Source organism: Erigeron canadensis, chromosome 6 (genome assembly GCF_010389155.1).
Source record: "Erigeron canadensis isolate Cc75 chromosome 6, C_canadensis_v1, whole genome shotgun sequence".
Lineage (NCBI taxonomy): Eukaryota > Viridiplantae > Streptophyta > Magnoliopsida > Asterales > Asteraceae > Erigeron > Erigeron canadensis.
The window spans coordinates 881,267-942,104 of NC_057766.1; the positions used below are offsets into that span (position 1 = coordinate 881,267).

The 60,838-nt window shown below is 33.6% G+C and overlaps 5 protein-coding genes across 6 annotated transcripts; 3 read left to right on the forward strand and 2 right to left on the reverse strand.

Annotated features, from left to right (window-relative positions):
- The first annotated feature begins 12,072 nt into the window (after window positions 1–12,072).
- Window positions 12,073–23,002, forward strand: LOC122605873. Of its 2 annotated transcripts, none has more exons than XM_043778833.1 (10): window positions 12,073–12,294; window positions 14,524–14,693; window positions 15,274–15,378; window positions 15,524–15,580; window positions 16,382–16,462; window positions 17,161–17,195; window positions 17,657–17,746; window positions 17,841–17,991; window positions 21,640–21,844; window positions 22,739–23,002. In XM_043778833.1, the coding sequence occupies exons 1-9, from the start codon at window positions 12,114–12,116 to the stop codon at window positions 21,748–21,750; spliced, it is 981 nt and encodes a 326-aa protein (XP_043634768.1). In that variant the 5' UTR covers window positions 12,073–12,113; the 3' UTR covers window positions 21,751–21,844; window positions 22,739–23,002. The 2 variants fall into 2 exon arrangements, with proteins under 2 accessions (XP_043634768.1, XP_043634769.1); XM_043778834.1 differs by having other exon boundaries at window positions 14,524–14,688; window positions 15,272–15,378.
- Window positions 23,003–23,462: 460 nt separating this feature from the next.
- LOC122606027 (U-box domain-containing protein 15-like) lies at window positions 23,463–25,682 on the reverse strand. The gene is made up of 4 exons (XM_043778996.1): window positions 25,384–25,682; window positions 25,173–25,289; window positions 24,655–25,083; window positions 23,463–24,533 (listed from the first exon to the last, which is right to left on the reverse strand). Exons 1-4 carry the CDS (start codon window positions 25,675–25,677, stop codon window positions 23,469–23,471), a joined length of 1,905 nt encoding a protein of 634 aa, XP_043634931.1. The 5' UTR covers window positions 25,678–25,682; the 3' UTR covers window positions 23,463–23,468.
- Window positions 25,683–30,253: 4,571 nt separating this feature from the next.
- Window positions 30,254–34,872, forward strand: LOC122605295 (G2/mitotic-specific cyclin-2-like). Its single transcript, XM_043778204.1, has 12 exons — window positions 30,254–30,437; window positions 30,637–30,702; window positions 30,821–30,974; window positions 31,121–31,177; window positions 31,284–31,332; window positions 31,523–31,654; window positions 31,733–31,846; window positions 32,874–32,966; window positions 33,061–33,282; window positions 33,382–33,480; window positions 34,055–34,233; window positions 34,555–34,872. The coding sequence occupies exons 2-12, from the start codon at window positions 30,645–30,647 to the stop codon at window positions 34,703–34,705; spliced, it is 1,308 nt and encodes a 435-aa protein (XP_043634139.1). The 5' UTR covers window positions 30,254–30,437; window positions 30,637–30,644; the 3' UTR covers window positions 34,706–34,872.
- Window positions 34,873–37,232: 2,360 nt separating this feature from the next.
- Window positions 37,233–39,569, forward strand: LOC122605721 (50S ribosomal protein HLP, mitochondrial). Its single transcript, XM_043778679.1, has 4 exons — window positions 37,233–37,326; window positions 38,024–38,086; window positions 38,625–38,716; window positions 39,190–39,569. The coding sequence occupies exons 2-4, from the start codon at window positions 38,053–38,055 to the stop codon at window positions 39,562–39,564; spliced, it is 501 nt and encodes a 166-aa protein (XP_043634614.1). The 5' UTR covers window positions 37,233–37,326; window positions 38,024–38,052; the 3' UTR covers window positions 39,565–39,569.
- Window positions 39,570–46,116: 6,547 nt separating this feature from the next.
- LOC122602983 (serine/threonine-protein kinase/endoribonuclease IRE1b-like) lies at window positions 46,117–49,737 on the reverse strand. The gene is made up of 6 exons (XM_043775597.1): window positions 49,247–49,737; window positions 48,606–49,153; window positions 48,044–48,368; window positions 47,422–47,594; window positions 47,055–47,310; window positions 46,117–46,717 (listed from the first exon to the last, which is right to left on the reverse strand). The coding sequence occupies exons 1-6, from the start codon at window positions 49,735–49,737 to the stop codon at window positions 46,225–46,227; spliced, it is 2,286 nt and encodes a 761-aa protein (XP_043631532.1). The 3' UTR covers window positions 46,117–46,224.
- Between the last annotated feature and the right edge of the window lie 11,101 nt (window positions 49,738–60,838).

A 60,838-nucleotide genomic window follows, 5' to 3' on the forward strand; every position in this document is an offset into this window, starting at 1 on the left:
GACTAAATTGCTAAAATACGTTGTTTTAATCGGGTCCGTATTAGAGAGCTCCATCGAAATAAAAATTGCCTATTTCAAATATTTGATGATTAATCTGCCGGAAGACATGAAAGATTAATAAGATTATTTTAGTTAGTTTAGTAATAATATAGCTTTGTTTTTTAAAAAAGAAGTAAAATCCCTTTATAAATTACATTCTTTATATGTGTGTGAATGTGTATTGGATTATGTGTTGATTCATCGAGATACTATAATAACGTCAGAATATACCCCACAATTACACTCTTCCTGCGAGATTCCTCCTTCCTTAAATAATTATTTCTAATAAAAAAAAATGTATTCTTATGATATAGGTAACCACGATAGATGACTCACAAAAATATCTTCTCTTTCATTTTGATATCACAAGATCAATTTTCATGTATAAAATATTCTTGAAATAATTGAATCTCATGTAACCATATCTGAATTAGTCATATTTATGACACGTCGAGTGCAAAAAATCTTTGTTTTGAAGACTAAGAAAAACCTGCATTCAATTCGAATCCATGCCCATCTAGAAAGATTTTATTATTATACTATACTATTAAAGTAAATTGTAAATGTTATAGAACATTAACTATCGTATCTTCTGATCTTCTCTATAGCTTGTTGGTCATAGGCTCATAGGTTCAACTCATTAGCTATATTAGTTGTAAGTTTGAAGAACTATAAGTACTCGGAAGGATTATTTAGGAGGATTATCTTTGTAAAATTCAACCATGGAGTAGTCGTGCAACTCTGCTTTCTCATAGTTTAATTCAGTAAATCGACTATGACCACAAATTCAAAATAGTGAAATTAAGTCATTTAGATATAGTACATACCCAAAAACTCAATTATTCAATTACGAAAGAATATATAAAGCAAACGTTAATGGACCAAAGATAAAAGGGTAACAGTTAATTGAAATTTCTTTTAGATTTGAAGTTTCATGATTGAGTATTGTAAAATTTCAAATGGTTGTATATTATTTCATTTAACTTGTATATATTTTTTTAACTACTTAAGATACCCCGACGATGCCCGGGGTAGTCTTTGTGTATTTTTCGTGAGTTTTGTGCGCACTTAAAAACAGAAACTCAAATACGTAACATTATATAAAAGTTACCTACAACATAACATAGGGGATGTAGTTGTTTAGCTAAGTATAATTAAGTTATTTATAGGAAGATGTGTCAAAAATGACAGATTTATGTGATTTTTTTTTAAAGGTTTATTATACTATTAATTTTGTTTTACAATAAAATTTATTTATTCACATTAGCTAAGTTATCTTATTTTTGTATTAATTTGTAAACATATATACTAAACGTATTCCATTTTTTTTAACAAATGGTAACATTGAAACAAACACTAAGAGGGTCATTATTTTACAAGACATTTATTTTTTGTTTCTGTCATAACATTTTCATATTTGTAGGCCATCTCTCATTTTTTATTATGTGTTCTCGATCCGATCTTATTAAAATCTAATATAATCAATTCTTAATTTTTCATCTACAGTTCTACACCTCCAGATACTTTTCTAGCTTGTGTATTCACCCTTTTTTACACAGTTGCTAAATTCTGTCACAATGCGGTGCTGGGTCATGGAAGATGCGCCATCGCAGCTGAGGTTGTTCTCACTTTACCAGATTTGAGTATATGTGTGTATATATAATAAAGATTATTGTTGGATACTATCAAGCGCTGACACCACCCCCATCATCGACGACCGACGACACCGACGTTTATGATATGTGTAATGTATAATTCTTTGATATTTAGATTTAGATTGTACTTTAGTGTGTATTGTTATTTGTTAGTATTATAGATATTATAATCAGTTTTAAAAGGTCCTGTAAATTTTTGTAATTAACCTTGGTGGTGAATGGCGTTTGCGGATTTCCGAGACAACTGCCGAAAATTGATGGATGGGCGTTTTTTTTTTGTTCCATTTTTTTTTTGTCAAAGTTGCTCAAGTTACTAAAATATTCCCAGGAATCAGGATGATGATAATGTCGATGTAATCTAAGCTTTTTATATCTTGATTATATTGTTGTTGAAGAATGGATGTAATCAATTTTTGGTTGTTGATAATTGGAAGTTTTTTGTTTAAAAAATCTAAAAATAAGTTTGAAAAATAAGTTTGAAGGAACAAAAAGTAAAAGAAAATTTAAAAAGTTGGGCGAGAATGGTATTAGTAAGCTGTCAATCTTTGATTGGAAAAAGAATTACTGTTGCCAAACTACAAGCCGACTACCGATTACAAGCCAACCGAGCCGCTACTATAGTAGTTTAAATTGAAATTGTTATATATATATATATATAATTATTCAGCATTGCAAATAATTAATGGCTTATTGATCAGCGTAAAACTAATCTAATAAACTTCATAATTGTAACAAATCACACATACATACATATACAAGTAATATAGTTTGGGAAAGAAATAAGACCATTACCATTAAACAATTAATCAGGTAGACAAAATAATAGGAGGACAAAATATAAGAAATTAGGTATTAACCATTGTATTACAATATATTTTTACAAATATAAAAATTAGAAAAGATATATAAAAAAAAATTAAACAAAACTTTAAGTCACAAATATAAATTATTTAAATTAAAAAAAAATATTTGTGTAAATTCTTTTTCAGTAAAACGAGATATATCACCCGGGTGTTGCCCCGGGAGACATTATATTTGTTACGATTTAATAGAAAAAATTATTCAAATATATTAAAATAAGTTTTTGATAGAAATAACAAAATGTATAGAAATAAGTATATTAGTTACGACATTTCGATAACGATAAGATAATGCGTTACAAATTGGTGTGAGTTCATGGATCGAGGTTAATATACCACAAACTTTTTGAAGAAAACATGTATTATTTAAATGATTAGGAATAAAACAAAAATTGACATTTGCCAGTTAAAAAATAAACAATAAATATTTTGTTTAAAAATGAAGATAGTTCGCATAAAAGTTTAGTGCTAAAAGGGTTAGAGGCTAAAATGTTGTTGTGAAAATAAAGAAAAATCAAAAAGTATAAAAGTTTGGTGCTAAAAGTGTAAGGGGTTAAAATGTTGTAATAAAATTAAAAGAATAAAAAGGTTACTATTCTTTGCACGCGACTGTTAAAAAACGAACAGTAAATTTTTTGTGTGAAAGTGAAAGTAGTTTGCATAATAATTTAGTGTTAAAAGTGTAAAATGCTAAAACGTAGTGGTGAAAATAAAAGATATAAAAATGTATGAAGGTTTAGTGTTAAAAGTGTAAGAGGTGTGGTAAAATAAAAAATAAAAAAACCAAAAAGTATAAATTTTAGTGCTAAAATTAAAAAGAGTTAAAGTATTGTGATGAAAATAAGATGAATAAAAAGTTTGTGGTAAAAGTATAATAAAATCAAAAATTATAAAAGTTCAGTGTCAAAAGTGTAAAGAGTTCAAGTATTGTAGTGAAAATAAACAGAGAATAAAGTTTATGGTGAATATAAAAGAAAATAAAAAAATTATAAAAGTTAAGTACTAAAAGTGTAAACAGTTAAAAGTGTTGTGGTAAAAATTAAAAGAAAGAAAATTAAAAAGTATAAAGTTTAGTGCTAAATGTGAAAAGAGCTAACGTATTGTGGTGAAAATAAAAAGAATAAGAAAATTGTGGCGAAAATAAAAGAAAATCGAAACGTATAGAAGTTTAGTGCTAAAAGTGTAAATAGTTAAAATATTGTGGTGAAACTAAAAAAAATAGAAAATTTGTTGTGAAAATGAAAGAAAATAAAAATGTATAAAAGTGTAAAGAGTTAAAGTATTGTGGTGAAAATAAAAAGAATAAAAAGTTCACTAATCTTTGCACGCAAATCCGCACCTTCCTTTTTAGAAAAGTAAGTAAGTAAGTAACTGCTCACTGCCGCCTTCCGCGGGTTTTGAGCCCCAATACCTCGACGGTGTATGGGGGAGGTTAAGATGTAGGCAGACCTTACCTCTACCTAAGTAAAGAGGTTGCTTTCAGTTTCTACCTAAATGGTAGAAAAAGGCCCTCCAACCTTTGCATGGGATGAAGATCGAACCCATGACCTCTGTCTCCAAAGGCAAGGGTGTTTACCACTGATCCAACCATGCTGCTTTCCGCACCATCCTTTTTAATATATATATTAATAAAGTCTTGAAAATATCTTAAACATCATATTGGTTTATGTGCTAATGGTTTTTCTCCTCTCCGTCTCACTCTCTTACTATCTTCCCGAATTTCAAGCTATCCACTACAAATCATCCTTATCATCATTTTCTTCTCCACCTTACAAATATAAACACCTTTATAACTTAAAAGACATTATAGCATCATAAGGCAATGTAGGCAGAACAAACATATTTATAAACAAAGGTTAAAAAAAAATAAAAAATTAGCATTCATACTAGAGTAAAACTAACAAATCCATTCTTAGTATGCCAATTCTAGCAAGCATGAAAAGGAAGTGAAAGTATTAAATGAGTTTATGTTTAGCCACTTCTACACATATGACAAGTTTACATATTGTAGCTTGGCTTAGTTGTAACTATATAATCCAAGGAATTGAACTTACTGGATCACTTTGTGTAATACATAACCGCAGTTCAACAAAAAGGTGGAATATTGCCACCTAGTGGACTATCTTTGGTCAAAGTTTCATATATAATACTTGTAATGTAATAAGATAAACCCAGGATATCTTGAAACATAAGGAAAAGCTAAAGGGTAGATTACATAGAACATCATGTGGTATAACATTATTATAAAAAAAAAACCCGGGAAATAACATGACATATTTGACAAAGTGAGAATGAGACCTCAAAGAGAGTTGAAGCAAAAAGTAGACCAACACTAAACATAACAATTAAAACAAAGTAATAGTGTTTTCATGTAGGGATGCACAAAACACGTACCATGAATTCCTTTTGAACAAAAGACATTATCGCCAGAATTGATTCAAACATAAAAAAACGAGCTATTTGGTACCATCTGATACCAAAAAATAAAATAAAATAATAATATTGATCATAATAGTCTTGATCGTATAACATCATTTCCCTATCTGGACTTTCCTATTTCTTCTTTCCTTTGCTGCTACTGCTTCCGCCATCGGCTGACTTTGGCTTAGGCTTTGGCATCCTGCCTTTGATTTTCCTTTCGCCTTTGCTTTCTGCTTTTGCCCCTCGCCTCGCCTCCGCCTGCGCCCCCGGCCCCGCCTCCCTCTACTTCTGCTTCTGCCACCATTTCCCATAGGGACTCGATCAAATTCCGAAACCATTCAATATCCTTTTTCATGGGCATGGAATAAAAAAAGGGATAATTCTCCACTATAAGTGTGTGGCTTTGTAGTAACTTAACTAGGTTGAGTTTTCCCCCATCCTTTACGAATCGGACCACATCATTCTGATTTTCATCATTCTCGACGGCTACTTCTCCTTCTTCAACATCCAAAAGATCATTAATTTCATCAAGCCTTTGAATCATTCTTTCTTGGGATTATAAATATTTCATAACATTTGAAACCACAAAACTTTTGTTATGCCCAATGTTTGATGTAATCTTCTCAAATCCCACCCTAGGAACAAAGCCAATTGGAATAAAGCTGGTTATATCCAAGTAGGGTTCAACAAAGGACAACTTCCGAACCTTTTTAACAATATTTCTTAAATCATCTAGTAATTTCGGTGAGAGTTTCCCCTCCCGAATTACCATTGGTTCTCGCAAATTTTGCACAATTTCAGGAAGCGATGAAGACATCATCATAAGAGTTGTGGTGTGGGTGGAGGTTTATGGTGGTGGTGGTGTACATTTTGACGGGAATATTCGCTATCCTTCTCTTTCTTCTTCTTTCCGTTTTTTTTACTGGTCGATGGAGGCGATAAGGGGGTGATGTGCGAAATCTAGCTTTAAATTTATAAACACGATTTACCGAAAATACTGACTACTACACACTCACAGGCAGTGTACCTGATCGCATGCAGTGTACCTGATCGCATGCAGTATAGTTAAAACTGGTAAGCCGAAATCGTTCGCAAGGACTTAAATAAGCAATTGTAAAACGTTAAATGATTCAAGTAAAAATGGGGGTTTTGTGGCCGAGTTGCCACGTTGCGAGCGATTAGTTTGAAAAGTTAGTAATCCCAAAGGATTAATCGAAAGAGAAGTTTGTTGTTGAAAACAATAATTTAAAAGTCACCCATCTTGATTTCGCTCGACAAAATGTTAAGATTGCACATTTGATGAAGTTCAAATTCAATTTAGTGATTAAACGACCGAGACTCAAATTAATCGCCAACCCCGTACCCGTCAAGTTAAAACTTATTCGACTCTCTTGTATAAACTAGTTTCATTATTAAGACCGGTACCCCGAGACGCCTTTTTATAACTTCCCTAGTTTAACAATGGTTTTGATCATTTCAGATAACAATTTTGCCTATCGATTGTACCAAACCGTCAACCCGTTAACTCTTATCAAATATTGATTACCCTCTACCGTACCCGTCATAGAACCAATTGCTTCTAACCAAGAAATCAAAATAACTTATACCCAAATCCTAGTCGTCACTAAGCAATCAATACAAATTATCCGCAATCAATAATTGAATAACAAAGAATTAATAAATTAAGATCACGACAAAACGTTAAATCAAATCACTTGAATTAATAAATATTGTGCAATCCCTACATAATGTCTCACTCCATCAAGATGGATGAAAAGGCGATTAGTCACTCATATTAAATATGAAATAACAAATCAAATAGAGAGAATTCATCGTTACCGAATACAAAGAATTCAACGGAAATAACGAGAATAATCCAATCGTAATATCGATCTTCAAGGATGATAAATCTGATCAAAAGTCTCCTCAAAAGGTCTTAAAAACGGCTGGAAAGTATGAGATAGGGTTTTGGAATGATTAAGCAAGCTATTTATATGTTTCCAAAAAATTTGCCCAGATTCGGACCAAGTTGCGGGGCAACTACCAAGTTGCGGGGCAACTAGGTCTAGCTTCACGTTGACTTGTTGAAGTCCAATCATTTAAAGCTGAAGGTGTTGCGGGGCAACTACATAAGTTGCGGGGCAACGATTCTCCTCTGTTTTCCAGTTGCGGGGCAACTCCACATTTTTCAGCTTTGACTTTTGTTGACTTTCTGCTATCTTCATCCAAACACTCCAGGAATCATCCGTTAGCACTTATTTCACCTCAATAATGTCGTTTTCTCCAGATTTACGCTTAAACACCTGTCAGTAGCCTGAAACACTAACAAATACCATAAACGCACCAAATGTATACAAAAACGACTTATAAACCATGCTAAAACAACTATATTCATTGTGGAAAATGGGTCTAAAATACGACATATCAGGGGGGATCTTAATATGTGTGTGTATATATATAGTTATATCATATAAAAGTGAATGAATCAGTACTGATTAGGGTTATTATGCGTGGATAAGGCCGTAAGGTGGGTGGATTTGGGCTTCGATCAATGGGTTGGTTTTATCATATCTTTACTTTAAATTTATTATTATTATCATTAGCTATGAGTTCCTTTTGAACAAAGACATCGTCGCCGGAATTGATTCAAACATAAAAAAAACTATTTGGTATCATGTGATACCAAAAAAGGAAAAAAATTTATAATAATAATAGTCTTGATCGTATCACATCATTTCCCTATCTGGAATTTCCTATTTTTGTTCCTTTGCTGCTAGTGTTTCCGCTATCGGCTGACTTTGGCTTAGGCTTTGACATCCTGATCGACGTCGAAGAATCAATCAAAAATAAACCTAAATACCTTATACTAGATAAGGTAAGTGAATATCGTTCCCACGAGGAGCGTCTGTGGTTATAGTCAAGTTTTTACAATTTTCGTTTGGTTTTGAAAATAAAAAGAAAAACTAATTTTAATTAACTAAATTACTAGACTTAATTTAATTAAACAAAACAAAATTAAAAAGAGAACTTGTAAACAATAATAAAAAAAAGTGCATCCCTCCCGAATCCCAAAAGTCGGATTAATTTACTTAAGAAACTTTACCAAGTATTTATTCTAATTTACATATACATAATTTTATTACTTGACAAGAACAGTTATAAGTACAACCTATATTAATTATATGACATGTCTTAATCCCTAAACTAGGTGGACTCGACACAAATTATTAACTCGCAATAAGTTGTCTTACGAAAATCCAAATCAAATAATAGTGAATAAATACTCAATCAGTCATATGAATTATAATCTAAAACGAACAATGTTTAAGTGACTAAATGTAAAGTTCATCAAATAAAATTAACTAACAATTGTTCATCGAGAGAGATTGCAAAAACCTTAGCCGAACATTGTCATCTTCAAATCCCTAAGAGTTGATTTCTCCATTCGTTCATTCCTCTCCGGTTCGTCCACCCGCATCGAAATAATGTGTCGACAATATGAATTGTCGAACTTGAATCCCCACACAATTAATGGTGCTATCGAATATATTATTGATATCCCTCCAAAATTAATCCTGCCGCAAGGGATATGTGTTGTCGACTATAATGCCATATATCCCCCCACGACTAAAAAGAATATATACAGCCTTTTTTTATCTTGGTCCTCACGTGAAGTGACTAGCCGCAAAAACATTGATTCTAAAATTAAGATGGGCCTCCTTGTCTTGTTCGATCCATAATAAAAGAAAGCTAAGGAATTGGGCTGACGGCCAACATAAAAGAAAATCAACACCAAAGTCTTCAATTAGTACGTGACTTTGTGTTCTGCACAATGTTAAGGCTACCTTGACTTAAATGATCACATTCAACATCCATATAATTTATTCTTTCATCACTTGATCATTTGTTCCATGCCATCTCCCAATAATAATAAAACAACCTCCTAAAATCATTTTAAAAAAAATTATAATCATTAAATCAAAAACAAAAATGAAATGTGGCCCTTAAATTGATTTGCATAAATCATTTACCTTTTTTAAATTAATTTACTTATTTACTATAATTATTATTACTTATATAGTTTTATTAATATTGTACTAAATCACATTTATATCTAAATCTATAAAATGATAATCAATTACAAATATTTTTTGTTGTTTACGAAAATGTCACACGAATAAAACTTATTTTTATTACTGTTACTATTGTTATCTATTATTTAAATGAAATACTATGATAATTTAAAAGGATGATTGATTTAATGTCACACGAATAAAACTTATTACTGTTACTATTGTTACACGAATAAAACATATATTAAAGTAGGTCTCTTCTAATAAAAATTTAATCTATATAATTATTTTTGGACCATTTAATATATACCAAATTATGACTTATCACATCCTGCCTTTGATTTTCCTTTCGCCTTTGCTTTCTGCTTTTGCCCCTCTCCTCGCCTCGCCTCCGCCCCCGGCCCCGCCTCCCTCTATTTCTGCTTCTGCCACCATTGCCCGTAGGGACTCGATCAAATTCCGAAACCATTCAATGTCCTTTTTCATGGGCATAGATTAAAAAAGGGGATAATTCTCCACAATATAAGCAAGTGTGTGGCTTTATAGTACTTAACTAGGTTGAGTTTTCCCCAATCCTCTACGAATCAGACCACATCATATGGATTTTCATCATTCTCGACGGCTACTTCTCCTTCTTCAACATCCAAAAGATCATTAATTTCATCAAGCCCTTGAATCATTCCTCCTTGGGATTTTAAATATTTCTTAACATTTTCAACCACAAAACTTTTGTTGTGCCCAATACTTGATGCAATTTTCTCAAATTCCAGCCTAGGAACAAAACCAATTGGAATAAAGCTGGTTATATCCAAGTAGGGTTCAACAAAGGAAAGCTTCCGACCCTTTTTAACAATATTGCTTAAATCAACTAGTAATTTCAGTGAGAGTTTCTCCTCCCGAATTACCACTGCTTCTCGCAAATTTTGCACAATTTCAGGAAGCGATAAAGATATCATCATAAGAGTTGTAGTGTGGGTGGAGGTTTATGGTGGTGGTGTACGTTTTGGCGGGAATATTCGTTATCCTTCTCTTTCTCTCCGTTTTTTACCCTTTTTTTTTTTACTGGTGGATGGAGGCGATAAGGGGGGGGGGGATCTTAATATGTATATATATATATATATATATATATAGTTATACTATATAAAAGTGAATGAATTAGTACTGATTAGGGTTAGTATGCGTGGATAAGGTCGTAAGGTGGGTGGATTTGGGCTTCGATCAATGGGTTGGTTTTATCATATCTTTACTTTAAATTTATTATTATTATCATTTGCCATTCCCTTACAAAAATTAGGGTTGAACGTGTTCAAATTTTTTATGATTTTTTTTTTGCCTATCTTTATTGATTTTTGGATATATATTTTTAACTTTTTTTAAGAGGTTTTGACATTTTCCTAGTGTTTGATTCGCATTAAGTTGCACACACACGTCTTTACGAGTTGTATGGTTGGTATAATCTTTTGGAGTAAGTTATATTGATCGGTGTATCTCATATTTGTTTGATCATTACCGTTAATAAATGATATATCACCCCCCCCCCCCCCCCCAAAAAAAAAAAAAAACCATCTTTTCAATATCTATTTGACCATTATATTGCTTATCCTTAACGAATTAACTTTAATTAATTCAATCATCATTCAGAAAAAATCAATCAATTTAGATTGATTGAGTTATCAATAAAAAACTTTCAATAATCCATCACTACTATTCAGGTTTGGATCAGTCAACTAAATTGTTGAATGTTCTATTACAATCTCAATTGTGACCCTAAAAATTAAAAATGATCAAAAAGCTAGAATGAGAGTAAATCAAAGATACAGAAAATATATGATTTGTGTCATAAACCTTTAACCACTTCATAAGCAGCTTATATACCTGAAATAAGCTAATCATACAATTAGCTACTACTTTGAATGTCATAGTTTGAGAATAAGATTATATATTTGTCAACACCTTTCATGGAAAAATCAAAGTAATATCTTCATATCACATACTAACACCTTCGTTCAAAACTGTCTTGTAGTTCTCGGGTATATCAACATTCAATCTTCTATTCATATTTCTCGTTTGAGCAATCCCAGAATTACGGATCACTTAGAAATCATTATCAAGGCTTCAATTTCCCAAACTACTAATCAAGTTTACTACTACGTTGTCGTTTTGTTAATGTTTATATCATCTATCTATCTATCTAATGATCTATCTATCTATATTAATTCCCTCTATTTTTTTCCCAACTAAGTTGTTGAAAACCCTAAAATGTTCATTCTTTTTTATTCACTATTTTAAAGATTTCCACTTGGAATGTCTATAATATCTACTTGAAATACTTTAATGAACTTAATTTACAACATTTATGCTTAACTCTTAAATAATTACACTACCACCATTTAAATCAATTACCTTTAGATAAAGGATATATTAGTAATTAAATAAAGGTATCCATTTGGAACTTTTACGACATCTGGATAAATATTTATGAACCATATCTTGGTAACTATTAATGGTTAGGACCCATTTTGATTGCCAAATTTGTCTATGTTTTCAATAATTCTCTACTTTGGCTTGTTGTTGTCGGAAAATTTTCGTTATTCGTAAACCGTTCAATTAATGTGTCTTCAATTTCGTCGATAACGTTTTTTAGGGATATTTATTCAGTTTGCTATTGAGATTATCCAGCTAGATAACTATCTTGGGGTGATAGCCTAGTGGTTAGGAAGTTTTCCACTTTCTGGTTTCTTCATAGGAGTCATGGGTTTAAATCTTGCCACATGAAAATGTGTTAAATGGAATCTACATTTGGAAGAGCAAACTATTTAGGGCATTACCAGAATTCAAACCCGGCATTGTCACATCAAAATTAAAGGTGTTAAGCCATTTATCTGTGTAACTTTTTTTTTTAAAAAATAACTATCTTCTAAATTTTCTGAGGTGTCTGATGTTTTGGAGAATGTCTTCAAATTTTTTTTTTTAAAATATAAAAAAAACATTTGTGTAAATTCTTTTTCATGAAAAATAAAGTCTTTAAAAATTATCTAGAACATCATATCTTAGTTTGTGTGCCAATGGCTTCTTCTCCTCTCCCTCTTCACTCTCTCACTATCTCCCCCAATTTCAAGTTATCCACTGCAAACCACCATCATCTTCTTCACGTGGGTCCCATTTCTTGTTCTGGGTTTGGTTTCAGGGGTGGTCAAATTTCCACTTCAATTCGGAAAGGACGATTATTTACAGTTTCTGCTGGAGGTAATTAAATTAAAGTTTTCATCTTTCTCTAACTATATTATATATATATGTATATATATATATTGTGTGTGTATGTTTTGTTATGTTCGTTTGTTGGTTTTAGTTTCAGGGAGTTGGATGTTAAATTAATTGTCACACAGACACATGCATTTTACTTGTATTTTATGTATGTCTTTTCTTAGAAACTCTTATGTTGTGAATATATTATGGGGTGTATGGGATTGTTTATTTAAATCTTTTGTTGCTGCTAGAAAAAATAAGCAGATACCTTCCTACTTATATAATAAAAAAGGTGCTTTTTTTCACACACACACACAAACACGAAACGTCAATTCTGCGTAAATAGCAAAATCTCCCACCTAAGGTAGCAGGGTGTGATTAAAGTAAATTCTCATTCGTATTTTGTACTAAAAATGGAATACAATGTCAATGTGGGAATTTTGAAAATTAGGTGAAATTCCTATTATATGTTCCCTTTACTCAAACTATGGAATCCGGTCAGCCAAGCAGGGCCCTTTTGGTGGGCAATACACGGGCTCTGTACTTCCAGTTTCACAGCCTGGTACCTTTGAAATTTGCAATTTGTCCCCCGCAGTTGCTATGTTCTCAATTGGATGAATTTCGGTCGTAATTCTTCAAGAGCATTTGGTATGGAGGGTCTCTTCACACACCTTCACACAGCCACACCATCATCACACACCTCCTACTCAATCCTTTACTTTTTGGTCCTAATGGTCACCCACCAATTTTTGGGACCCATTTATCTCACCGTCATCATTCAATACATATTAAACTACAGAATATAACACTGCTATGAGAGGTTACTAGTAAACATATGTCCAAGTAACCATACAGCAGGTATGCAGCCTTCACTTGGTCAATCGAACCTAAGATTGCTTGGGTCTGCTGCTTCTACTCGGTCAAAATGCACCCACTATAATAGGATAGATTAGTATGCCCAGCCTGAATGTCTTGACGGGCTAAGGTTCATTAAGATTTTACAAATTTGCAACTTATCAAGCCACATGAGCCTAAAATAATGCAAATCTCTGTTTCTATTGTTTTATTTCTGCTTCTCCTTCAGAAAGTCCATACAGATTGCTCTAAGGCTAACTTATCCATCTAGGTAGACTTGGCAGTTGTAGACTATCATACTATGGAACAAGGCTGTAGATGTCAACAAGTTAGTTTATGGGACAATAAACTATTGTCCCATAAGCTAGTTTGGATTGTGATGTGCTTTAATTAATACTTTCAATCTGCATGTGTGCAACATGCGAAACCTTGTGTGGATCACATGGATTTGGGGCAAGTTAATTTATGCTGTGTTTAGGATTAAAATTTTTGATGTATTGAAGTTAGAGTCAAGCTTCTTCTTTCTATACCAGCTCAGAGGTTAAACTCGTTTTGTTTCAGTTCTAATACATGGGTTCTTATTTTGATTTACTTACTAGCTTGAATGTGTCATACTTTGTTCGGCACCATGAAGTTCTACTGCCGTTGGGTACCTCATGGCATATTGGTTTTGCCTTTTGTGCTAAACATCCACTTTCACAAGTGTATTGGTTTTTCAATATAGAACTTTAAAACACGAAATGAACCTGCTGGCAATATTAGGTGTTCTATGTTTATAAAGCTATCGGTACATTTTGTTTAAATTTCAAACCAAGACTACAATGAATTGCTTTTGTTCGTTGTTTTTTTTCCAATGGCTTGCCTGAAAATCATAGAAGTTTACATTGCACAAAAAAAGGTGTCTACTTAGCTCACATGTAAAATTATATCTGCAAGCTTTAAAGTTAAGAAGGAAAAAACATGTTTGCAATTTTGTATATTTTACTGTGTTGAAAATTGGAATTAAACATTTGCTTCTGAGTGAGTGTTTGGACTTGTGTTTCAACACTAACTATTGCAACTGGAATAATCAGAATTAGAATTAGAATAGGTTGGTAAATTTACATGTCGTCTGTTAGTTACTTTTCTTAGAACAATGTTATTCCAAATTGGCAACTTCTCCATATCTGTTTATTTTGGCTATAAGAATCTGGAAAGTCAGAATTATAATCACTTCTATTCAACACTCAAAGTCTATCATTTGCAAATTCAAGTTGCAATAATCCAGCTTAACGTATATCCAAGTATGCACTCAACATTTATCGTCTCGAACTTTCGCAGTATGGAAATGGCATAATGATGTAAACCAAAGAATTTTCCTGAAATTGTCTGCAGATTTTATTATCGAAGAGGATGATGTTCTGCTTACTTTTTTAAAGGAGAGAGAGCTGAATGGAGATTTTATAGCAAAAGTGTCTGATAAACTTTGGATGAAGAATGCAATAAAAATTGACAATATTGAAATTGAAAATGACTTAAGAAATGATGCTACTCAACTGGATGAGGTAATGCTTACATGCCCATTTAATTTTCTACGTGTGAAGTTTAATGTATTGTAGCATGTAGACAGATGTTAGACGTTGCCAATGGTCGGCTCTTGTAATGGGTCAATATGTGTATGGGTGAAAATGAGTGGGGCCCACCTACAAACACTTTCTTTCATTGAGTTTTTTTTTTAAAAAACTTTGTAGACAATTAATGTGTCAAATATGATCAAAAAGGGTATGATTTCAAATTATCTTACTATCTTTAAGACTATGATAAGGTACTTTACTAGGTTTTTATACATTCGGAGAAACGTAGTAGGACTTCCAAAGCATTTGCATTATTTTCCGTAAGTTAAATTCTTTGGCTTAACCCATTTTGAATTGTTAGATTTAGATAAGAAAACATAACACATAACGACCATTCATAACTAAATCGGTCTAAATTGCTACATCTAATATATATACTTAAGTTGTTGGTTAAAATTTGGCATATGGTGTCGGTTTTCCATTTGTGGCATGTGTCATTACATGCTTTGTCAATATGAGGCATCGGTCTCCAAGTTTATTTCTTTTTAATAATAATACACTATTACTGTAGCCATTTACTGAAGAAAGTGCGGGTGGTTTCTTGAAATTGACGCCAACAAATGAGTGGCTATTAGGGGAAAATACAGCACCAATAAACAAGAAGTTGCGAGCTAAGGTATAACTGTTTTTCATCTTTACGACTTTATGAGATATCTATCTGATCAATACATCCTGGTTCCACCTCAGATGCTATCATCTTTTCAAAACTATAAGAAAAGTGACGCATAACTATTGTTATAACCTGGCTATTGTGATAACAGGAACTACGTGATGACAGCCAAAAAAGGACCAGACTGAACCTACTTCAATATGAAGCGGTATGAATTTCTTTGATCCGAATAAGGTTCTTAGTTCAATATTGTCAAATAAGAGCACAGTAGCAATGCCATATTTTTTTAACCTGGGTATGCATTTTTTATGCAGTAGCATAACAAAAAAATGTGGTCTGCACTATACATCACAATTGCGAATCCTATCACAAACTTTCTGTGTATGCATAGTCTCCTACAACTGATTATCTAGTAGTTTAATTCTAGTTGCTTTACTCATCATTAAAAGTGGGAATTGGTGGGGCAGATAATGAGCCGTTAAGTCCATAACAGGTTTAAATACCTGTTAACATTTTTAGCAAATGCCTTAAATATAAGTATAACACTTTATTATTACAACTACCGTTCTAGATAAAATGATTTAGGAGGCTGTAAGCATTACATTTACATGATTGGTAATTTCCAACCTGTTCAATCCATTTGACCCTTATTTTCATTTTGCTAAGTTGTTAATTTGACCCTTTACTTCTTTAGGGATTAACCATAACCCAACTCTACCCATTCATAAGTAAAGGGGCGAAATTGCCAACTCTGCTCATCATGATGTAATTATATGTTAAAGAGAGACCTGAACATTCATTTCCTCTAAATAGATATTAGATAGAGATGTTGGATAAAATAGTTAAGCTGTCTCGGCGAAGCTATATTCTTTTATATAATTATAGATCATCATTGATGATAGGCTGTTGAATTGAAATTCTCTGTTGGATATCTTTCTCCGGCTCATTCAATACAGCTAGGTCTTCTAACATAGAAGATCTTACTTGCTACGTATTTCTTACCTTGCAGGTAAAGAGGGAACTATTCTATCTAACAATTGTAATTGGAAGTGCATGCAGTGGATATTGTTTAATAGCATTCTCAACCCAGGTATTCAAGTAGAGGTATAATTTCGGGCATTTCTGTTTTTCACATAGATGCCTTTTAGCACCAATATTCATATCCGCAGACAATAATAATAATAAATGGAAAATAAAACATATTATCTATGTGGCTCACCAATTTGCATAGATCACTGCGTCAGCTGTCAAATTGGTGATTGAGGTGGCAAAATGGGCTGGGCTGGCGACCAAAGTCGAAATGAGTCAGATTGAAATGAGTAATTTTAAGTTGTCGGTCGTTGGGTTGGATTGGGTTACCAAAGATAATGTACTATAAAGATGATTACAAAGACTATGATTCGGAGGTTTTTATGCTGTTGAATACTTCGGACAACTTTCATCCTCTGACCGGTTTTAGTACAACACAATCCAAATTAATCCTTTGGTAAAAGTGTTAAATTGCCACCTCTTTTATCTTTCTTTAATTCTTCTTGTAATACAGAACATTAATTAATTTGACAGAGGGGATAAGACTAAATGACTGCCAAGTCATTTATCATAAGCTAATCAACTGAAGTCTTTTGGCTCCATATCCTACAATATCATTTATGAGGAAGTTGACGTTGCACACAAGTTACTGAACCAAAAACCTTATTTTGTTCTGCTTCTAATATACATTTGATCGGCTTATGAGATCAAAATGTGATAGCTTATGGTTGAACTTATGTACCATCTTCCTTTTTTTAGGCTGCTGTGAGTTATGCAACAGGCGTTCTTTTCAGGTTGGTTTATAGTGATCTAATTGCGTCTAATATTGTATTTAATCAGATCTAGTAGCAATAGGTCATTCATTTATAACATAGGAGGGTACACTGTACACATACATATGAAAGGAAAGCACACGCTATTAGAGGAAAACCAATATGCATTTGAGTTAATTTCTAGCATTAAATGGGTCCATTACAAAAGACATAGCTATTTTTGCATGTTTGACCAAAAATTATGCATAAAGTTTTATTAAAATCTACTTAAGATACGCATGTGGTTAACATAAATCACTGTTTTGAGCAGTTTATATCAGTAATAAATAAATAAATGAAAAAAATCGTCAAAATGAAGAGAAAGTTGAACACAGAGCCCCGGACGAGGGAATTTGGGTTTGGGCCAAAATAACAAAATAATCAAGACGGAATGAAGTTAGTTTCCCAAAGTTAATGCTCGTGTGGACCATTATTGCCCGCAGTTGCTTGTACCTTCAACTTTTGTACCGGTATGTGGACAACCTTTCAAGGGAAGCAGTACCACAAATATTCAGGCAAAGAAAGATAAAGAGGTATGCTACTTGAGTACTTGACTCGTATGGTTCTCTTTTTATATAATATTCATTCATTACTTTAACAGATATACCTATGTTCATATAAAATTAGAATTGGAATAAGGAGCGATGACTTGGAGGATACTTTTGAGAAAGTGGTGAAGGGTTGTAGCATGGCTCTGTCATCTCCACGCCTTGTAATCCCAGCTGCCATATATGGTTTGTGGGGTCTCTCTCAACATTTTGCAAATGATTACTTTCAGGTATAATTCTAAACTCTTTAGCTTTTAGCCTCATTACAGTACACGTGGCGTTTTTGACCCATTTACTTTCGAAGGGGCCGATCTAGGTTATGTTTAATTTCATAGATGTCATATAATAGAATTATCCGAGTAGGAATCGGATTAAATGGACTAAATGAGTTAGATTATTGTTAAAAATATATCTAGTAAATTTATTCAACTAAAAGAAAGTTAGAAAAAATGGACATGAAAGTGTCCTACCCTGATCCGATCTGTACTAAATATTGAGATTTTTGACTGTTGTCTAACACATCATCTTGCTTCTCCAAATCATATGTTTTATTGGGGGTAGCGCAATTAGACTGGATATTCACTAACATCACACTCTTGTCAGAGGATTTAACATTTTTCTTTTTATTATATTTTTTAAAGTTTTTTCGAGGTACACACAAACATACCTAGCGTGACATGCACGTCCACCATCTTCCCTGTTTGTTATGATATTTTCTGTATTTGTAAGGGCTTTTTTAACATTAAGTTGCCTCAGTTGATCTACCCCAGTAGTTAGAGAAGAATGTTAGGAACTGCCCTTAGCCTTAGCACAACGGAAACAATTAAACAAGAAGATAACAACCAGAAAATAGATAAACGACACACGAGATTTAACGTGGTTCGGCCCCCCGCCCCAATGGGGGGCCTAGTCCACCAGCTGCAACTAGGTTATTTTATTGATGCCCTGAACCATTGAAATTACAATTACATATGAATGGTATATATAGGAGGACAACTAGGGTTTCTTGCTTGTTGAACAAGGAAACCAATTTGGGCTTCCTAATCAATAAACACAGCCAGCAGGCCCGTAAGGCCTTCACAAACCCACCAATCTCCCACTTGAAGGCCTTGCGATAAATTTCAGCCCGCCATGCAAGCAAACAATATCCCCATCATCCAGTAACTCCAGTAATCTTCAGATAACCGAAATCCTCAAGCCTTCAGTTCCATAAACAAACTAAAACTTCAAAACAGAAGTTTCCCAAGTCTTAAGTTCTCCATGAACATGCTAAGATTTCAATAAAAACAGATAGAAACAGAAGTCTTCACAGGTCCAGCTCTCAAGAACAAACCAAACTTCAATCCATGCATCCCAAGTGTATACCTACTTGCAGCGGCCCTTTTCATTAGTCACCTGAAAGGCCCATTGAAGCTGTAAACCGCTCTAATACAGTCAGACATAACTAACTCAGTCATGGAAAAGTCCACCAATGACTCATCCTCAATCTCAACCGGCTCCTACTGATTTCATATACCGGCTCCAGAGACTCCAGAGGAATAACAACACTCTCCACCAGCGGTAGCATCACAGGAGAGATTTCATTCGGAAACCTGGTCTTTTGAACTCAACGTCGATTTCAACATATGTCAACGCACTCCTCGTGTTCCCACTGTTACAAAATCTGTCCAAGTTCAAACCTCTGAATACGCTCGAACAGATTACCTGAAAGTCCCAGAGCCCTCTACCGCACACCAGACTCGTATAACTCTCGAATCTGCGAGCCAAGACTTTTCTCCGAAAGTTGGTTCAATTCTTCCGGTAGTGCAGTAATCTGCACACTCCAAAAGTCTAAACAACAGATGAGTGCTTCACTAGAGTTGGTAACATTAAATGAAGCAAACCAAAATCTGTAACAAGAGTCTTCACTGCCTTCTAATGAGTCCCAATGCATCAACCCAGAAACATTCTCATAAGCAGAATTTTATCAACCTCGGACGACTCTAAAATCCCGAGCACCTCATGCAACCCCACAAGTCAACTACGCACAACTCCCACTGTCCCTGCTATTCCAACCCATGCTAAACCAGACTTCATGAGACGAACCTCCACTCGTATTCAACTGGCGAAAAGCTTCACCCAATACCAGTACAAAGATCCACTCAAAAATCAAACCACTGATCAAAACTGAACAAGGAATAACATCCACAGTTCCAGACCAGTTAACAGCAAACGATCAATAACAGTTGTAGTGAAAACAAGCGTTAGTTCCATGACTTGACTAACTTTTTCCACTCGTGTCGATGCTAGCAACCTGGAACAGGAATACTTATAACTCAAAGCACTCCAAACGAGCTAGTTCTATTTTCTTCATAAACGGTACCACATCCAACAGAATTCCAATCCAATCCAAAGCACATGTATATACCCGGTCGAACAAAGGCTTTACCCTAATCAACCTAATACCTTGTTTCAATTGACCAACTTCAAACGATGGTACTTATCTTCTTTTCTTTTCTAATCGATCAAGGTAATATTACAACAACAAACTTAGTAACAACCACCCGCAAAAAAACCACACCCTAATCGTGAATCAGAATAACCTGAGATACAACTCAACCAATAAACTGAACAGAGACAGTACCTCAACCTCTGATGAATGACGAACAAGAATGTCACGGTGGTAACTAAGAACAGTACCTAATACCTCTCGAACAAGAAAAAAAAACTGAAAGAGTGCTTTATCATCTTCCAATTAATCAACAACACCAAACAATCCCAAAAAGCAGGAACCCTAATAGAGTTCCAAGTGGCGGCAACTGACAACAGCAAAGACAGCTGCAACAACAGCGGCGGCAGGCGGTTAACAGTGGTGAAACAGCGGCGGAACTGCAGCAAAACAGCTGCAAACCAGACCAGAAAAGATCGAATCAGGAAGAAGACGGCCAACAGCAGCAACATCAGCTGTTATCAGCTGCAAATAACAGCAGCAACATCAGCTGTTATCAGCTGCAAATAACAGCAGCAACAAGGCGCGAACAAGAGTAAAAAAACCCTAATCGCTGGCAGCAGCAAGCGACGGCTGAACAGATTCGAATATAAGTTGTTGGTGGCGGCAATAGACAATACTGCTGCTGTAAAGCAGCAGCAAAGACAACGAACAAAGGGCAGAACAGAACCCTTAAACGCGTATTCAGCAGCCACGTTAAACGCGATCAAACAGCCCAGAGACAGATCACACGAGCCTTAGCTCTGATACCACTTGTTAGGAACTGCCCTTAGCCTTAGCACAGCGGAAGCAATTAAACAAGAAGATAACAACCAGAAAATAGATAAACGACACACGAGATTTAACGTGGTTCGGCACCAATGGGGCCTAGTCCACCGGCTGCAACTAGGTTATTTTATTGATGCTCTGAACCATTGAAATTACAATTACATATGAATGGTATATATAGGAGGACAGCTAGGGTTTCTTGCTTGTTGAACAAGGAAACCAATTTGGGCTTCCTAATCAATAAACACAGCCAGCAGGCTCGTAAGGCCTTCACAAACCCAACAAAGAACATGTACATATTTTTTGAATCATGGTAACCAATAAAAAATGGTACTTAAGTATTCCCATTTGGACACCTTGCAACAGTAGCAAACAGGTCTCCTACATTTCTTATTTCGATGTCAGACTTATCTTTATTAGTATCATCCAACAGAGAACGACCATGTTACCATTTTGGTGATATTTACCCAAGTTAGTAATTATCTCAAGTTTAGTAACCAAAATAGAATTCAAGTGTACGTTTGTTGCTATCTATTACTATTGTTGCCCTACTCATTCTACTTATTTGCTAAAAATATGATCTGTTTTTCTCTGATATACTTGTTATGGATGTTGTTTGCAGCTTACACCAGCAATGGTAGGGGTGTTTGCATATAAAGCTGCTGCATTGGTGCAAGTTTACAGAGACAATGAAGATCTTCAATTAATTCTTCCTGGGAATGATGAGGAGTAGCTGAGAGACTAAGTTCCTTGTTAAACTTCATACTTGTCGATCCTCCTTCACTATTTTTCAACTCAAGTTCCCCCAGCAGATTCACATTTTTGAGGTACCAAATATTGCTTCAGTTTTGAACATTAAGATTCTTTTTATTAAACTGTAGTTAAGGAGAATGTTTTTATCATTGTGGCCCCATTGTCATCATAAGCTAGGCTACAAGGTTTTCTACATGATAACAGATACCACCTTTTCAACACCGGGAATTAACAATACTCTTCATTTTGGGATGCCTTTGAAAATCCTAAAGATCTCTTTATTTAAATTTGTGTGTGTTGAATAGTTGGAACTTGCTGCAAGTTTGAATACAAAATTCCAATAGTTCCTCTATCAGAACTTGTAGCTTTCAAGATAGGAATGGTGCTATATTCGGTACAGAAACATAAAACTGAAGTTGAACCAGCATACTTGGTTTGGTATTCGATTTTATTTGTGGAAAAAACTGTTTCACAGTCGGGTACTTTTTTAAGTTTCTTACCAGGTTCCTTTTTGCCTTTTTAATGAAATGTCTTTTAAATAAATGACTTGGACCTAATTAGTAATCAAAAATTTAGGGTGTACAAGTACCAACAAACCAGAAACACTGAATCAGAATGGAACCTACATATATTTGATCTGGTTTTCTGTTTGCTCCAGAACCATGACTGGCCTTTTTTCTAGAAACAATTACTTTTCAAGTTCTAAATGACCCGAGTCTGGATTAGGTTCACAGTTAAACCAGAATCGTATAGGTTTTCGCTTACATTTTTTTGAAATTTTAATTCGTGTTCCGCCCCACCGAATAAATTTCCCTGAAAGAACAAACCAAAAGTATAAGTTTTGTTTTGGTCCTATAATGTCAAATTATTGGTACCCACTCAAATTTCTAGTTCTGGTTCAGTACACCAGTCTCCTGCATAAATCTCAACTGTTATTTTGTTACTTGTTTGTATATTTTCATCTCCAGGTCCTTTTATATGGAAGAGTGGGTGTTTGCTAGCAGGCTCTTGGGAGAGTTCTTTTGCTCCAACTTGCGGATTGCATATCAATAAATCTTTTGCAATGAGCTTAGCTGTATATTATTGTTAAGGTACATGGTTTGTAACATGTTAAAACTTTTTGCGTATCGAGCCTAACTTAATGTCTTCATATTAGTCTTGATTTTTCATAGTAACTTTAATTCGAAGTTAGTTCGACTGCAAATATTTTAGTAATATCTTTCAGAAATGAACTACCCAGTGCCAAGTAAATGTTTCTAGCCAAAGATAAATTAAAGTTAACTCAAAACTCATGATAAATTACACCAAGATATATGGTGAGTTGGTGACTGTGACTCTGATTTTTTTGTAGTTTAATAACAAACCTGAAGGTTATGTTAGTTTCAAGGTCTTTTTCCAGGACTGAAGTGATTAATTGGCCATCTCGAATACTATTAGGAAAAAAGGCCATTTGGTTCTGACAAGTTATTTAGTACCATTACAATAGGTTCTTTGCTTAAGCATATTGTGCTAGAATAACAATATTGATTTCTTACTTGTTTAAGCTACAAAACTTTTTCAGGGTATATACATTCATATATAGCAGACCATCCAGGACCTCGTCTAATCTACATAAAATCCACAAAACTAATCTATAAGATGAAAAATGAACTTCGATGCGTTGCTTCACACCTAAGATAACTTGAAACAGTGACGATGTCAACTTACACTGTTGTAGCTAGGAATCTGTCCACTTTTACTCATAAGCTGCAAAAGAGCAGTTGCCTTCTTTTTTCCTCTTGTAGTTCCATTCCTGGAAACATCTGCCACATGCTCATATACACCATACTGAAGTGCAACCACCAAGTGGTTATTGTTATTCGTACAAAGCTTAAGAAGGACGGCTGCTGCACATTCTTTATTCTTCGGTGTCCCTTCTCTAATAATCTTAACCAAAGTTTCAATGGAAGAAAGTTGGCCAAGTTCTTTCCTTCCATCCGAGTGTTCTGCAAGTAGTAGCAAAACCGAGAGAGCCTCATCAACCATATCTAACCGCTCGTCTTCAAGGATCTTTAGTAAAGGTTTGATGGCACCAGCTTCTATAGCCTTAGCTTTATTTGCTGGTGAAAGTGTTAAGTTGAACAAGGCTGTGGCTGCATCTTTTTTGCCTCTAATCGTTCCTTCTGTTAATAAATCAACCAACGGTGGGATCCCATTTGATGACCCGATTAAAGTTTTGTTTTCATCAAGTATTGATAAACTAAACAATGCTGCAGCTGAGTTTTCTTTAGCCCCAATAGTTCCACTATGCAATATTTCTATAATAGCTGGAATTGGTTCTTCGTTAGAGACTTGTTTCTTGATTTCGTCATCAATTGATAGATTTAAAAGGGCTGTTACTGCATGTTCCTGAATTTTGGAATCTGGGTATGAAAGGAGTTGTACAAGTGGTGAAATCCCTCCTTTTTCTGCTATCAATGTTCTGTTTTCTGGACTTTCTCGTGAAAGCACACGAATCTTGGTGACAGCTTTTCGTTGTTCGTCTAGTTGGTTAGAAGATAAGTTTTGAATCAAGGTTGAAACTTTCTCGCTTGGTGCTTTTTTAGGTGGCGGGGGTGGCTCCTTTTTAGGAATTTGGTAGTTGTTGTCCTTGCACCATTGTAAAATCAAGTTGTGCAGTGCCACGTTTGGTGCTAATGCGGTGTGTGTTAAAGGTAGTCCAGTTTTGGGGCAGGTTCGGTGGCCAGAATCTAACCATTGTTGTATGCTTTCCCTCTGATAGCTCTGCAACGAAAAATGAACATTCAACAGAGTGCACAAATTGGCTTTTGAAGCCTAAAATAGTACTAGTTGACCCAAAAAAGTCAAACTGATGTAGCATCAGAGATGGATCATATAAACTCACCTGACCAGTCGCGATAATCACCGGATCCCTCATTATTTCTAGTGTAATTGGACACAAGAATTCAAAAGGGATGGCTATGGAAGTACATTTTTTCAAAGATCTGTTGCACGGAACAGGATCATCAAGAACATTGACCTGCTCAATTCCTGCTAACCTTTTAAATCTATCAAGCAGATCTATGATCTTTTGAGTTCCTTCTGCATTTTGTCCTCTTCTTTCTTTCACAAGTTTCCTTATAGCCCCAGTTTCAACTCTTAATTCGTCAAGGGCATTTAACGATAGCTTGTTCGCTAGCTTTTTAATACTTTCACATTCTGTAATTCGGTCCGTGTCAAAATACAAAACTTCCATTATATCATTAGTAAGCTCCATATCTTGACTGTCTGTTCTCTGTTGGGCTCTTTTCAGTTGCATACACATCAACTCTATCTACAACAAATATAATTCAAGGTTATTTATATCATTTTAATTGCAACATACAATATAAATATATATCTTGTTTATATTGGTATTATTACCTGTTCATTAACTTCTTCAGAAATTCCAATTTCTTTGTATGGAAATCCATCCATTGCTTGAATCATTTTATCATAAACTGTATGGAATCTGGTCACCATTGCCTCTGCCTCCAATACCTTATCGATTCAAAACATAAAAATGACTCTTGAATTTATGTTTACAAATTGAAAGTTAAGAAATAAAACTAGCCGAAAAGAGATGACATCTAACCAAATAAAGTTTGCTTCCAGCATGACAAGTCTTTAACAATTTTTTCGCGAGAATAAAAGCTTTTTTCAATTTTCTTAGGCATGAGATACAAAAATCAGGAATATGTGCATCAAGATCTCGAAGCTCTTCCAACAACGGCAAACAATGTCTTAAATGCCTCGCTAGCGTTTGGCATTCTTTCTTCTGTGTCAATCTAAACTCTCCCGTCGTTTTAGCAGCGTCGATGATACCAATCAATTCCTCTGCCAAATCTCTAACAACTCTTGAATTTGACAACACGTTTTCTTCTTCCATTTGTATGTAAGTCGTAATCTAAATCCTCAAATGAGCCAAGAAAAAGCCCGTTTTATCGTGTAAAATTAAATATTTCATCATGATGTTTGACAAAGAAGAACAAAGATAAACAAAAGCCTAATTAGGTTGATTGAAGTCATTTGGAAAGGTAATCATGTTAATCAAACATTATTTTGCGGTCTCGTTTTTGGGGGGTTATTATTTAAAAGTTAGTTGCATTTTACGTGTGTACCTAACTATAACATAGGCACATGTTTTATATATGACATTTTAAAATGAGCCAATTATTCACATCTCACACATCTATATTCTATACATATATAACTGTTAATTACTACATTCATTGATAAAATTCATAATTTTACATGAAAGTAGAAGCTAATAATTCATTCATCACATAAAACACATAATGGTAATGCCTAATATACCGAATATGTTCCCAGATTATGTTACGGTTTATTAGATATACCGAATACATTTATTAACCACTCCACCAAGGTTCCCTACTGTCTTAGCGAGATGTTATGTTTTCTAAAGCTTAATATCTTAAAAGTATTACACAACTCAATTATATTATATTAATATTATATATAAATTAAATTAAAGAAAAAAATAAGAAAAAAGAAAGAAAAAAGAAACTGGTCAGTGTTATTTTTCGTGGGTTTTGAGCCTCATTACTTTGACGGTGTGTGCGGAGGTTAAGATGTAGGCAAACCTCAACTCTATCTAAGTAGAAAGGTTGCTTCCATTTTATACCTTAATAAAGGTCCTCCAACTTTTGCATGGAATAAAGATCGAATCCATGATCCCTGTTTTGAGAGGCCAACATGTTTACCATTAATCCAAATCATACTGGTTGGAGAAATGATTGGAAAGAGAAATGAAATGGTTAGAAAGAATTACTAAGATATCTTTATTAGATCATGTTAAAAAGAATAAACCCATAATAAACTGAGAAAAAAAAGCTTATGTTTACCTGTTTACACTAAACAAAATATTATAAGTGGTATAATTGTTACGAGTGAATTACCATTCTTGATAATTTTGGTAATAGACGCTTTATTTGACTAATTAATAAAAAGTTGTTACAAGAATATATAAATTTTAAATTGGAAAAAAGTTACAAATTTTAACTGATTTATTAATTAAAAAAAAGTTATAATTCTGTATATACTATTATCCTGTATGTAGGTTAACATACATTTTGTTTGAAACTTAAAAAAACAGCTTTATTTGATTGTATCATATATTGTTAAAACCTAAAAATGTCTAAGTGCTTTATTATAGTAATAAATTTTGATAATTATCGATGTGTTAATTCCATATTAATAGGTACTAGCATTGTACCTGCGCAATGCGACGGCGGTGACAGCGTCGGTGATTTAGTGGTGTTGGTGACAGGTGGTGATCGATGACATCGACAATTGGTGTCGAGTGGTCTAACCGTGTAAGTTGATACAATGGTGATAGTTATATTTTAGAAGATAAGGGTTTAAAGTGTAAATTAATTCTGTAACACCCCAATAAGGCGGAAATATGAGATATCACAAGAAAAGCACAACATGACATGAAAATTAAGTAGAGACAATCTAGATGCATTAAAAGGATTGATAATCCATACAATTCAATCAAATATAAGTCCATGACCGTTCAAAAATGCATAAGGAGCACGATCATCAAATGTTTACAAAAGAGAGTATAAAAGATGGCATATGATCCCAAGCATAACCCATAAGCGGGAATAATGAATCACGGATCCACAGTAAGTCCAAGTCCAATCCTAGCATGCAAACAATCATTCATTATCCAATATGTCTTCCATTAACCTGATCACCTGAAAAGTGTACTAAAACGTGTCAACATAAAGTTGGTGAGTTCGTAGGTTTAGTTTATATAATCAAGTGTGTCGGGATAACAACCGTTAACGATATACGAGGATTAATAACGTTTTATAACGTGGGCTCAACAACCCATAACGTGGATTTAACAATCCATAACGTGGATATAGAGATATCCATAACGTGAGTCTAACGACCCATAACGTGAGTATAAAGATACCCATAACGTGGAGTTAACAATCCATAATGTGGATATAGAGATATCCATAACGTGAGTCTAACGACCCATAACGTGAGTATAAAGATAGCCATAATGTGGATTAAACAATCCATAACGTGAGCATATAGATGTAATAAACGTTTCAATATCACAAGCAATCAATCAAGTAGTTATCATCTCGTTTAATATCATAATCAATCATATCAACCGACAAGCATATAACAAACGAGTACACTTTCCACCCCAAATAAAGTAAATGTAGGGGCTACGAAACTCACCTTAGCCTTAGGAGTTGTTAGAAAGAGCTTAAGCGGGTGAGCGAGGAGCACAACGATCACAAACCTATTACATCAAGATCTTATCGTCACATTATATCCTACACTATGCCACAACCCCAAAGATGGTTTATAAGATGAATTTAGAACATTTGGTTAAAGAGATAAATGTTTTGGTTGAACACGAGTTGAGGTTTGACACTAAATCTTGACGGAGAAATCATGGTGTTACACGCGTCTTGTTATGGATTATTTAGATGTAAGAGTGAGTTTGGGTTAAGCAACTAAGGATTAGACACTTTAGAGCACAAAATATACATAATTAGCAAATATGTGGCACGCAGGAAATGCATGTGGCACATATTTGGCTTTTTCAGATTTTTGGCAAATATGTGGCACACGCACATATGCATGTGGCACATATTTGACTCTGTACAGACTTTATACAAAAACCGTGGCACATGCATACTCAATGTGGCACACCTGGGCACGTTCTTGCTAAAAAACGGGTTTTAACACTAAAATTGACCAAGTTAAACCTCAAATCAAAGTTCCAAACCTTACCACAACTCATTTCAAGTATAATCACACATGAGAAACAAGTTTTTACACAAACCCACTTCCAAAATCATTAGATATGACCGAAAACATGTTTTTGAGCAAAAATACACATTTTACGCCCAAAATCAACCACCAAACGTTTAGATCCACAATGGGGAAGTATTCTACAATGTACAAGAAACATGTTAAGTTATACAACACTTACCAATTCGACTCTTAGCCCAAATTTCAGGTTTGAGCCCTAGAAAATGGATGAACACTTAAAACCTTGGAATTTCTTTGGAATTTGATGCTTGTTATTATTAGGGTTACAAAAGTTAATTAATTTATCACTAATAACACAAGATTTTCAGGATTAAATGATGAATTTATGGTGGATTTTGGTGGTTGTTGCAAGAAAGAAAGAATAAATGAGAGAGAGAGGAAAGGTAAAGAAAAAAGAGATAAGGAAAGGAAGAGATGGAGTGTTTGGGGTGTGGTGTGGGTGGCTGGACTAGGGAGTCAAATTTTGGGCTCCCGTCCCGCTAAATTCGACCAATAGCTATTCGTTATCCAATTAAACGCTAAAATGAACCCATAAATACAAACGGACTTCACGTTACGTTACTATACAACAAAACGTTCAAAAATTCATATAAGCTAACAAATTCGTTCATTTTCAATTTCATTAAGTTACAAGTCAACTAAGTCAAAAATCACGAATGTTACAAATTCATTAAGGGTAATTTTGGTAATATCTAATAATCCTTTCCTTAAGAGTTGTTTATTAAGGACAATCTAGTAATTTCTCATCTAACTATTTTCTAAACTCTTTCCTAAAATAGGAGGGTTAATAATCATTATAAAGGAGTAGTAGATATGGATGTTAATTAGCTACAAAAGAATACAACGTCATTATGGTTTTATATAAATGTATATGTATATATTATGCATAATATCATATATATTGTTAGAAGCTTAAATTCAAAAAAAAAAAAGAACATCATAAAAGGTTGGGAAAATGATAATGTTCGTCTTAAAAGTCGTCATTAGTAGGTAATTATACGGATAAAAACTAGTACTTAATATTAAAAAACCAATCCTGAATTTTTACATAACAAAGTACAAATTTTAATATACTTAAATAAACTATACACATAGCTTTAAAGACGATATTTTTTTTAAAGGTAAAATATATATATATATATATATATATATATATAAAACTGAATTATAAGTAAAATAAAACAATATTGGTATAAACATAAAGCTATCAAACTCATGCCTAATTTACTTGTTAATTATTTATATACAATGCAATAAATTAATTAAAAATGATACCAAATAAAACGATGTAGTAAGGAAAATTATTAATTAACCTAACTCATATGCTTAAAAATAGCTTTTAAAAGTTGACATGTATATTCTATTAATTTTTCTTTCATAATCTTGCCCCCTGATTTTTTCACATGTTACCATCTTATAATTAAGTCGATTATTAGGTATACAATTTAGGTTGATGATTAGGTTGATTATAGCAATAGTTATAGTTACAACCACATATATGAAAATAATAATAACTTGAGGGACCTTCAATGAAAAGAAAACAAAGATAAGAGGAGAGATCCATCCAACGGATGGAAAAACTAGCCGTTGAGTTCGAAAAAGGAAACAATGTGAAACAAAAACATAATTCCGCTCTTTACGAATTCAATTATTATTACTTTAAAACCCCTTTTTCTATATTTCTTCTTCTTCAACGGATCAATTGATCAATATTTCCAATAATTGATCAACCCATCTTTACACACACACAAACAAACACACACACTTGAAGATTTTGGATGTGTTATTAATCGACCGGGTTTCGAATATTCAAGAATTTGGGTATACATGTGTTCTTGATAGTTTATGAATTCAAATCTTGATCATCTTAACTTAAAGTTTGAATCTTTTTAATGGGTTTTTGTTTTTATTTACTGGGTTCTTTTTCTTTTTTGAATTTTGTTATAAAAAGTTGTTCTTTTTTATATTTTTAATGGAATCTGATATATGGGTTTTTCTGGGTTTTTGATTATATGTATAGATTGTGAGATGGCTGGATCAAAAGTAAAGTTTTCGGATGTAATTCACCCTACAAGAACCACATCTGGTAACTTTTATTTTAGATTAAGTTTCTTAAAAATTCTTCGGTTTTATATTGATGTAGATTAACTGTTTGATTATATGATAAAGTGGATGAATTTTTTTGGAAATTTGATGTTTTATAGGAGTAGCAGGAGAAAGAGGATTAAAGGCAGCAGCAGGCGGAAAATTAGGAGGTTTGGGCATGGGGCAAAACCGAAGAGTATTGGGGGAAATCAACAAGAATATCGTCAGAGCTCCGGGAGAGTATAGTTATCTGAGTAATGGTGGATACATAGGGTAATATATACTAATGTGAACTGTTATATCTTTTCTTTGGTATATATATATATATTAATAGTTATTGCGATATCATTAATCTTTTGTGTCTTCATGTACCCATGTTAATACTTTGTCCTCTTTTTTTGATTTTGTTTTTATTTTAGAAACAATCCAATCTCTAGTAAGAAACCACTGGTTCCAGTTCGACGACCAGTTACTAGGTCGGTAATAGGCCTTATTTTCGTTCTAGTTACAAGAAGTTTGTGTTTGGATATGTATAAATAAACCAAATCGTTTATGAATTCTTCATTTGTATTGTTTCTGCAGGACTGTTAGTGCACAGATTGCAAGCAAACCATCCAGGCCTTTACCAGAGGTACACACGAATTATATATCGTTTTTGTTAGACATGGAAAAAGGGGCAATTTGGGGTTGTAGGGTTAGGTTGACTGACAACGATTTTGTTCTATATTAAATTATACTGTTCTGTGTTTCCAATGATTATATATATATATATAACAACCACTTTAGAAGAATATAAATCTGTTTATGTTTTATTTTAATAGGGAAAGAAGCCAAAAATTGAAGTAATCATTGATGAGCCTGAAGACTGCAGCATCATTGATGTTGAAGATGACTTCAATGCACCAATGTTTGTGCAGCATACTGAGGCAATGCTGGAAGAAATCGACAGGATGGTAGTTTCAATACAAATCTTTTCCTGCATTTTTGTTTTAAGTTAAATAGTCTTCTAATGTGTTGAATATGTAAATTAGGATGAGGACATATATGAAGAAACACATTTGGACATTGACGATGCTGACAGGGATGATCCGCTTTCAGTAGTGGAGTATATTGAGGACATTTATGCACATTACAGGAAACAAGAGGTAATTTTTATGTTTCTCATGCTGTTAGATTTGATAATCACACGAGCAAGTTGAAAATGGAAACCGAAGACAGGCTTATCTAGATTTAGCGGTTGGTTTTATATGCAGAGTTGTCACTAGGACTCTCATTAGTCATTGTTGTTCATTAATCGTAAACAGTAGGCTATGGTCAATGTGTCTGAACCTGATAATCGGGTGGTGGCAAAAGTGACAAACTGATTACGATTTTTGGGGAATAGGGGGTAATAAATTTATCAGATTCATGATCATACACTAATTCTTATTGGTCAATCTAGAATATGCCCTGTTGGTCAATTCAGAACGGGTCAATTTAGGCCATCCTTGTCTCAAACGGGTCAAATGGTAAGGCCAAAATATTTGCATCATAGAAACGGCTCAATGGGTTGATGGTTGGCTAAATTGTTTTTCACAAAGGGACAAATTCAAAAAGTTATCTAGAAAGAAACTAGTCAAATGGTTTGATAGTTCCGAAAGTGAATTTCTAAAGCATTTTGACTAGCACCAAAGGTCTATTCTTACCCTTTTGCCCAACCAGCCCGCCCTGCTCATATTGCGCAAACCTCTGGCTGTAATCGTTACATGGTCAATTCGGAATGGGTCAATTTAGGCTATCCTTGTCTCAAACGGGTCAAATGGTAAGGCCAAAATATTTGCATCATAGGAAACGGGTCAATGGGTTGATGGTTGTCTAAATTGTTTTTATACAAAGGAACAAATTTAAAAAGTTAGCTAGGAAAAAATGAGTCAAATGGTTTGATAGTTCCAAAAGTGAATTTCTAAAGCATTTTGACTAGCACCAAAGGTCTATTTTTTCCCTTTTGCCCAACCCGCCCACCATGCTCATATTGTGCCAACCTCTGGCTGTAACCGTTACATGATTCATATCGATATTTCATTGGATTTTAAGTGAAGAAGTTGTTTTTTATTATGAAAAAGTTGTCTTGAATAATACACGTTGAATTCCCGTTTCGGTTGTTCTAAAACTACTTTATATACAAATTTGCAGATATCAAGCTGCGTTTCACCTATGTATATCTCACAACAACAGTATGACATAACCGACAGGATGAGAAGCATTCTAATCGACTGGCTGATTGAGGTACATTGTATATTGATTTTAACTTGTTTCATATCAAATGCAGAATGGAAGTTTTATAGTAACTTATGATGTTATATTATCACAACCACCACAGGTGCATTACAAGTTTGAGCTGATGGAAGAAACCCTATACCTAACGGTCAACCTGATTGACCGGTTCTTGGAGCGTGAGGCTGTATCACGGAAGGAACTGCAGCTTGTGGGAGTGACAGCCATGCTTTTAGCATGCAAGTATGAAGAAATCTCTGTCCCTGTTGTTGACGATTTTATAGTGATCTCGGACAAAGCTTACACAAGAACAGAAGTTCTTGATATGGTAAGTCTAGAAACAAGATGTTATGATCAATTTTTCTTTATGATTTATTATCTAATAACGTCATAACAACTCATATTTGTTGTCTTCTGATCCTAACAGGAAAAGTTAATAGTGAATACCCTTCAGTTCAATCTATCGGTTCCAACTCCCTACGTGTTTATCAAGAGGTTTCTCAAAGCTGCAAAGTCTCATAAGGAGGTTTGGCCTTTCTTTCGATCTTGTAAATCCATTTTGTCTGCTTATTTTATTGATTATGGGTAAAAAGGAACCGCTAAAACAGGTGCTATAAGAAAATATGTCTTTTTTTTTATTTTATTTTATTCCTATCCATTCATCGACTTTATTCTTATAGTTGGATTGGTTTTGGGCGCACTTTGATGACTGTTTTCTAACTGCTTCTCTTTTATTTTTCTATTTTGGAAGAAGAATGATGCTATTTTATCATTCTTTGGATAAACTAGTCACCAATACGACTAATTTATAACAATTAAATCACCCGTTTTGTTGCAAATATAAGTTATTAATATCCACATGAAAAATGGAATCATTTGTAGTCTCAAGCTTTTTCAGATTAATGGCCACTTGCATTGGTGTTATATCTATTAGTTCTCTGTTTATGGACAATAAGTGTTAAATATGTTGACTTTCTAACAACTATACGATTTATGTTTCGTTATTTCAAGAAGGCTATTGCTCTTTCTATCTGTTAAAGAAATGAACCACTGGTTTCTTTATTATTATTCTGATTAGTGTTCTCGTTTTCTGAATTTAGCTTGAGCTGTTATCATTCTACTTTATCGATATGTGCCTGGTGGAGTATGAAATGCTGAAGTTCCCACCTTCACTACTAGCAGCAGCTGCTGTTTTCACCGCAGAATGTACTCTCAGCAGATCAAGACAATGGACTAAAACAAGTGAACTTCATTCCACCTACACTGAGCACAATTTATGGTAAGTTTCACCTCCTTATTTTTGGTGGTTTTATAGCAGTTTAACAAAACTGTTGATTATTAAAAGCAGTACTGTGTACTAGTTCAAAGTTTGTATAGTTCATACTTTGTATCACAAGTGTTTCATTGGTGTATGACTGAATTGAGTTGAACAAAACAAGATATATGAAAGAAAGTCAGATTCTATTGAAATCCTTACTGATGAAAGAAGTATTTCTAACGTGAACCGAACCATCAACTTGGTTCATAGTGTAATACTTTTAGGGTAAACCAAAGTACCAAACTCTTTTCACTTCTAATTTATATTGCTTTTCTTTTCCAGGGAATGCTCTAAGATGATGGTTGGTTTGCACCAGAAATCAGGAAGCGGGAAATTTCTATCTGTGTACAAGAAGTATGACACATCCAAGTATGGCCGTGTATCTCAGATCAAGCCTGCCAACTTCATGTTGGAGCCAAGGTTTTGGGATTGATGATGATGACTTGACAACTTATGTTTGAAACACACTGACTTGGGTTTTTAGATGAGCAACCTATAGTTGCCCGCACATAGGTTGTTTGTTAAGTAATACAAGGATTCTTTTACTCTTTCCGTTAGATGTATTTGCTTGTCTAGACCCATCTGTGAGCCTGTTTAAACCGTTTAATATGTGTTAGTGTTCTATTAAATAAAAAAGTGTTAGTGTGTCTTTAACTGTGTTTCTCCTTTGGTACGGCTGAAGAAATGTGACATAAACAGATATTAACCTTATGTCAATCTATGAGAAAGATTGTGTGGATTTATAATACCTAGTTAAACTCGTAAGGAAATTTAATAATAATAATTATAGTAATAATAAACAAGTGTGGATTTTATTATGTTTAACAAGGTTAAATTGTTGGTTTTAAACTTCACATTGGATTTTACTACATTTGGAATTTTGTAACAAATCATGTATTGTTGATAGTTCTTTAGTTCTTTATGGACAACTATTTATAGTTATGTTTCTTCTACATTTCAAATTGACTTTAACAAGTTTTACTTGTACAAATATGTTTTTTTCATATATAAAAACATACAAACATCATTATGTACCATGTATAAAGTAGATTATGCACCATGTATAAAGTAGATTATTCATGAAATTTATGCGTATATCTCTTGTACATATATATCACCAATTTTTTAGAATAAAGTTTGACTCAATATTGCTGTAGACTCCTATTCCAAATATACAATATATTACTGTATTTCATTTATCCAATATAGGATCGCTTGTTTTGAATTCTTATAATATCGAACACAAGTGTTATGCCAAGTCACTTTACGGAAATACAATATTAATCGATAATATTGACCGAATATGTATTTGTATGAAAACGTTATGATAAAAAAGAAAAAGAAAAAAGTGAAGTATTATATTTTATGTTTTTATTTACGGACCTAAACTTAAAGGATAATAATTTTATTAAGTTAATCCAAAGTTGGAACATCTTATACCCTAGATTAATTTTGAATCAATAATCAAAATTGAAACTTAACTAATTTTTTTTTTATAACATCCAGGAAACTTAACTAATTAATATTGAAATTTAAAAAAAAAAAAAAGATTAATCTTAAACTTTAATTTTAGGGAAAATTTCATATATGCCATTACTAAATTACAAAATATCATATTTGTCCAATTAAAATTTAAAATATCATATATACCATTTTTAATACTTTAAAATATCAAATATACCATTTTTAACTAAAACAATATCATATATACCCAAATTCATTATAGATATTATATAAGTCATCACTAATTTCAAAATATATCTAACAAGTCAATATGATATATCAAATATGTTCAAACAAGTCAATTAACTTAAATTAAATATTAAAATAATAATTAAATTTATCATTAAAATTTAAATTCGCAATTATCCATTTTTTTAGTTCATGAGTTTTTAGTGCATCAAATGTCATAGAGACAAATAAAAACATCACACATGGTTGAGTCACTTACAAACCATGATTGCAAGAACACTTAATTATATATCATGGATTCAATCGAATAACGGATTTAATAATATCAATCAAATTAATCATTTCAATAACATTGAATTAAATTTACACACTTAGATAAAAAAAAATAAAAAATACATCGATCGGAAGATAAAAACAAGAAAACACGGGTGTAACCATGAATTTCAAATTTATCATTGATACTTTAAAAACAAACTTAAATTTTTAATTTTGATTAAACTAATTTAATTGTACAATATATGCCAATGACATTTGATAAATTGAATCAATGACATATTTAATGTTTTTTTTTGAACGTTAATGGGACGGCTGCCCTTGAACATCAGAGACTGTTAGACCCCATATGTGGTCTCTATACCCACCGGGCAAGATGTGCTCAAGAAACAACGACCGTGCGTCAGGAAATCACGAGGGAGGGAAAACCCCCAACCAAGCAGCCTAAGGGCACTACACTTAATTGGGAGAAAACCTTTGCTCTCTCTAGGATTCGAACTTGTGTCAACAGGAAGGAACCCCTTCATGGGAAGACAGGGTTACCGCTGGGGTTTTAGCCTGTTAATTTTGACTAAAATTTGTTTGGAGATATATATTTGATCTTTTATTAATTAACAATAACATATTTGATACATTCATAGATTAGGAATGACATATATAATATTTTGTTACTCAATAATGACATAACTGATATATTGATAAATTAAAATTGACATATATAATATTTCAAAATTTAATTGGATAAATATGATATTTTGTAACGTAACAATGATATATATGAAATTTTCTCTTAATTTTAATCCAAATCTTAGGTTTTCCCTTTGAATATTTGTCACGGCTCATGGTTAAAATTTCGTTGTTCAGGATACATGCAAGACTTCACAATTTTACGGTGATGTTTTCATGATGTCGTATAGCCACAAAATGTTTTAAAAAATAAAAGTTTTATCCTAAATTTATATTTTAGAGAACAGCCCTTACATTATAAAGTAAGTTACAAGAGAGACCCTCTCTCTATATCATTTCAAGGGTGTAGCACCACCGCAGCAGACATTTCTATTCAATCGACGGCGAGACCTATTTTGCAAGGTCCATCACCACCTCTTTCTCATTCTCGTTTTCTTTCCTTGATATTTATTACATTTATTACTCGTAATTGTTAATCACAATTGCAAACTTTACATTATTCATTTTACTATAATAATAATTATTATTATTAGTATGATGTTTTACTGAATTTAAATTCGTAATTCAGAGTTTATCAAGTTTATTAGCCTTACATATTAGTAACGATGATATGATAGTATTGGAAAAATTATAAATAAGAAATTTTATTTTTATGCATTCAAGGTGTTTGATGTTATGCCTCACTGAAAACAGGTAAAGAAAATGAGTTACATACAAGTAATAAAAATATTCAAGTTATAGAATGGGAATATATGTGTTGTTTCCTAGAAAAGATTTTCCGGTTAGGCCATTAATAAAAATATACCATGACTTCATAGTGTGATTAACAAAAAAAAGAAGTAAGAAAAATACCGGCTAGGCTGCATATATTAGAGCCAAAGGATCTGATTTTCCCGTTAGCCTGAACGAGGATCCGTCTTTTTTTACCTTTTTAGATTTGGGGTGTCAAAATTTTTTTGATTTTACTTCTCCAAGGCTACCGAAATCGTTTTTCTTTTTCCCATAATTGTCGCTGTGAACTATTATGTGCACTTTACTCATGAAAGCTCACACCTTTGTATCTGCTTGAATCATACTAACCTTTGATATACCTTCTCAGATAGCAGAAGGAAATTATAGTAGCTCAAGATGGCAACGAGTTCTGTGTCTAATTTACGTCATGGTATGTGTTTTAAGCTTTGATTGTTGAGTACGATTAATGACTTTTCCTGTTGGATTCATGTCACTGCTATACTTTTTGAGTATTTGTAATATCGAGTAATAATATGTTTCTTGGTCAAAGAACTTTCTTCTATTTTGGTTTGCATAGATCAACTTTGGTGATTTTGTTTGACCTAAATAAAGCGTTTAACAAATCAAGCACTAATCAAGCATAATAGTACTGCACTGAAAACTGCTTTTAGATCCTTTTCAAAATTTAAATAGCTCTATAGATCAGATTGCCAGCAGTTGTTTGAGGACACTCATATCAGGGTGTCCTTGGAAATAGTTTCATGCATATCAAATATTTTTAGTAAACTTGCAGTCTCTGTAAGAAATGGTTGAATCTGTAGTTTATTTTTAGCTTTTGGTATCTGCCGTTTTGTCATTGAAAAACTTAGTTTTACTTACCTGGTTTCTTTTCTTTCTTTGATAGCTTAACAGCTTTTCCATTTTCTGATTGTTTGACCTTTTTAATGCATGAAACTAAACCAAACTAGTTGGTCATTCGCTGCTTCGGGGCCTCAGCAGTTACTCGTCAGGGATGATAAGATCACCACAGGATACTATGTGCAATAGTTTCTTGACTCAGGTCTGTTCTATATAATCGATGATGCATTTAATTTTTCTTTAGGTGACCAAAATTCCTTTGTAAGGGGTCAAAACCGGTGGGTTGGGTAATGGGTCTAAAAATTTAATCTATGGTGTGGGTCAGAATGTGTCAGGTTAGGTTGATCGTCACTCATGTATGGGTCCTCTATGAGCGTTGACAGAAGACATTATTGGGGAAAAGGAACCAGCCGCAGTGGCAGCTATATTTCTTAAATAATTAGTGTGCCGACTATGATTGGAACTCTAATTTACGAACAAATGATTTGAGAGGCTTAATGCTTTAGTAGTATACTTCAAGTGACTTTTTACCCATATTCTTCGTTTCTTTTTAAGCTACTCTTTTATTTGACTTACCGATAAAACATAACCCAAATCGACCCATCCATGAGTAAATGGGTTGAATTAGCTACCTGTATTCCTTAGTTTACTTCATTAAATCATGTCTTTTTCCAGCAAATAAGGACTTTTATCCAAATGAGATCTAATCTGAAAGTGGTAGACAACTCCGGGGCAAAGCGAGTTATGTGTATACAAGCTTGTAAGGGAAAGAAAGGAGCGAGATTAGGGGATATGATAGTTGCATCTGTGAAGGAGGCCCAACCAGGTGGAAAAGTAAAGAAAGGGCAGGTGGTATATGGTGTAGTTGTCCGTGCTGCCATGCAGAAGGGCCGTTGTGATGGAAGCGAGGTCAAGTTTGATGATAATGCCGTTGTGCTCGTCAACAAGCAAGGTGAACCAATTGGAACCAGGGTCTTTGGCCCGGTTCCACATGAGCTAAGGAAGAAAAAGCATGTCAAGATACTCAGTCTTGCACAGCATATTGCTTAAGGTATGAATCCTCAAGTACCCTTTGCTGCAACTATTTGCTTATAACATGAACAATGGTATGCTGTATAGTCAATAGCTGCGGGATAGCGGTTATCAGTCCTCCTCCATAATAGCGGTTTAAATAGCGGTCTTCCAGGTTTTTTTTTTTTTTTAAATTTCTGGCCCAAACTTAAACACAACATATTACACACTAATTTTTTCAAGTATCAATACTAATCTATCAAATATTGACACTTTTAAGCTTGACTTTTGATATTTATATTAAGTATCAAATATTAGTTATTATATATATAGAAATTGCATAATATAAAAATTACGCTATTTCACCGCGATAACCGATATCTCAAGTATCGGTCCTTGACCGTTATTTGAGCCTGGACCTCTATAACTACATAGAGGATATGGACACTAGATCACAAAAGCAAGTTCTTTTTGATTCTTTCATCACCCTTAAACTCTAGCATTGTAGAATAAGTGATTTGAATCCATGTTTGGAGTTAAGGGCAATTTTGTACTTTTACCAATAGTTCCTTTGTTAGTAGTCAGCGTCCAGGACTCCGAGTATAATCAATTAGTGGGGCTGTTTTAAGATGTGCAGAATCTTTAAGCCTTTTTAAAAATATCTTAAGATGACCTATATAATAAGGTTTCATAGTGTTATGTATGCCTGAAGCCTTTTTCACTATTATTAGATTTTTTGTTTCATGTCTCAAAAGCGTCATAACTGAAGCAATGACTGAAGGCATAGTTTTTTTACATGAATACCATGGTATCAGAGTTTTTGATGTAACTAGTCCACAAGTTCCATACAAATTACCACTCCATATGGGCTGGGAAAACGCCATGAGTTTATGGGTATGTTAGATTTGACCCTTCATGTGGTTCGGGCAAAGGCCAAAGAAATTAACAAAATACAAGTTATCTCTACTTTTCAACTTTAAAAGTGTATATGAAATCGGAAGTCCCTAAAAAGTATTTCTATATGATGTTGTGGTAATATCCGTAGTTGTCAACTCGTGAAAATTTACAACAAAATTATATAAATATGTATAGATTTATATACATACGTACAAAAACATACATTATTAAGACATTACTACTTTTAACTGATTTTCATATTATTATTTATTTTTAAAACTACATATTTAACATTGAGTTATTATTGAAGTAAGATGTTTATGAAGTACAAAATAGTGTGCATTTTCTTTATGACCCTTGCTTTGGATCATTTGTTTAGTATCAAGTTGTGTCCCTTTCAGGTTTGAGATGATAAGAGTGACCGAAGTGGCTTGAGGCTGTTAGGTGCAAGCCTATTTGGTGCAAAGTTTGAAGTTTTTAGTTCATTAGGAGAGTTCTCAGTTGGGGCCCTCATGTAAAGATTATGACTTTTTATCTTTTTACTGAGCTCTTTAGTAATAAGAGTTACTCTTCATCCCGTTCTCTATTATTTTTTAATACAATTGTCTACTTACAATTTGTATCCGTTAGGAAATGCCGAGGAGTGTCAACTTTTTATGGAAAATGGTTCGGTTACTTTTACTGTACGAAGTCATTCTCCATAACCATTATACTCTAGAAAGAAGATTATCATATATCTATTCTGATGATATTCATCAACAAAGTTGACCAAAACATTTCGGATTTTTATTTGTAAAATATATAGATTAGAATTTAAGTTTTAAACACTGTTGTTTGCTGTAACATAGGAGATTTTGGATAATGTTATAGTTTTGAAGACGAGGTTCTCCAAGGTCAAATGCGGGTACGTCCTAGCAAGATCCTTTCAGTTTCTTACATGCAAGTCCCCTACTATGAGATCACAAAATCTTGCCGGAGAGTTTGCACTTTTGAGGAGACAAAACATCCGACCCAGATCCTGACCAGGAGCAACAAATGCTCCATGACCAGCAGCTTGACTCCTGAGCCTGCACAACACCAAAATCTGAAGTCCTCAAGTTTTCAGATGGTTGGTTTACATTCTGGAACTTCAGTATCTGATCAATCCTCGCTAAAGGGATCACAGGCATTTGATTATCAGATGGTTTATCAGTCAAATATTTAGATTAAAACATGTTCATATTTTTATTGGCATCAAAATTGACCGGAGAATACTTTCAATATGTGACAATGCTCTTAACGCTGTGTCAACAATTAAGTAAAAATTGAATTTTCCATATCATAAAATGAAACACTAACTGATCTGAGATGTCACATAAAAGCAGCAAGTTTTGTTTACAAGAAAGTTTTCAAATAAAATTGTTGCAGATTGTGTAGCAGAATGCTTACGGGAAATATTCCTATAACATGCAACTACATTAATTTCAGCCGAGCGTGCAATATTCCTATAACACGTCACTAAGACATTTGACACAATGGTAATGTATATCAGTATATGAACCTATTTGCATAGTCAAAGTTGTTGCAGATTGTGTAGCAGAATACTGACGGAAATTGTTGTCAAATTTGTAACAAAAAAAAAAACACACAATCGTTTAAAGATCAAAGATCAACTATAAGGTTTGACCTTTCTGATGGTATGTCTCCTGTAGCAGAATGCTTACGGGAAATATTCCTATAACATGTCACTAACACACTAATACCAGCCGACCAGCGTGCAATATTCCTATACCACGCCACTAAGACATTTGACACAATGGTAACGTATATGAACCTATTTGCATAGTCAAGTTGTTGCAGATTGTGTAGCAGAACACTGACGGAAATTGTTGTCAAATTTGTAACAAAAAAAAACAATCGTTTAAAGATCAAAGATCAACTATAAGGTTTGGCCTTTCTGATGGTATGTCTCCTTGGCTCTATTGTCATTTTTAAGTGGAAACTTCAAGTATCACCAATGAGAAGTCTAAAGAAAAGTTCATAAAGTTTGAAGAGATTTTTTTTATCAACCACGAGCATGGTAGCCGCGCAATGCGGCGACAGTGGTGGGGAAGGCGGTCTAGTGGTTTTGATGATGGTACTATTGGTAGTAGTGGCGGTGTCAGGTGGTGTTTGTTGATGTAATTGTAATAGTGGAAATTTTTAATAGATAAAGACTTAAAATGTTAATTATTAAAATAAAGGTTTAGCGTGTAAATTTATTCATTAAGGGCAAATTTGGTATTTTATAAAAATTCTTTCCATAGTGGGTTTTTATTAAGGATAATTTAGTAATTTCGTATGTAACTATTGTGTAACTATTTCTTAAAATGGGGGGTATGATAATTTTTATAAAAGAGTATAGATAGTGAGTTGTTATATCATGATTATTTGTCATGAAGTGGTCTAAGATCATGAATAGATTTATATAAAATTTTATGTTAGCTTTTTTCCCGTAAAATTCTTTAACACAACTATATTAAATGTTTGTATAAATGTTTTATGAAATGATGATATGTCATGACATGAATAATCAAGAGTTAATATAAACCTTTAAAAGGGTTATATTATTGTAGCCTTATACTGGCAACACTCAGTGACGGAGTCAGGATTCCTACTCTGGGGTCGCCGGACAGTTTTCATGATACTAATAAGTGTAAATTAAACTACAAAATTCAATTACACCATCTGGGGTTTCCAATTACCTTAAATGTGAATAAATACTTAAAAATAGTACTAGAGTTTTATAGAAATTGTGGGGTTGCCATGGGCCTATGGCCACCACATAGCTCCTCCACTGGTAACGCTAATACTTATAAAAAAAACGAATTGCTGCAGCAAGTATCCTTTTCTTGCAGGTTGCATCCACTGTTCTCTCAAAACTCATAGCCAACGGTGGTTTCTTGTTTTCTTTCATGCTACTTCTTAAAGAATACCTTGTGTAGTCGCTGGCGTCACCACTTCTCTTCTCTCCACCATCGGCGTTGCCATCTTCCTTGCACTCTCGTATTTCCTGACATCTGTTGTTGCTTTCTTTGCTGTCTCCTCTCTTTTCCTTTTCAGCCTTTCGTTCCTTCTAGCTGCATACTCTTCATAGAACCTGCCCCTTTGGAACAAAGGATTCTCATTATAAGCATTTGCAGACTGATTTGCAGTGATGGATCCACTCAGGTTATCTTGAACCACCTTCGATAAAGCTTTTAACTCCTAAGATATCTTTTGGTATTCAGGACGGACTGCAGTTTCTTCCAAGTCAGAGGATCGTTTGGGCATACAGGATTTCGTCAAATAACCTACAAAAATCAAACAAAACAACGCTTAAGTTTTTATCTATGAATCCCATATATCTTTTATATCCAACCAATTTCAAAGATTAAACTTATGAAAGTAAACACCTTTTCATAAGTTTAGCTTAAACTAAACAAACGAATTCTCGATTCTTATTTCTTTTCGACAAAAAAAGAAGGTTCAGTCAATCATTTTCACAAACACCATGAACTGTTTTTTAGTATATGTTACACAATAGTATCATCAGCCAATATCAACGGGTATGAACAACTTTTAACCAAATCAAAAACCCATGAACAAACTCATCAGTTAGTCATTTTCACAAACACCATGAACTGTTTTTAGTACATTTTACACAAGATTGAACCCAAGAAATCTTCAGCCAATTTCGATATAAAATCATTGAATATGAACTACTTTTCACCAATTAAAAAACCCATGAACAAATTCATCAGTGAGTCATTTTCACAAACATCATGAAGTGTTTTTAGTACTCGTTACAAAGTATCGATCCCACGAAATCTCTAATAAGTACTTAACCAATTTCGATTAAAATCAACGAACATGACAACTTTTCATCAATTTAATAACCCATGAACAAATTCATCAGATATACGAAACACCGGAAAAGTTAATTTATCAACTTAATTGTTATATGTTCTTATTTTGATTTAAATTGATATGCAGATCAATTGTCAGACTTGGCCTTCCTAGTTGCTCATTGGAACCCCAGGGACCTAAGATGACTTATGCTAAAGATATAGAAGAGAGGGACTGGAAGCATAAAAGGAAGAAAGAAGAGGGACTGAAGCAGCTTTGTTGTTCTCTTTATATACAACATTAATTCTAGGGATTGGCAACATTCCCTGCCGTTATTTTCTAATTTCTGACCATTGTGTCATAACATTCTCTCTCAATGTAATCGATTATTGTTTTCTGGCATTTAGGGTTTGTTCATAACAAAACTATTTTCTATTTCTCTGGTATTAAACTTATTATCAAATATCTATCATATGGCTTTTTCGTTCTATTGTGTTTTTGTTATTGAATCATCTAAGACAATCATCAAAGTGTTTATTAGCTTTAAGTAATTTTTATCAAGTAATTACTAAAAGTAGAAAGTAAATTTCACCTAGACATTTTCACAAACATCTGTAGGGGTTTCATAATACAACCAATTTCAGCTAACGATATCGATACCCAGATACCCCAAGTAACGAAAATCAATCAAATCTCAACATCACCACTCAACTCCACATATTTTTCTAGTGGCACTACTATGCCTTCAATTACTTCTAGTTCCTGTAGGAAAAAAAGTAGAAAATTTCATGATCTCTGTTGAAGAGTTGATGATTGCATGTGCGTATGAGAATAGTGAGTCATGCAAGATGGGACTACTTGGTCTCATACTAATGCAATCAAGAATTTCATGATCTCTGTTGAAGAGTGAGATTGTAAGGTTTGGAATTTGGAGGAGGTTTTGTAGTTGAGGCATGTATAGATTGGATTATTTTCTTATTAAAGAATTTAGATGCTGAGATAGAGTTGTGATAGTTTTTAGTTGGAATACTTGGGCATGGCTAAGTTGATCTTATTGTAAATTTGTATATTTTGGATAGTAATATAATTCACTTTTACACCCAAAAAAAAAAGTAGAAAATTTAGATCAAGGTGTATGACTAATTCAAAAGCTAAAATTCTAAATAGATTCTCTAAATAGTTGTGCTTGATGAAATCGTGGATTTTTTCGAGTTGCCATAGCCTGCTGTTTGGAGCACTTTCTTGGACTACTTTCCAACCCATTTCTTGAATGAGATCATGCGTATCTAACTTATCATTTGAAACGCTTAGAAGACATTTTTCAATAAGAACACTGATTCCTATAACTGGGTCCCAAAGCTATATATCGAGTATTGAGGTAACATCTTTTACATTTTTACCTTTGTAGAAGCATGCAATGTCAAGGAATATTTTTTCCTCAGAAACATCTAGATGGTTGAAACTGAACTTCAGTAGTTCAGTGTGTCATAAATATGTTTGTTTGGTATTTTAGCTAGTCTATCTAAAGCACTTTCCCAGACATTTGATGGGCGTCCGCGGAAGAAGAACCTAAAGATTTCAAAGCTAGAGGAAGACCACCAGTACAGCGTATTGCACGGATTGACAGCTTCTCATATCCTTCTGGAGGGCTACTGTCCAAAAAGGCATGCCTACTGAAGAGCTCAACCGCATGATCCATACGTTAAAGAGCAGGTTTGTACTTGTCATCATTTCAATGAGCGCAAAGTGTTGTTGGTATAGAAGCACAAATATATTACAAAAGCGAAGGACTAGCAGAAAATAAAATCTGATGAAATCACACAAGGGAATAAAAATACAAGACTTATTCAAAGTGCAGATATTGTTGATTTTGACCAGGTGACCATCAAACCCGGTTCAAACTCACAAACCAAAACCCGGTTTAGAATTTGATCTTCTGAATAGCACTAATTATCTTTAATCCACCCTTTTTTTATAATACTCCTTCAGCTTTTCTTCTTCCCCACAATGTTCTATTAGTACTTTGTATACTTCTATAAGCAGGTTTGGAAACCGCTTACTGAAATACGCATCGAATCCTGTAGGAACATCCCCTAACAGATTTTTAATGTCTTGGTTGTATTCGTCATAGTGAGTTAATGTGTTTCTTATGGCCTCTACCAAGCCACGCACGCTATAATACTCCGTCTGTCCGTGACTTTTAAGCAACTCGATAAGGGTGATATCTAACTTGTCATTCCACTTGTGCTCAACACCTAAAGCAACGTCACCAGTTCTTTCTAGCGCTTTCAGGAGAGGTGAATTGTTGTTGTTTTGTTGCTTTTTTTTCTTACCGGAACCAGTCTTAAGGTCTTCTGAAGGTAGACGCTCACTGGCATCTCGGAGAAATGAGAGACGCTTCTTGGGATCCCAAAATAGAGGGTGATGGTATACTTCTGCTGCGGATGGTCTGGGCAACATAATAAATGCATCAGATAATATTATTAATCAAACAATTCCAGGCCCATTTATTAGAGGTCGGCATGTATTAGTTGTGGCAGGCGGTCAGCGATTTGTAACGGGTCAACATGAACCCTTTTTATGTATAACTAATGTATTAACGATTACCCAAAACTATACATACAGCTAAGAATATACTGTAATCATTTTTTTTTAACATACTGAAATTTGAATGGTTTAATTTTAAGCATTCGAAAAGTCAGTTACCTATGTACAGATTATAATTAGGACACTAGTCATCGACTAAAAGTTGGCCAACTGTAAGTTTAACTTGGTAAGTGTCTTACCTCGACTCTGGGTTACGCTGTATGAGATTTGAGACAAGATCGAAAGCTTCTGGAATATCATCTAGCAATGAGAGATGTATGGGTTTGCAGTCAGTCTTAATGTTTATATCACGCTCAGGCATGTTATCACCAAATGGGTGTCGACCACCAGTGATGCAGAAGAAAAGCAGGCAGCCCAAATTGAATAAATCAACAGCACGGGTTTGACGTTCCTTGAGAAGTGTCTCTGGTGCTAGCCAACCCGAACTGCCATCTCCTATGGAAATAGTTTATAGATGATCAACATTTACAACCTATGTACGTATGGACTTTCGAATAGTGAAAGTAGGTTCTGAATAAGAATTTTGTGAAGAATCATATGACTTGCCTGTTGCACTGGTTAAAGAAGACTTATTGGCAGGTAAGTATTTGCTAATACCCATATCTGAGACCTTTGCGCTGATAGAGCTATTTTCGTTGCATATAAGCACATTTTGAGGCTTTACGTCTCGGTGAATGTAATTAATTTTATGCAAATGAGCAAGTCCAGCTACTGTATCCCTACATTTTATGTTGGTCCCAGTAGGATCAAGAACAAGAAATATGTAATAAACTTTCTCTATTGAATGAATATAATTGTTGTTATTACACACTTCGGAATTGTTGTGCAGACTTTCATCTTGTCTTGCACACATGTTTGTCTCATGTTAAAACTATACAAATGATCATATATTTATAGACAATGAAATGGTATGAGTGAAGCGGTGTGTTGGTTCGTTGGTACTCCTTCGTGAACCATTGCATCCTTTCCTAATAGACACATATTTTCTAACCAGTAGACACAACTTTCTAACAACTTTTCTATCTAGTAACCGACTATAACTAACTATAACCAATTTTAACTTCCTAACAAGACTTAGACGATGAACACGTCCAACATTTTATAATTGCCAATAAAAATCAAACAAAAATGGTTTCACCTCTATTGTAATTACACAGCTCAGACTAACGTCAATAATTTCAATAACTCAGGAGAAGGATAACCATTGACTTCTAATGTCAGTTGCAACGACTGAACAGTTGGATTTGTTGGTGACAGAATTAGTTCATGTAAGCTACAGATGCAACGCTCCAAAGCAATGTAAACGAAGTCTTCACTATACTCAACATCATAATATCGCACAATGTTTGGATGACCATCAGATTTAATCAAATTGTCTATCTCTTTTGAAGCGATAGTATCAAAATGCGCTTTCACAATGCGCTTCACAGCTGCAAGTCGAGTACCATGAAATCCGTCCAGCACAATTGTACCGTTACTCCCTTTGCCAATTTCTATGTTAGAGAACAGTATCTTTCCAATTTTGCGTTCACTTATTTCAACATCAACTAAGGTCTCTTGAACAATCTTGGTACAAATGCAGACTCACCCCTGTACATAATATATATAGTAACAATAAGAGCATTAATTGATAGTTGTTAGCTACACGATTCAAATCATAATTCATGTTTAAAAGATAGAGTAGTAGTAGTAGATCTTAATTTACGTATTGTCTGGCGAGATATGAAAACCAGATAACGTGGCAGCTGCAGTTAAAGCAAGCCACCACTTTGTTACTCGTACTTTATCCACCTCTCCTCTAAACCAGTCATTGTATTCCTCGAAGGCTGTTATAAATTCACCTTCCTGTGTGAGGACGGATGGATCGACATGGTAGAACACAGGCAACACCCTTCGACCCATCTGATGACGGCATTCCATGATCCTGGAAAGCTCTTCCAAACACAAAGAAGAGTTGGCATAGTTTTTAGATAAAACAACTACAGCGAACCTTGATTCTTCGATGGCTTTCACAACATCTTCAGAGACGGTTTGCCTGGCATAGCCGTGTTTGAATACACGTATTCTTTCCCGAACTAGAGCAGAATAAAGATGATCTGAAAAGTTGTTGCCAGTGTCCCTAGCACAGAAACTTAGAAACACATCATGTGCCCATCCTCCTTTCCTTGTTGGTACAACACTTGAATATAATGCATGGTCCTGCTCCCTAATACCCCCAAGACCTTGTATATTGACTATTATCTCGTCAACAATCTTGTTTATGAATGCTGATTTACCCCTGTACATACATTACATGTAACAACAGCATTAGTTGTTTTTTATATATTGAATATCTACGATTTAATTATTGACGGATTAAAAAGAGGTTTACCCATAGCCAGGCAAGTTATGTTGACCAGGTAAATTGGCAGCCGCAGTTAAGGCAGCCCTCCACTTTTGTACTTTATCCACCTCTCCTCTAAACCGGTCCTCGTGTTCCTTAAAGGCCATTGCGAAATCTCTTTTCTGTCCACGAATATCGGATGGATCGACATGGTAGAACACAGGTACCACCTTCATCTGATCACGGCATTCCATGATCGACGAAAGCTCTTCCAAACACCAAGAAGAGTAGGCATAGTTTTTAGAGAGAACAACAACAGCAATCCTTGATTCTTTGATGGCTTTCACGAGTTCCTCTGAGATGGTTTCCTGTCCAAGGAGCACCAAGTCTCTGAAAACACGTATTCCTTTCAGAGTGAGAGCATGATAAAGATGATCAACAAAGTTGTAGCGAGTGTCTTGACCTCTGAAACTTAGATACACATCATATGTCCATCCTCTTTTTCTTGTTGGTACGACACTTGATGATGATGAAGACATTGGAATTGAATTGAAGCGAAGTGATTTGCAACTCAAACTGGCTGGATGTTGTTGGTTTTTTTTATCTATAACAAGACAAAGAAAAGAAAAACGAATTATCTAGAGACACTCTCTCTCTCTCTCAATATTAGAAATGAAAAACATGAAATGACACAAATGAATCTTAGACATGGGGATATTTTTTAGCACATATTAGTATTAGGGCATCCAATGGAGCTCTGGATAAATGTTTTATCATCGGAGTGAAAAGCTTTTTTCAAATCACTGAGAGAATTTCAAGTCTTGTAAAGAATTTTACACTCTCTCTCATCTTTGTTTCATAATTAAAAAGCATTAAAAAGACTATTTTGAGGTTTAACCATTGAAGCAATAACTTAATGAAAAACTTTTTAAAAAAAGCTTTTAGTATGTATATAATTTTGGAATTAAATTATAGTGTATATATATAATTTTGAAATTCAAGAGTGCGTCACAACTTTGACTTTTTCTTTGTTTTTTTTTTTTAACCTGTTTCTTATTTCTTTTTTATCTAAGTAATTAAAAAGATTTTTTTTTTTCATCTATTTTTTTTTCTTTTTTGGTTTGCTTAAGTTTTTTTTTGTTTTTTAATAAATTTTTAGTTTTTTTTTAAAGTTTTTATTGTTTTGACTTTTAAGATTTATGTCATGTTCAATGTATTTAGAACCGGAAGGTTTTTTTTCATTTTCTTTCTTTTTTGGTTTGCTTAATTTTTTTTTTTTTAAAAAGTTTTTATTGCTTTGACTTTTAAGATTCATGTCATGTTCAATGTATTTAAAACCGGACAGAAAATAAATTGTTTATTTTAAATGGTTCTAATAGCCGGTAATTTACCTATTTACCGGACAGAAAATAACACATAGAGTATCTTTTTTATTTCTCTTTTATTATACTAATTTTGTTTCTTTTTAAAAAAAAACCTATTTTAAATAAGAAAGACAACCCTGATTAGTAACCAGGTAACCACAGATGAACTCACATGTATAACAATATATTGTAATACTTTTGTATCACCGACCTTATACACAACGTACGTTTTACATGCCGTTGTTTTCCCGAAGCAACGCCCGGGTTACAATGCTCGTTTTTCTTAAATGTAGTAGAAACACGAATGAAAAATTAAAATAGTTAAAGAGAGTAAATATATGGCAATGGGAAGTTAACTAGATTTTGGACAGACACATGGTGTGGCAGTCAACATTTAGCTTCCCGGTTTAAACGTTTATTTGCCATAGATATTAGATATTGTTAAGGATTGCTTGATTCATGAGAGACGTTCAGATACTTCATGGACATGGAACTGGAGACGCGATCTCAGGGATGGACACGAAAAGGAGCAGCTTACTAACTTGTTGAACATTTTGCCGAGTACATTAACTCATGAAGATGACACATGGTCTTGGAGTTTTGAAGGAAAATCTGAATTCTCTATCTCCCAAATCCGTAAGTACATTCATAATAAATGCCTTGATCATTTTGTTACTTCTAATCTTTGGAATAAATGGGTGCCGAAAAAGATTAATGTTTTTATATGGAGATTGGCACGCAAGGGTATCCTCACTAATGTTAACTTATTCGGAAGAGGGGTGAATGTGAATTCTTTTCGGTGTATGTTATGTAACTCTGGAATAGATGACATATCTCATATCTTTGTGGATTGTGGGATTATACGTGAGACCAGAAAGAGGCTCAACGAGTGGGTTCAAATGGATATACCTGAAGACGATCCTAACAACATGCTCTTGTGGATTAAGGCTCGTCAATGTAACGCTCAAGTTCGACAGATTCTTGAATCTTTAATATACATCTGGTGGTGGCAAATTTGGAACGAGAGAAACAATTGTATTCATAAAGGTACGAATACAGTTGCTAATAACATTATGAACACTATTATCTCAACATTTTTTCTATGGATCCTAAATAGAGACAGGAAACATAGTTATTGTTGGAACGACTGGATCGAAAACCCCTTATGTTGGCTGTTAGATGTGTGGTGCTGCTCGGCGACACAGTTATCTTTTTTATTTTAGCTTCTTATTGTTTTTGCTATCTTTGTGGCTCATCGTTATAAGTTTATCATACTCTGAGACATGTATGGGATTACATCAAAAATATCACGAAGTGAAAACTGGTGGCAAGGCCTTTATCGTTTGGGAGTTTTTCTCGTGTCCAGTGTTGTAAGAGGTATGAGTTTTTTTCACTCCTTTTGTAATCTTTGCATTTAATGTCTCGAAAAGGGTCTAGAATAGTTGTTTTGTTTATCTCTAGATTAATTGTATTTGTAAGTGTACATTTTAGCAACTAGCGCCTTGCTAGTTGCTTTCTTAATAAAATCATGCCGTTCTGATAAAAAAGAACCAGTTTTACAAATTTCGAACTTCTCCAAAACTCATTTTTGTACTACTGGATATTCAAATTTAACTCAAAATATGTATAACTTTTTAACTTGAAATAATATCATAAACACGTTAATTTATTAATAATAACAAAAAGTATTTAAAATATACATAATGATTGATATAATGACACACACACAAATAATTAAACGACATACATATATAGTGAGATACCTACGCGTTGCAGTGATGATAGATGTCAATTTACAACGCAATACTCTTTTTTTTTTCTTTTTAGCTTATCAATCATCTCGTGATATATTGCAATATTGCACAATACTTTTGTTAATTTTTTATTATCCATAGTAATGTGTTAGCAATAATTTTGGAGTTATGTTGTGATACATTTTGAATCATCTACCTACGAATTGCTAAACAAAACTAAACCTTGTAACATAATACAATCCCAATCTACAATCAATCTATTATTGTCATATTGTAGTCGACTAAGATTTTTAAGCTTCTACCGGAACAAATGAAATTAGAGAAAAACATAAAAATGTTTAAATGTAAGTTATATAGGATCATAAGGTGAAGAAGAAGATGACCTCAAATATATATATATATATATATATATATATATAATATATTATTATTTTGACACACTTTATATGTTAAATATTTAATTTTGCCCCTTTATGTTACGAGTATAACTTTATCATTTCGATATAACTTTGAATAAGTAATAATTATTGAGTATGTTTAGCACAAAAATTAACGCCTCAACCCTCCATACTTTCTTTTTTATTTTCTTTTTTTAACTTTAATTTAAAACTAAATTTTATTAAATTATAGATAAGGTGGGGAGGGACAAGAGCAACATGGGCACCACTTTTTCCACCACCCTGACAGTCACCGAAAAGTCATGGTGGTGTTTCACCTGGTTACCGGCCAGTCACTGGTCTCGATGTATACCGTCCAGCCTTAGTGTATTGACAAATTTCAACAAATGAAAACACACTTTCATTTCATTCCTCACAACTTGTGTCTCTACCCTCGGGTTGGCGATCATCTTATATTACAAAAACTTTAGTATACTTACGCAAATGTGAATATCAAATACCATGTAAATAAAGGCAGACATGTATCCCTAAGAATGTTTAAACTGGAAAAATAGATCTAATGTTATCTCTTTTATCTGCTATTCGGACCTGGGCATTATTGACCAACCTATAAAGTCCTAAAACGATAAACATTTCAAAATTTGCTTTGAACCAACACATGCGTACTGATCTGAACCAAAAAATTGTGGAATAACGTAAACAACTATATTAACATGCCCTCATGGGCCATGGGCCCATTATTGTTTTGCCTTTTGTCTTTAATTATTGCGTGGGCCCCATACAATATTATTGTGCTTTTTTTATAAAAAGTTTCATTACATTACTACGTGATTTGTCATTTTATCATTTTTTGCCCCTGTGCTTTTTTTTTTAATTATTAGATCACCATATAACAACTTTTTATATTATTATATCACCCTCCGTTAACACACCGTTTATCTCTCTTCGTTACCCTCACATGCATACCACATGAGGGTATTTTGGTCCTTTAAACTCTATCCTCATTCCTCTCCCCAGCCTTCATCAATCATCATCTTCATCATCAACATATCTATATCTATATATCAATAAATATCCTTATAACATCCATTATACCCATCATTTCCTCTCAAACAGATCAAATCTCTTCTCCACCTAAAATGAATATCCTTTTTATTTTGAACTTCGTTCGTTGAACCAAACACATACATGCATCCGACTTTCCATTTGTATCATTATTAAATTAATTATAAATATAAATCTTCAAACAATGTTTCATATTTTTCTTTCATATAATGGAGCTGAGTATCTATATATTGTTTCAAACAATGAGTATCTATATAGTACTATTTTCTTCACTCTTTGTCTCTATTAAATTAAATTATTATTTTTTTATTCATTCATTAATAATTGATGCTTCAGCCAAAACAAAATCAAACCCACCTGAAGATTGAAATGGAAACTTATTATTATTGCATATATATAATTATCACCAAAACAAAAATAAACTCACTTTCACAGCTTTAGTCAATTCGGATATGAAAATTGAAATGGCAGTGACAGACAGACATAGATCCGAAAACGGGACCTCAAGATCCAACACATTGGGTTTGTTATTTTTGTTTCTAAGATCGAAATGATGATGGTGGGGAACAATATTCAAGCTATGTGCCCTCGCCAGAAATTAAAAGATCTGACCACTATGAGATATGGAATAGGGTTTTGATTTCACTTCCTCCTTATGTTATTTCTTCACATCTTCTATGTGCCTATTTTTACTACAAATGAAAATGGTTGATTTTCTTTCTGGGTATAATTAATAATGTTGATTTATTATGTGGTGAACATGATATGAGTTCGTTTTGTTAGATAAACAATTTAGAGATTATTGTGATTGGATGCACAAGTAGAGATATAGTTTAAAAATGAAATCAAATTAACTTTGGTTGTAGAGATGATGATATTTACAAATTTGCGTAAAATGTAAAGAAGAAAGAGAGATGGGTGTTCTGGATATAAAAAGATTAAAACACCTTTAAGTGTTAAAGATTTTTGATTTTTCTTGATTTAAATCTGGGTTGATGATGAAGATGATGATAGATGTTAAGGAAAGAAATAAATTTTGAGGGGGGAAGATATTTGATCTGTTTGGGAGGAGATGGTGTGTAACATGGATGTTATAAGGATATTTTAGATAGGAATAGACTAAAATACCTTCATGGGCTATGCACATGAGATGGATAACGGAGGGAGATAAACGCTGTGTGGACGGAGGGGTGTCTAATGATACAAAAAGTTGTTATAGGGTGATCTAGTAATAAAAAAAGGCACACGGGCGAAAAATGATAAAATGGCAAACCACAGGATGATGTAATGAATTTTTTTTTTGTTCTTTGATCCGTTTACATGCATATGTATGTATATATTCTATATATACTAGCATGGTACACGCACATTGCGACGGATACCATTAACAAGACGTCTGATGTTGTGATTACGCTCTCCATTGCAAGTGGGCAATCAATTAAAAAAAGCATGAACAAATGAATGAGGCAAAAGGCTCAGTAATTTTAAAGGCTCAACCTTTAAACAATATTAATGCACATTTGAAAGGTCAATGACAGATTTGCCAAGTTTTTTTACCTTCGTTTGCAGCTCCCACACGTCCTCCCACTACAAAAAAAAAACATTTACACTGTATTCTCGAGTTTTTTTTAAAGGAAAAGATAAAAAAGGATAGGAAAACTTTTCTATTTTGCATTCTTGAGTTTTTTTATTAAAAGTTTGGAAAGGGGAAGAAAAGAAAACTAAGCCCTTTTTAATGTGAAAACTTTCCTCTCATTTTTGGGAGGATTTGGATGGAAAGTTTTTAAGTTATGTGTATATTTACTAATTTACCCTTTTTAACTATTGAAAACTTTATGATGAAAAGGACATAATTGTAAAGTTATAGCTTTTTTCCTTTCTTTTCTTTCTAACTCAAGAATACTATTAATTTTATATTTTCTTTTCTTTTCATTAGTTTTCTATGTAACTCGAGAATGCCTTTTTAACATATAATTTTCTTTCTTTTCTTTCCTTATCCAATCTTTTCCTTTCCTATCCTTTGGAAAAAAACTCGAGAATACAGACTTAGTGACACACACTTTTAATGACATATTTATATGTGCCACTATATGATAGTCTTTAATGGCACAAGTTATGTGTAACTAAATAATGAATATATTTAGTGGCACTTTATAGATGTTTTGGTAATATACATAAACATTAGTGACAGAAAATTTTATATATGTCACTATACTGTATGGTCTATACAAATTTAACATTGTACAAATTTAAATGACATAAATTTAAATGACACAAATTCTCATGTATAGTCTATGCATGAGAATTTATACAATGTTAATTTGTATGTAATTTTAACTTCCTATGATAAATGTGTAAGTATTGACTTGAACTTTTCAGGAGTATATAAGCGGGAGTAAGTGAAAATACTTCAAATTTTGGTGAAATAATAGGCGGGTATTATTTTTATGTATTCCCCCCAGATCCCCAATTCCTCAATTTCCCAAAAAGCCAAAGAGGAACAAAACCATTCAATAAATTTTTTTTTTTTTGAACTGTGAATAGTATCACTCACCGCACCACCATTTGCAATCGGTGGCAACGACGCGATCATCTCCTAATGCCTTCCAGAAGTAACCCAAATAAATTGGGAAAACCCCTGTTTGCGGGAATCGAACCAGTGACGTCCTAGCCATCCAAAGGTTCTATCCAACCCTGATGACCACTGAGCTGTGAAGCCGTGGTAAAAAAAAAAACCATTCAATAATTGACTTTCTTATTATCCTTAAATCATTCTCAACCCTACTAAACAGTAAGGTAATTTGATTATGTTCAGTAATTTTTTTTATTAATTATCTTCTTTATATGATGTCATATCTTCATTCAACTTTAGGGATTTTCTAATCCAACTTATTAATTCGAAATTTATTAGTTTTATGAGTTTTTCCACTTACTATTTGGATTAAATTTTACCCTGGTAACTATTTAAGATACTAATAACTAATATTTAGATGTTTAAGAGCTTTAGATTTTCTTATTATTGTTATTGTTGATCAATGAGGTGTTTGTTTTTAGGATTAGTATGTTAATGATGGTAGATATCAATTTTTTACATTAGGTTGGGAAGTAGTACGCATTAACTTTGACATCAATTATTGGGATGAGAGTTGTAGGCATAGACTAACTACGTAGATAGGTGATGGATATTGATTTATTTAGAAGGATACTTTAATCCTGTTTTAGTATATTGGTAGATGTGTTGTGGTAGATGTGTTGTGAGATAATGCAAAAATTGTCAAATAGGAGCCGGTCTTTCTATTGTCAGTTACACACAATCTGAACATGCTTATTGTATGTTGGATCAAACGTTGAATACAAGTGTATTATACGACACAAGTTTTTCAAAATTAAAGTTAGCACAATAAATTATGCTATCAAGTCAATAGAAAATTTGAACAGGTACATTATAGAGTAAGAATGAATGTGACATTCTTATTGACCGGGAATACCCAATTTAAGAATCCGAGTTAGAACATGCTAACAAAAATAATAGAACCTTATTGACCAGAAAGGTCACATTATAAGAACTCGTTTTAGGCTTCCGAAAGGCTTGATTCTCCGCTGCACATTGGCTAACTCATTTGTAAGCGTCCAACTCCACTGAGAAGAGATAGATGGTGTGTTTTGTTGAATGGATGCGACAGTTCCTCTGTAAACTTGGGCTCCACATTTTAAGATCATTTGCGTTTCTTAACATATCAAAGACAAGATTACCTTCGTTCATATGGAAACATTCTTCATCTCTAAAAATCATTATCATTGCCTTCAAGCAGCTGCTCAAACAAGTTAAATGGTATGTAACCAATCCAAATATCCCCGTTCTTAACCTCTACATGTTTGGTAATAATGTCAGCTTCTGACGATTTCCGGAAAACATTCATCATTTTTTAATCTCAATTTTTGTTTCAGGATATGATCCGGCCCGGCCCCGCCCCTTGACACACAGCATACAGCAAACCCCATTATTTAGTTTGCCATCTGGGACACAACTTTAATGCTATTTGTCTCCAATCTTATTGTTCTTTGAACCAACTAGGAATATTGCTTCGAGGAATATTGATACTTAAACAATTGTCAACGGAGCAGCCCGTTTCTGTCACCCAAGAAATATCAAACATAAATGCTCCAAATGGTGACCCTTTGAATATCTTTCTTTCCTTTCTACCAAGACCGACGTCGTCGTGCAACTCCACTAAATCTTCAAAAGAGAGCGTAAATGGGGTTGATCCTGCACCAATTACCAATGAGGTGCCAAACCTTCATGGAAATCCCACAGCCTCCAAAAAGATGCTCAACTGATTCCGTTTCTTCTTTACAAGGGCCGGCCGCATGTAACGGTAGTTTCATGATTATGATTATAGTAAAAGTAAATTTTCGAAATTTCAATCAGGTCGGGGGCCTTTAATTTACAACAATTAGTTTTTGAACAAGCCATTAATAAATTGATTAATGTACACTTCAAGTTTGTGAAACACTTCAAATTTAGTTAAATTTAACCATGCATTTCATTTCAAATGGAGCGCAAAGTCTTTCGGTATGCAAGCACAAATATATTACAAAAGCCAAGGACAAGGAGGAAATAAAATCTGATAAAATCACACAAGGTAGGGATTGGAATAAAAATACAAGAGTTTTTTCAAAGTGCAGATGATGTTGATTAGTTTCGTGTATCATGGTGACCATCAAACCCAGTTCAAGCTTGCAAACCAAAACCCGGCTTAATTAGAATTTGATCTTCTGAACAACACTATGTATGTGTAACCAACGTTGTTTCATAATACGTCTTCAGGGCTGGTTCTTGGTTACGATATGGTTTTAGTACTTTGTATACCTCCATAAGAAGTTTTGGAAACCCTCTACGGAAATGCTCATCGAGTCCTGTGGGAGTATTCACAAACGAAGATTGAATGTATAGCGATTGGTTCTTGTAGTAACTGAACATGTTTCTTATGAGCCGTATCAAGTCACGCACACTATAAGGGTCGTAGGTCTTTTTGTCATACCAAAGATGGATGCTGTTGAGGAGCTTCTGACCAAACCTGACATCCCACGTATCTCCTGCATAAGCAACTATACCAATTTTTTGTATGTCTTGCTGGAGTTTGGAATTATCGTTCTTTTTATATTCTGCCTCTATATAATTACTGCCATCTCGGAAAAACTCAAGACGCCTCTGGGAAATCCAAAATAGAGGGTGATGGTATGCTTCTGCTGCGGTTGGTCTGGGCAACATAATACATGCAGGTCAGCGATTTGTACAGGGTCAACATGAATCCTTTTTTTTTGGGATTCAAACAGATCGAGTTAGGTTATCTAGCTACTCTTTCAGTCAAACTCATACGTTTAAAGTATAATCATTCTATTAACAAAGATTACCAAAACCATACATACATACATACATATATATATATATATATATATATATGGTGAGAACATGAGAACCATTGAAAAATCATCTCTAAGGGCTTAGCATTAAGGGCTACGCCCGTACCGTAACAACCGTCACCATTTCTTGGATCGCCGTCTATCAAATCCATACCATTCCCATATGCGTCCCTTGACGGTTAAGTTTAGATTGGATAAGGGCCTTTGGCCCGTACCGTATCCATACGTTTTCTTAACACGTAACCATATGATTTTTTACAAAAAAAAAATATATATATATTTTTTTTAATTTTTTTTTTTTGGAATGAGTTTTTGTTAAAAGTAAATAAAAAATATAAAAAAAGTTGAAAAAAATGAAAGATTAAAATTAAAAAAATAAAAAACGACACAAAAAAGAAGAAAGAGGGAGGGAAATTAATGGTTTTCACGGTTCTCTTCATACTTATGGTTCTCACGTGAACCCTACCCTATATATATATAGTGAAGGGATCAAGTGAGAACCATATATATATATATGGTGAGAACCATTGAAAAATCATCTCTAAGGACTTAGCATTAAGGGCTACGCCCGTACCGTAACAACCATCACTATCTCTTGGATCGCCGCCCATCAAATCCATACCATTCCCATATGCGTCCGGTGACAACCCCTTTAGAACGGATGTAGGGCAATTACTCGTCTTTTTTTTATTTTATTTTGTTTTTGGAATGGGTTTTTGTTAAAATACAAAAAAAAATTACTCGTCTTTTTTTTTTATTTTGTTTTTGGAATGAGTTTTTGTTAAAAGTAAATAAAAAATAAAAAAAAGTTGAAAAAAATGAAAAATAAAAATTAAAAAAATTAAAAAGACACAAATTTTTTTTATTATTATTTTTTTTTTGGAATGGGTTTTTTTACATGACCCATTTTTATGTAAGAACCGTAAGAACTCCTAAATTTCATATTGGATCACATGATGTTTTTGTTCCTTTACATGTGAAACGTCATAAAAACATATGTTGTAAAAGAATTTTTTTTTCAAAACCTTATATATAGCCGTTTATTACATGTGAAGAAAAAACGTGATCAAATTCATTCACTAATTCACAAAAGGCTATTTTGAAGGTTTCTTAAAAAAGTTTCTTCTACAACATTTTTTTTTATATTATTTTACATGTGAATGAAAAAAAAATGTGAACAAATACATATTTTAAATGGTTTTTAAAACAAGGAAACTATATATATATAGTAAGGGCGCGTTTGGTTCACAGAATGTTTTTGAAAGGAATGTAATCTTTCGAAGAATTGGAATCTGAAAGAATGGAATTTGACGGAATGTTTTTGATTTTTTGAGAATTCAAGTAACGGAAGGAATGAAATTCCTTCCTCCATCCCCATGGAATGGAGATTCCATCAAATGATGGAATGTTTACATTCCTACGGAATGAGATTCCTCCTTCTTTGAACAACCAAACGCACTAAGGAATGAAATTCAATTCTGATTTCATCAGATTCCATCAAATTCTGTGAAACAAACGCGACCTAAGTATATATTTACCATTCCGTTTGGAAATGCCGTTACAGTTGTCATTAGTGTCTATTCCATGCATAAAAACAAGTAGCTTATACATCAAAAACCAAATGCAACTGATAAT

Bases quoted from the DNA above. Each gene is read 5' to 3' on its own strand.
- LOC122605873 (XM_043778833.1), top strand. From the start codon at position 12,114: ATGGCTTCTTCTCCTCTCCCTCTTCACTCTCTCACTATCTCCCCCAAT. The intron at 15,581-16,381 runs GTATGAATTTCT...CTTACCTTGCAG, and splicing joins ACCTACTTCAATATGAAGCG to GTAAAGAGGGAACTATTCTA. The intron at 17,747-17,840 runs GTATGCTACTTG...ATATAAAATTAG, and splicing joins AGGCAAAGAAAGATAAAGAG to AATTGGAATAAGGAGCGATG.
- LOC122605295 (XM_043778204.1), top strand. From the start codon at position 30,645: ATGGCTGGATCAAAAGTAAAGTTTTCGGATGTAATTCACCCTACAAGA. The intron at 31,333-31,522 runs GTACACACGAAT...TTATTTTAATAG, and splicing joins CATCCAGGCCTTTACCAGAG to GGAAAGAAGCCAAAAATTGA. The intron at 33,481-34,054 runs GTTTGGCCTTTC...TTCTGAATTTAG, and splicing joins CTGCAAAGTCTCATAAGGAG to CTTGAGCTGTTATCATTCTA.
- LOC122605721 (XM_043778679.1), top strand. From the start codon at position 38,053: ATGGCAACGAGTTCTGTGTCTAATTTACGTCATG. The intron at 38,087-38,624 runs GTATGTGTTTTA...AAACCAAACTAG, and splicing joins TGTGTCTAATTTACGTCATG to TTGGTCATTCGCTGCTTCGG. The intron at 38,717-39,189 runs GTCTGTTCTATA...GTCTTTTTCCAG, and splicing joins GCAATAGTTTCTTGACTCAG to CAAATAAGGACTTTTATCCA.
- LOC122606027 (XM_043778996.1), bottom strand. From the start codon at position 25,677: ATGGAAGAAGAAAACGTGTTGTCAAATTCAAGAGTTGTTAGAGATTTG. The intron at 25,290-25,383 runs GTTAGATGTCAT...TGAATCGATAAG, and splicing joins CTGGAAGCAAACTTTATTTG to GTATTGGAGGCAGAGGCAAT. The intron at 25,084-25,172 runs GTAATAATACCA...TATTTGTTGTAG, and splicing joins CTGAAGAAGTTAATGAACAG to ATAGAGTTGATGTGTATGCA.
- LOC122602983 (XM_043775597.1), bottom strand. From the start codon at position 49,737: ATGTCTTCATCATCATCAAGTGTCGTACCAACAAGAAAAAGAGGATGG. The intron at 47,311-47,421 runs GCAAGTCATATG...CTATTTCCATAG, and splicing joins TTCTTTAACCAGTGCAACAG to GAGATGGCAGTTCGGGTTGG. The intron at 46,718-47,054 runs GTAAGACACTTA...TATGTTGCCCAG, and splicing joins CAGCGTAACCCAGAGTCGAG to ACCATCCGCAGCAGAAGTAT.